At 39.2% G+C, this 72,089-nt stretch overlaps 1 protein-coding gene across 3 annotated transcripts; it reads right to left on the reverse strand.

The window, feature by feature from the left end:
- Positions 1–5,361: 5,361 nt before the first annotated feature.
- Positions 5,362–59,364, reverse strand: NLRP3 (NLR family pyrin domain containing 3). Of its 3 annotated transcripts, none has more exons than XM_042981084.1 (11): positions 58,870–59,364; positions 57,071–57,132; positions 56,364–56,692; positions 51,344–51,442; positions 48,861–50,622; positions 46,064–46,234; positions 43,944–44,114; positions 38,574–38,744; positions 10,310–10,480; positions 9,427–9,597; positions 5,362–5,955 (listed from the first exon to the last, which is right to left on the reverse strand). In XM_042981084.1, exons 3-11 carry the CDS (start codon positions 56,644–56,646, stop codon positions 5,856–5,858), a joined length of 3,099 nt encoding a protein of 1,032 aa, XP_042837018.1. In that variant the 5' UTR covers positions 56,647–56,692; positions 57,071–57,132; positions 58,870–59,364; the 3' UTR covers positions 5,362–5,855. The 3 variants fall into 3 exon arrangements, with proteins under 3 accessions (XP_042837018.1, XP_042837023.1, XP_042837029.1); XM_042981089.1 differs by lacking the exon at positions 58,870–59,364 and adding an exon at positions 57,299–57,314; XM_042981095.1 differs by lacking the exons at positions 38,574–38,744; positions 58,870–59,364 and having other exon boundaries at positions 57,071–57,290.
- Between the last annotated feature and the right edge of the window lie 12,725 nt (positions 59,365–72,089).

Below are 72,089 nucleotides of genomic sequence, written 5' to 3' on the forward strand. Positions count from 1 at the left end.
CTTGAGAAACTTAACAGAACACCATGGGGGAAGGGAAGGGGGAAAAAAGTTACAGGGAGGGAGTGAGGCAAACCCTAAGAGACTCTTAAATACAGAGAACAAACTGAGGGTTGATGGGGAGTGGGGGAAGAAGGGAAAATGAGTGATGGGCATTGAGGAAGGCACCTGTTGGGATGAGCACTTGATGTTGTACATAAGCTATGAACCACAGGAATCTATCCCAAAAATCAGAGGCACACTTTACACACTTTATGTTAGCTAATTTGATACTAAATTACATTAAATAATAATAATAAAATAAATAAATAATGCCAAAGAAGTTAAGAACACTTTCGTCTTATTTTGAAACAGTAAATGTCACTATGAAATACTGACTTGTTTATTAATAATAATAAACCCAGTAGTAGTCTAGGACCTAGAGTCCCAATTGTAACCACTATGCTAAGAAGCCAAGAATTTGTAAAAGAAGCCAAGAATTTTACTGTAAAAGAAGCCAAGAATTATGAATCTTAGATTGATTCCCATTAAACCTTGGAGCATGACAGAGAATTCACAACCACTCCCAGTAGCAAAAACTATGTAATGAACAAACTAAGGAGAAAAATAAGTTGTAAAAGAATGAGAAAGATTCAGAACTGTTATTAGAAGGGGTTACCTTATATAGAAAATAAGCAGATCCACTAGGTGGAGCCACTAGGCAAAGTACTGAAACATTAAGACCTCTTAATCCAATTGTTTGGCACTAGATAAACAGTAAATATTTAAACCATACCTTGCTTAAATAGCAGTTTATTTATATTTATAAATAGCTATACATATAATTTTCACATTCCAGCAATGACATTACCAAATCAACCTTCTTAGCTGAAGCCAGGAATAGAGGTATGGTATATGGAAAGATCTATGAAAGACCTACTTCTCTGATGGTTTGGATCCCTGTGAATTGCACAGACCAACAACATTTTTGTGAATGTTTTATCCACAGAAACACGACAGCTTGGAAGCTTAAGGCGACAGATACAGAATGAAATGAGGGAACGCTGTCATGTAAGATCCTACAGGCAGGAAAAGGGCCAACAAAGCTATGTATCTGGAAATATACATTAACCTTCAAGAAAAGGAAAGAATAATCCCAAAGCTGGTTCAGAGTTGGACAAGGCTGCCATGGCCATCAGGCCCAGAAGTGCCCAGGGGTAGGATTGTGTCTTCCTCAGTTCCAGGGGCCAGACAAGGAGGGCAGAGCATAACCACAGAGGATTATTCTCAAGCCTTGAAATCTAATGAAATGTGTCCTGTCAGGTCACATACTTGCTTGGGACCAATGACTCCTATTTCCCTCCTGATTCTTCTCCCTTGGAATGGGGACATCTATCCTACATCTTCCCCACCACTGTATTTGGGAAGCACATGGTATGATGTCTGATTTTACACATTCAAGGCTGGAAAGGATGTATCTTCCCTCAAATCTCACCCAAATCTGATTTAGATGATATTTACCTGAAATTAGATGCTGGAATGAGTTAGGACTCTAGGGAACATTGAGAGACAGTGAATATATTTTACACGTGAAAAGAACATGAATTTGGGGAGAGGGTAGATTTATGAGTTGAATTGTGTTTCCCAGAATTCATATATTGAAACTCTAATGCCTCGCACCTCAGAATATGACCTTATTCGAAAAAGCATAATTGCAGTTGTAATTAAATAAGATGAGGACATACATAGGGTGGACCTCCTTCATTTCCACAAGCATTTCTTCAAAGTCTGGTCACTGGGAAGGGTCCACTGAATGCCAGTGATAGCCTCAATTCTGAGAGTGAATGGTGCTATTTTAACCTGACTATACATTTTGCTGTTATAGGCTATATTCATTTACTAGAGCTGCCACAGACTGTGTGGTTTAAATGATACAAATGTATCACCTCACAGTTGCGGAGGTTAGAAATATGCCAGCAGAGGTGGTTCCTTCAAAGGGCAATGAGGAAAAATCCATTCCATGCCTGTCTCCTAGCTTCTGGTTGTCTCCTGGAAATCCTTGGCATCACACAGCTTGTAGATCTCTGCCTTCACATGGTGTTTTCCCCATATGCATATCTGTGTCCAAATTCCACTCCTTTATATCAGGTCACATTAGTTATAAATTAGGACTCATCCTTCTCCACTATATTTCTACCTTTACTAATTACATCTGCAATTGCCCTATTTCCAAATAAGGTACACTCTGAGGTACTGGGGGTTAGGATTTTAACATGTGAATTGGAATGGCCTGGGTGGGGTGAGGCAACACAGTAGGACCCATAACAAAAGGAAAGCGAATGCCAGGGAAGCCTAATAAATTGGCCCCTACAACTAAATCCAGGGACTCAAACCCACCAAGGTCTTCAGAAGGGCTTGTAGAATGTTATCTCAGAAAGGAAGTAGGGGTCTTCATCATGGCCTCCACCCAGATGATCAAAGTCAGCTCCACAGGTCATTAGCTTTGTTGTCCTGGCAGATTGAGCCTGGGGCACGTCTGCAAGTGCCCTATGCACTGTCACAGAAGCTGCCAGGATGAAAGGCAGAGAGATAAGCAGTCCACTGATGGGATATGCTGTCTGTCACATTGTATCCATGTGCAGCTGGTGAGCACAATGATGGCTGGAGTAAAACGCGGACCCCAGCCCGGCACAGGAGGGCTTAAGATAGGGCTAAAATTCTAACTTTGCAACAATACTCAAAAATTTTACTTTTTAAAATAATTTAACTTACCAACCTTTGTCATTTTAAGTCTATTTCAAGAAACATATTAAGCTTATATCTTACATATTTTGCTCTATTTTCTTCTAACTGGTTTATACACTTATTTTTCTCCCCAAAGGAAACAATATGCTTTTATTATAATTTCATTCTGTTAGTTTGTTGATCTGTGTCTATATGCTTGCGTGTCATGCAATGCAATTTGTTGTTTTTTTATCCAAATTTATTTATTTACATATATATAATATATAGTGTATAATGTGATGTTTTGAAATGAGTATACATTGTGAAATAATTACCACAATCAAGCTACTTAACATGTCCATCATTTCACATAGTCACCCTTTTACATTTTTGTGTATGTTCATGTGTGATGAGAACACTTAAGATCCACCTTCTTAGCAAATTTCAAGAATACAATATGGTATTGTTAACTATAGTCACATTACTGTACATTTAGCTCTACTTTTAAAATGTATCTTTACAGGAAACCATTAAAATCCTAGAGGAGAAAACCGGCAACAACCTCTTTGAGGCCGCAGCAACTTCTTACTTGACATGTCTCTGCAGGAAAAGGAAATAAAAGCAAAATGAATCATTGAGACCTCATCAAGATTAAAAAAAAAAAAATCTGCACAGTGAAGGAAACAACCAACAAAACTAAAGTCAGCCTACAGAATGGGAGGAGATATTTGCAAATAACATCAGATAAAGGGTTAGTACCCAAAATCTATTAAAAAACGTACTAAACTCAACACCCCCCCCAAAAAAAAAAAAAACAGAACCTAAAACTAAAACTAAAACAAATAATCTAGTTAAGAAATGAGCACCAAGACATGAATAGACATTTTTCCAATGAAGACATCCAGATGGCTAACAGACACGTGAAGAGACACTCAACATCACTCATCATCAGGGAAATGCAAATCTAAACCACAGTGAAGGGAAGACTGGGTTATTCAGTCAGCTGAGTGATTTCAGGTCAGGTCATGATCCCAGGGTCATGGGGTGAAGACCCACATTGAGCTCCATGGTCAGCGTGGAGCCTATTTGAGATTCTCTCTCTCTCCCTCTGCCTCTCCTCCCCCACTCACTGCCTTAAAAATAATAACAATAAATAATAATAATAATAATAATAATAATGATAGAACTCTCCTTTTTTAATAGAACTTCCTCATTTGGAGTTGATCTGGTGTTTCCTGATAATTATATTCTGGGTATGCATTCTCAGCCAGAATTACACACAAGTGACAATATTTCCTTCTCAAGTTATCTCACCCAAAAGCAGACATCCATTTGCACCCATCGATCTTTTTTTTAGGTGGTCAGAGTACTATCTAGTTCCTGTTCTTTATAAAGTTACTATTCTTCTTTCGCAATTGATTAGCCAACTGAGGAGAGATAACTCTCAGACTACAGAAATATCCTGCTCTGATTTAAACTTCTCTTTAGATTTTAGTATGCATTGCTGCTTCATACCTGATCCAATCTTTACTATGATGGTTGAGAATGATTTTTTTTTTTTTCAAATCGCAAGCTGTTGATGTTTATAGATTGATCTTCTATCCAGCAACTTTACTTATTTTTTAGTTCTGCTGGTGTGGAAAGCCTCATGGATATTTCCAAATTAATAGTCCTATTGTGGAATGTGTATTAATTCAGATCTTCCTCTGGGTCATTGAGGGGTAAATTCCTAACTCAGTTTTAAGTTCCTCGTGCCCATTTTTTTTCCTCTTTCAAGCTTAACTGTGCTTTAATTACATTTTACCCTGTGTGTCAAGACGTCTCTAGCAGGGAGACAGTCTGTAATAGTTCACTTCACCCAGATGCAAAAAACAAAAATCTAGACCAAAGTTACTAAAAAGGGCTGGTCCTAGGCAAAAAAAAAAAAAAGAAAAGAAAAAAGAAAAAAGAAAAGAAAAAAAAGTTTCTAACAGAATATAAATCATATACTTCTTTCTTTATTGAGACAGTCTTACCAAGAAAAAAAAGTCACCTTATCTAAAAAGCATACTTAGGAATGGGATTGATTTACATTCTTGCGTAAGCTCCTTATATCAACAGTCCATAGGCCATAGTTTGAGTAGCAAAGTCTGGATAGTTCATTTGACAGATGAAGCAATGTTTCCATCCTGAACAATTCCGTGTGGTTCAAGAGTTACCCCATGTGTAGAGAAGCAATTAGTCAATATTTATTAATGATTTAATGCTATGCAAAGAGTGACAGATGAACTGCTCCTGAAATAAATCCAAGATAAGCTCTTATAATTGAAGGCAAAATGTATTTTCTACACAATACTTCTATTTAGGAGTACAGGCCCCATCTACTCTAATACTGTCCTGTATATGATTTTCAACTTCCTGTCCTACCAGAGCTGAAATTTCAACCATCAGAATGAGAGCAAGGTGATTTTTTTCCCCCATGCATTACAACTGAACCATTTGGTAAAGAGATTTTTTAAATCCATAAAGCAATTTAACTTATCTTTAAAGTAGAGAGATTTCTAGGTACCTTTAATTAAGGAAAAGAGAGCGTTTAAATCAATAAATACAAAAGGTTTTATATTTTTTGAAATTTCACCAGGTAAAATAAACATGAATTATTTTATTAGAAAATATGCCTGTTACAAAAATTTTAAATAAATAAGTTGCTGCCACAAAATTGCAACATAATACATAGTTTACTTTTTCTGTTACCCTCAGTAAAGGGAAATAATGTAAGAGTGATGATATGGGTAAAAGTAAACAGAGCAAAGAGGAGTGAAAAAAGATATGAGGGAAAGGAGATTTAGAGAGAGTAAAAAGAGAAAAAGTGCTTTCTTAAATGAGTTAGTCATATGAGGTCACCAAGAGGAACATCTTCTTCAACTGAGTTTCTACAATAAGAACCACATCATTTGGATGATTTCATTGTCTTGGTGTCTTCAAGCCAGGGGTACAGGAGATGCTCATATTCTCGACACAAAGGCACCATCAGCAAGGTTTCGCTGTCCCACACTGGACCAGAAGAATCGTGGAGTGATGGTCTTAACCCTGGATGGAGGAGTGCTCCCTCCCACTTGTCTACACCGGGACAGCAAGGAGCCAAAACGCTGGCATCTGGCGGCCAGCTTCAACTGCTACCAAGAAGGCTCAAAGACAATGGTCAACTCAGGCTTTTCTTCTTGAAGTATTTCTAATGCACATTTTGTATCATAATTGAAATACATTCCACACAACCTGTAAAAAGCAAAAAAGAGCCTTGGGTTCTACTCTTCAAAGAACACTCTCAGAGTTGTTTTGTTTTGTTTTTGTTTGTTTGTTTGTTTGTTTGTTTTTGCCTAATAAATCTCATCTCCTTACTCCCCTTATCCTAACGCACTTCTAAGGTCTCTGATGCTACACCTCATGCCAAATGTTGTTTCTGTTATATTTTTAACCTTCAAGTTTGGAAATGTTTCAACATATGTAAATTTAGAGAAAATAGTATAAGGGATCCCCATATGCTTATTACCCAGATTTGATAATTAATAACTCATGGCCAATCTTGTTTTATCTATTGCCCCCCTACTCCTCACATCAATGGATATTACAAACACAGCATTTCATACATCTATAAATATTTAACTATGTGACACTAAATGAAGCCTTTTTAAAACACAACCACAATGCCATTTTCACACTGTAAAAAGTTAACAATTGGGTGTCTCAGTGGGTTAAGCACCCAACTCTTGATTTTGGCTCAGGTCAGGATCTCACAGTTCATGAGTTTGAGCCCCGTGTCAGGCTCTGTGTTGACAGTGTGGAGCCTGCTTGGGATTCTCTCCCTCTCTCTGCCCCTCCCCTGCTCAAGCTCTCTCTTTCTCTCTCAAAATAAATAAACTTAAAAAAAATTTTTTTTACATTAACAATAATTTCTTATTATCAACATATGTCCAATCAGTGTTTAAATTTCCTCAACTGACTGATACACTTTTATATTATGTTTATTGAATCAGGAGCCATATGAAGCTCACACATTGCAGCCTCTAAAGTGTTCTTTGATACATTCTTCCCCCTTTTTATTTTTGTAAGTTTCCCTTGCAACTTAGCTAAGAAATCATACCATTTGTCCTGCATCATTTCTAACAACCTTGATTTGGTTGTGTTATGAACTGAATGTTTGTATTCTCCAAAATTCATACACGGAAGCCCTAATTCTCAATGTGATGGTATTTGGAAATAGGGCCATTGGGATATAATTAGGGTTAGATGAGGTCATGGGGGTGGACCCTCATGATGGTATCACTGCCTTTATGATAAGAGATGCCCACACTCTGTTTCCCTGTTCCTGTCTTGCTCTCTTTCTGCCATATAGGGACACAGGAAGAAGGCAGCCCTCTGTAAGCCTGGAAGAAAGCTCTCACTAGAAGTGGAATTACTTGGCACTGTGATCTTAGATTTTCTGTATTCTAAAACTGTGAGAAATAAATGCCTGTTTGTTTAAGGCAGCCTGAGCTAATGAGATAGGTTGATTGGATCCATGGGCTTTTCAGCCTATTTGAAGCTTGTCCCTTACCTCCAGAGTGTCCTTCTGGGGTGGGTCAGGACTCAACATACAGTAATGTCCCTGGCTTCATCCTGACATATCCTACACTTTGTCCCTCTATTTATCTTAGCTCTGAGAATGTTGGCTTTCCTGCAGTAAACATGCTCCACTGTGTCTGCATAAGGATGCAATGCTGATCCAAACTTCTGTTTATTCAAACTTACATTCCAGTTGGTTCTTAGCCTTGAGGTCATGAACAAGAACAGAAGTCCTTGTTATAATATAATTTATATTACTTGGTAAGATATAGATAATAAATGAAAAAGAAAATGATATAGCATGTAAGTATTCTGCTGAAATGATATAGCGTGTATGTATGCTGCTGATTAATACTACAGAGGAAAATAAGAAAAAAAGGCAAAAACAAGAAGGATATGCTGATCTGTTCTTTTCATTAGGATGGTCAGAGACAGACACGTAGAAGACCTTTAGGCAGAGAATTTAAGGATACATGGAAACAAGACATGTGGATATCAAATGGGAGAGAGTTCTAGGCAGAAGAAACAGCACATGAAAAGGTGACAGTATTTTTGCAAAACTGCAAAGATATCAGTGGAGCACAAAGAACAAGTATTAGGAGAAGATGAATTTGCAGAAGCAACAGGAGCCAGATCACATGAGGCCTTACACAATACTATGAGTTTGTGGATCTTGAAATGTGATAGGAAGTCACTAGAGCATGTTGGTAGGAATGATATGATCACTGATTCATTTTTTTAATGTTTGTTTGTTTAGAGACAGAGAAAGAGAGCAAGCAAGCAGGGGAGGTGCAGAGAGAGGGAGGGGGAGAGAATCCCAAGCAGGTTCCACACTTTCAGCACAGAGCCTGAGGTGGGGCTTGATCCCACAAACCATGAGATCATGACCTGGGCCAAAATCAAGAGTCAGATGCTTAACTGACTGAGCCACCCAGGTGCCCCTGACTCATGTTTTAGTTGCACCCTCCATCTGCCATGGTAAGAATACTACATGCAGAGGAGCCTGGCAGAATGCCACCAGAACAATCCAGATAAGAGGAGACAATGGCTTGAACCAGGGTACAAGTCATGAAGTTGGCAAGAAGAGATCAACAAGCAGGTATGTTATGAAAGAAGAGCTATTAGGACATGCCAACACGTTGGACATGTGCATAAGAAAAAGGTGTCAAAGGTGACACAGGATTTCTTTTTTGGCCTGAGCAATTCACAATGAGTAAGCATTGGTGGAGATGGGGAAGAAGCAGGTGTTAGATGGGGTGGGGGGTATAATGCAGGTTTGAATTTGGACATGTAAAGTTTAGGTTTATTAGACAAATGGAAAGTCAGACTAGCATTTGGACACGGAATTCATACAGGTATAAATTGGGTGACACAGGACATATATGATAAAGCCAGAAGACTAGATGATGCAAACACAAGATAGAGTTTAGAGAAGAAAAATTAGCTCAATGATTGCATCCTGGGGATGCAGCATGTGCAGGTCAGGTTGATAAAGAGAATCCACAAAGGAGACTGAGCAGAAACAGCTCATGAAGTAGAAGAAAGTCCAGGGTGTTGCCTCTAAAGCAAAGTGAGGGAAATGTCTTCAGTGGAGACTGTGATTGTCCTGACTGACCAAGGTAGGAGACTCACTAGGGAGTTCTTACTCAAGAGGTAATGAGTGATATTACTAATAAGGAAACCCAACACAATGCAGATGAACTGATGTCTGTGGCATTTCTAATCTTGCTGATTCTGAAACTCTCTTTCCATTTGGAAGTCCTCAGAAACAAGACCTACAACACCCCACTGTGCAAAGACCTTGGCAATTACAGTGAACCATGGACTCCTCCAGTTCTGCAAAGTCCAGTCCCTTGCATAGCCATGTAATTCTATTTGGCAACTTTCATTGGGGCTTGGGTTTCTTTCAGGAAAATGAATGGAAACTCTTTTCACACTGAACTGAAACTTGATTTTCAAAGTTAATGTCTGCATAAAGTCTGGATGAAGTTAAATATGTGGTTCATGACTCACATGACTTATAAAAAAAAAAAAAAAAAACACCTCAGTCTGAGTACAAATGAAGCCCTCCCAGGTTTTGATAACTGGTCAACCTGTCCTTTGTACTCTGAACCTCACCACGTGAATTCTGAAGAGCACACTTACTTCAGGCGTTTCAGGAGGCAGCCCTGCTGCCTCAGCACCTCACAGAGTAGCATGACCCCCAGATCACCAAGGTCATTGTTGCCTAGGCTCAGGTCCCGCAGGCTCTGGTTGGAGGTCAGAAGTGTGGAAAGGTCCCAGCAACAGTGTGAGGTGAGACTACAGTTGTCCAATCTGCAAGAAACAGGGTGATTTAAAGAAAATGTCCCCTTAGCCATCCCAGCAAGTGCCCCAGATCTCAGCCTGAAATGTTTCAAATGCACAAAAAACACAGGATTAACAAACTTAGAATAATCCTCTGTGCCTGTGGTTATTCTTCTTTCCTTTTCAGATGATAGTATTTTTTTTCCAGTCTACTGGATTGTGCAGATCAAATTAGGAATAGTAGTTTGTGAATTGATTTTTCCCCAATTCTATGCCTCTTCCTAAATTTCCCTAAAACACAAGTGTCATATCTTTCTATTCTTTTGTGGTGAAATCCACAAATCCAAATCCAGTATTTACCTTTACAGCACTGAGAAGTAGAATTCTTCCCAGGTGCATGATCCTGTAACAAGCCAAACCTTAGGAGAACATCATTACTTCTCAGGTACAAATCATTCTATCATTACCCCCACACACACATACACACCTTAGCCACCATGCATCCACATCATTGTAATAAGCTAAGGGACTGGGGCACCTGGGTGGCTCAGTTGTTTAAGCCGCTCTTTGTTTCAGCTCAGGTCATGATCTCACAGTGTGTGAGTTCAAGTCCCACGTGGGGAGTTCAAGCTGCACTGGCAGTGCAAAGCCTGCTTGTGATCCTTTCTCTCCCTCTCTTTCTGCTTTTCTCTCACTCAAAAATAAATAAGCAAAAATTAAAAAAAAAAGCTAAGGGACTTACTCCAATATCTGAAGCTTGCAGCTGGGGTGCAAGAGGCCCTCACAGAGTAGCTTCACCCCCGTGTCTCCAAGAGCATTGCCCCTTAGGTAAAGGTGTGTGAGTTTCTGGTTAGTGCTGAGCACTGAAGACAGAGCTGGACAGCAACCTGATGTAAGTCCAGAATTCATCAACCTGGAGAAGGAACAAGGAAAAGAGTCATCAGTGTTCAGACTTCCTTGAACATTGCACAGCTCTCTCACCAGAGGAATCTCTTCTTATCTAAAAAGCTACATCCTTCAACTTCAAGATGAGGAGCCAGCATCTTGGATACAATCTGAGGAGCACATGACTCCTTGTCTCTGGCCACATAAAAGAGACAAATAATAGTCTCAGCAGATGCTTGGCTGGGATCAGTAGAAGAGACAGAGCAAAAGCAAAGTAATCCAGATTCCTTCCACATCCTTCTTCCTTCTTATGCATATTCCCTCTGCCATGCATGCTCCCTACCACCACATCTTCAAGAAGTGCATCCCAGGTTGTATGTCACTGATAATTCCTACCACATTGCACAGACTTGCTTTATTTGACTCTCACATTAACTGAGCAAGTTAGCAGTGCCGCAATAACTATTATGTATCTGTTACAGATCAGAAATCTTAGGTTTATCAAAGCATATGTTTCTCTTAAGGTCAAAGAGCAAGCGTTCAGTGGATGGGAGACCTGGACTTAAGCCTTCTAGTGCCATCTCACCTCTGTTGCCTCTTCTATCCATATTCTTCTTGCTTCTGCCTTGGAAGGAGTCTCTCAGAGAATAAAGCTCTAAATTTGCATTACACTTTGTGGGATTAAGATTTTTGGTGTACTACACTTGGGTCAAGTTGAACATATTCTATCACCAACAGAAGCATGAGGGCTTTGAAGTAGAGAGCTACATCACTCCAGCATAGAAGCTCAGAGGGTGGTATACAGTATACAGAAAGCCACATATGCTAGGGCCTCAACAAAACCTTGACTTAAGAACATCTCATGCAATCATATTCTCTCCTTCCACAATCCTTAACAATGACATGCCTTTAAGCTCCAAGATGTCTTAGAATCAGGAAAAATAGAAACATATACAAGTAGCATGAGCAGGTGATCAAAAGAAAACAGAAGTACTTGTTTTCCCAGTCAAGGAAGAATCATAATTTAAAAAATAGAATAAGCAAGACAAAGAAGGGAATGAAGCCCAAAATGGAGGAGTAAAAACAAAACAAAACAAAACAAACAAACAAACAAACAAAAGGCAAGTTCTGAGGGGCTTCTAGTGAGTTAAGAATGGCCAGTTAAGAATAATTTTATCAGATGGACTCTATTTAACATGTACAAGGGATTTGCAGGATTATTGGCTGTTCTGAACTGAATGTTTGTGTCCTCTCAGAATCATATGTTGAAATCTTAATCCTCAATGTGATAGTATTAGAAAGTATGGCCTTTAAGGGGTAAATAGGTCTTGAGGGTATAGTCTTCATGATGGGATTAGCACCTTTGTAAAACAGACCCCAGAGAGTTCCCATGCCTCTACTGCCATGTGAGGACACACCAGGAAGGTGGCTGTCTGAAAACCAGGAAGATAGCTCTTACCAGAAATCAGATGATCTACAAGCACCTTGATCTTGGGCTTCCAGCATCCAGAACTTTGAACATAAATGTTTGTTGTTTGAGTCACCCAGAAAATGGTATTTTTGTTACAGTAGCCTGAACAGACTAAGACACTGGAAAAGATGAACAACATTCCAGAAGACTGAAGATAGTCATCCAAAAAGAAAGGAAAGACCATTTGAAAGTTACAAAATGGCAAGCTTTGCCATCTTCCCCAGAAAAGGATTAGAAAAGATTATGAAACAGATGTTTGACGAGCAGTGCACCATGAAGTGACAACAGTTACAAGCACAGGATGATTTTGTTGAGAATGAGTCACATATGAATTGTCAAAACATTGATAATATTGATAACATTGAGACTGAGTGATGGGTACGTGGAGTGCATAATAAAATGTTTAGTCAATTGAACACCCAATTCTACCAACCAATCCACTTGATTCAACAGATGTAACCAACATTGTACATCTTGGTATCAAGCAATCCATTCAACTAAGTTCTACATTCACTGAGCACAGATATTTTGCCATGTACTATATTGTTAAATTATTGGGTTTTTTTTTAATTTTTTTAAAAACATTTATTTATTTTTCACAGAAAGAGGGAGAGACAAAGTGTAAGTGGGAGAAGTGCAGAGATGGAGACACAGAATCCAAAGTAAGCTCCAGGCTCTGAGCTGTCAGCACAGAGCCTGATTCAGGGCTCAAACCCACAAACTATGAGATCATGACCTGAGCCGAAGTCTGACACTCAACCAACTGAGCCACCCAGGTGTTCCTGTCTTTTTTTTTTTTAATTTACTAATGATATGCCTTAGGTTATAAATATGTGTTCCAAAAAATATTGAAGTAAATTTAACATTTATTGAGGGTTTACTATATGTTTTGCCAAGACAATGACTTTAAATAGGATTATCACATTGAATTACTACAAAACCAAGATGCAGGTATTGTTTTTATCCTTATTTTTAAATGGAAAAGCTGAGTAACAGGGAAATTACTTGAAGCATAAGAAGAAGCTTCTTAGATGGACTGTGAGGGTGGGAGGGTATTTTGCATACAGGCAAAAGGAAGGCAGTAAGCAAGAGGAGGAAGGGTGAAAGAGGCCAGGTTCCTAAAACTAAAAACGAATTCAATATGACTCAAAAGGGAGTGAAGGGTGTGTTAGGTGAAAGGGCAGAAACAGTGATCTAGAGCTGGTCACAGATAGTTTCATGTACCATGCAAAGAAACACAAACTTTGGAGGTTTTTGTTTTTGTTTTTGTTTTAAATAAATGACTCAATATTATCAAATCCGTATTTCAGAAAACTCCTCCGGTGTTTGTAAAAAGAAAAAAGAAGGTAGAAGGAACTGAAAGTAAAGAAAATCGAGGATTTTCCTGTGTTTATTGGCTGATCAGCCTCTGGAAAGTGCCACTGTTCAACAAGGCAGTAAAGAAAGGACAGGCAGGCAACAAAGGGATGAGGGTGGGGAGTAAGTTATAAAAATTAAAGAATTTTGCAAATATTTACCTTGGTGCAAAATGCAACAAGAGATAAAGTTCTAAAGTTCAAGATATTTGGCTATGCCTAACAAAATATAAAATGCCTACAAGTGTTCCCTCATTAATTACACTTATAGGTATCCATCGCAAAAGAAATATCTACACATACATGAAGTTATATAAACAAGTATTTTTTTCTGGGTGGCTAAGGCAGTGAAGCGTCCGACTTTGGCTCAGGTCATGTCTCACAGTTTGTGTGTTTGTGTGTTTGGGCCCCGTGGGGGCCTCTATGCTGACAGCTCAGAGCTTGGAGCCTGCTTAAGATTATGTGTCTCCCTCTCTCTCTGCCCCTCCCCTGCTCATGCTCTGTCTCTCTCTCTCTCTCAAAAATAAATTGAAAACATATTTTTAAAAATTTTAAAAAACAAATATGTTTTTCATAGTTACTTGTAATAGTAAAAAGGGACAAATTCATCCAAAGGTTCACGATTCAATAAGAACTTAAATAAATCACTATAATGAATATTATGTAATATTATGCCCAAATTTATAGATCTGTATATACCAGCATGGCAATAAATCCCTGATAAATTTAAGAAGAAATAATAAGAAAGCATTCATATTATGATTCTGGTTTTGACAGATAGTATTATGGGTTGAATTATGTTCCCCAAAACCTCATATGCTGGAGTCTGAACCCCCAGTACCTCAGAATGTGACCTTATTTTAAAGTAAGGTCATTGAAGATGCAATTGGTTAAGAAGAAGTCAAGAAAGTGAGCCCTATTTCAACCTGACTGGTACCTTCTATATCTATAACAGGGAAATTTGGATACAAAGACACACACCAACACAGAGACAATACCATGTAGAGATGAAAGCTAAGAGGTGATGCATTTGTAAGCCCAGGATGTGGAACATTGCCAGCAAATCAGCAGAAACTGAAAGAGATGTATGAAACTGATTCTTCATCACAGCCCTAGGAGGAACAAACTCTGCCAACATTGGGATCTTGGACTAGTAGCCTACACTGTTGGAAGACAATAGATTGTGGTTGGATCATTCACACCAACTACAGCAGAATACACATTCTTTTCACATGTACACAGAGCATTTTCTAAAATAGATCATATGTTAGGCCACAAAACAAGTCTTAACAAATTCAAAAAGACTGAAATAATGCCAAGTATCTTTTCTGACCACAATGGTATGAAAGTACAAATCAATAACAGGAGAACAACTGAAAATCCAAGAATACATGGAAATCAAATAACACTCTCCTGAACAGCCAACAGGTTTAAAAAATTTGCTGGAGAAATTAAAAAAAAACAAAAAAGAAAGAAAAACAAAAATGGAAACACAACATACCAAAACTTATAAAATATGGCAAAATCTGTTCTATTTCAAAAGTTTTTAGCTATAAATGAATATATCAAGAAAATTGAGTGATCCTAAAAAAATCTAACTTCACATATCAAGGAACTAGAATAAGAACAAACTGAACCCAAAGTTACAAAGAGGTGGGGCACCTGGGTGGCTCAGTTGGTTAGGCGACAGACTTCGGCTCAGGTCATGATCTCACAGTTTGTGAGTTCAAGCCCCGTGTTGGGCTCTGTGCTGACAGCTCAGAGTCTGGAGCCTGCTTCAGATTCTGTGTGTCTTCCCTTCTCTCTACCCCTCCTCTGCTCATGCTCTGTGTCTCAATAATAAATAAATGTTAAAAAAAAATTAAAAAAAATTAAACTACAAAGTTACCAAGAGGTATAAAATAAAAAGATTAGAGAGAAATAAAAAAAAATAGAAAACAGGAAAACAATAAAAAAAGATGAACAAAACAAGAGTTGGTCCTTTGAAAAGATAAACAAAATTGATAAACCTTTAGTTAGACAAACCAAGAAAAAATGAGAGAACCCAAATCAACAGCATTATAATTGAAAGAAGAGACATTACAACTGACACCACAGAAATATAAAGGAGCATTAGAGGCTACTATAAAAAACTACACCCAATAAACTGGACAACTTAGAAGAAATGGAAAAATTCTTGAAACATCCAACTTACCAAAACTGAACCAAGAAGAAATAGAAAATCTGAACAGATCAGCTACTACTAAGGAGATTGAAATAGTAATCAAAAAACTCCCAACAAAAAAAGGCTTAGGACCAGATAGCAGCATTGATGAATTTTATCATCATTTAAAGAATTAGCAGCAATCCTTCTCAAACTTTCCCAATCAGAGAAACTCATTTTTGACGCTAGTATTACCCTGATACCAAACTACATAGGATACTACAAGAAAACCACAAGCCAATATTCTTCATGAATTTAGATGCAAAAATTCTCAACAAAATAAGAGTAAACTGAATTCAGCAGCACATTTAAAGGATTATTCACCATGTCAAGTGGAATTTATCCCTGGGATGACAGGATGGTTTCACATATGTAAATCAATAAATGTGATAAATTAGAGCAATAAAATGAGAGACAATTTGATTTTCTCAATAGAAGAAAAAACATTTAACAAAATTCAACATCCATTCAAGATTAAAAAAACTTTTGCCAAATTAGGCATATAAGAAATATATCACAACATAATAAAGGCTATATATAACAAGCCCATAGCTAACAATATAGTCAATGGTGAAAAATTGAAACCCTTTCCACTGTGATCAGGGACAAGAAAAGAGTGCCCACTCTTTGCATTCTTATTCAACCTAATACTCAAAATCCTAGTCAGAACAAGCAGGCAACAAAAATAAATAGAAGGCATCAGAATTAGAAAGGAAAAGGTAGATTTTACTCTAGTTACATATGATGTGATTTTATATATATATATAAAACAAAAGATTCAACCAAAAAAAAAAATTAGACCTAATCAAAGTTGCAGGGTAGAAAATTTACATACAGAAAAAATAACCCAGAGGCCCGGGAAGATGGTGATGTAGGAGGATGCTGGGCTCACCACGTCCTGCTGATCACTGAGATTCCACCCACATCTGCCGTATTTACCCAGAAAATCACCAGAAGACTAGCAGAACAGACTCTCTGGAGCCAAGCTTAGATGGGAGGCCCATGGAAGAGGGGCTCCTCCAGAAGCAGACCACCAAAGGCAAAGCGAGCTGAGGCTGCCCCTCCCACCACTGTGCCCCTTGCAGATCCACCCCAGCTAATACGCCAGATCCCAGCTAAGCAGCACCACAAGACTGGCAGTGTGCAAGTAGCCCAGACAGAGGCCACACCACCCCACAGTGAGTCCTTCCCCTGGGAGAGTGGAAGATAAGGTACACACCAGTCTGACGGTGACCCTAGCGGTGAGCTGGGGGCAGACATCAGGTCTGACTATGGCCCCACCCACCAACCAACACAAGTTACTCCAGACAGCATGGGGGAAGAGCCCTGCAGTTCCTGCCACTCCAGGGACTATCCAAAAAGACAAAATGGAAGACTACTCCTCAAAAGAAATTCCAGGAACTAGCGACAGCTAACGAACTGATCAAAAACGATTTAAGCAATATAACAGAAAATGAGTTTAAAATAATAGTCATAAAATTAATCGCTGGGCTTGAAAAAAGTATAGAGAACAGCAGAGAATCTATTACTACAGAGATCAAGAGACTAAGAAACAGTCAGGAAGAGCTAAAAAATGCTATAAATGAGCTGCAAAATAAAACGGAGGTGACCACAGCTCGGATTGAAGAGGCAGAGGAGAGAATAGGTGAATTAGAAGATAAAACTATGGAAAAAGAAGAAGCTGAGAAAAAAGAGATAAAAAAATCCAGGAGTATGAGGGGAAAATTAGAGAACTAAGTAACATAATTAAACGAAATAATATATGCATAATTGAGATTCCAGCGGAGGAAAAGAGAGGGAAAGGTGTTGATGGTGTACTTGAAGAAATCATAGCTGAGAACTTCCCTGATCTGGGGAAGGAAAAAGGCATTGAAATCCAAGAGGCACAGAAAACTCCCTTCAGACGTAACTTGAACTGAGCTTCTGCATGACATATGATAGTGAAACTGGCAAAATACAAGCATAAAGAGAGAATTCTGAAAGCAGCTAGGGATAAACATGCTCTAACATATAAAGGGAGACTGATAACACTCGTGACGGATCTGTCTACTGAAATGTGGCAGGCCAGAAAAGAATGGCAGGAAATCTTCAATGTGATGAACAGAAAAAAATATGCAGCCAAGAATCCTTTATCCAGCAAGTCTGTCATTCAGAATAGAAGGACAGATAAAGGTCTTCCCAAACAAACAAAAACTGAAGGAATTCATCACCACTAAACCAGCCTTACAAGAGATCCTAAGGGGGATCCTGTGAGACAAAGTACCAGAGACATCACTGCAAGCATGAAACCTGCAGACATCACAATGACTCTAAACCCATATCTTTCAATAATAACACTGAATGTAAATGGACTAAATGCGCCGACCAAAAGACATAGGGTATCAGAATGGATAAAAAAACAAGACCCATCTATTTGCTGTTCTACAAGACACTCATTTTAGACCTGAGGACACCTTCAGATTCAAAGTGTGGGGATGGAGAACTATCTATCATGCTACTAAAAGTCAAAAGAAAGCTGGAGTGGCCATACTTATATCAGACAAACTAGACTTTAAATTAAAGGCTGTAACAAGAGATGAAGAAGGGCATTATAGAATAATTACAGGGTCTATCCATCAGGAAGAGCGAACAACTATAAATGTCTATGCACCGAATACAGGAGCCCCCAAATATATAAAACAATTGCTCATAAACATAAGCAACCTTATTGATAAGAATGTGGTCATTGCAGGCGATTTTGCTACTCCAATTACAACATTGAATAGACCATCTAGACAGAGGATCAATTAAGAAACAAGGGCCCTGAATGATACATTGGATCAGAAGGACATGTTAGATATATTTAGAGCTCTGCATCCCAAAGCAACAGAATATACTTTCTTCTCCCGTGCACATGGAACATTCTCCAGGATAGATCACATACTGGGTCACAAAACAGCCCTTCATAAGCATACAAGAATTGAGATCATACCATGCATACTTTCAGACCACAATGCTATGAAGCTTGAAATCAACCACAGGAAAAAGTCTGGAAAACCTCCAAAAGCATGGAGGTTAAAGAACACCCTACAAAAGAATGAGTGGGTCAACCAGGCAATTAGACAAGAAATTAAAAAATGTACGCAAACAAACGAAAATGAAAATACAACAATCCAAATACTTTGGGATGCAGTGAAGGCAGTCCTGAGAGGAAACTACATTGCAATCCAAGCCTATCTCCAGAAACAAGAAAAATCCCAAATACAAAATCTAACAGCATACCTACAGGAAATAGAAACAGAACAACAAAGACACCCCAAACCCAGCAGAAGAAGAGAAATAATAAAGATTAGACCAGAAACAATGTAGAATTTAAAAAAAAAAACTGTAGAGCAGATCAATGAAACCAAGAGTTGGTTTTTTGAAAAAATAAACAAATTTGATAAACTTCTAGCCAGACTTCTCAGAAAGAAAAGGGAGATGACCCAAATAGATAAAATCATGAATGAAAATGGAATTATTACAACCAATCCCTCAGAAATACAAGCAATTATCAGGGAATACTATGAAAAGTTATATACCAACAAACTGGACAACCTGTAAGAAATGGACAAATTCCTAAACACCCACACACTTCCAAAACTCAAACAGGAAGAAATAGAAACTTGAACAGACCCATAACCAGCAAAGAAATGGAATCAGTTATGAAAAATGTCCCAACAAATAAGAGTCTGGGACCAGATGGCTTCCCAGGGGAATTATACCAGACATTTATAGCAGAGATAATACCTATCCTTCTCAAGCTATTCCAAAAAAATAGAAAGGGAAGGAAACCTTCCAGACTCATTCTATGAAGCCAGCATTACTTTGATTCCTAAACCAGACAGACACCCAGTAACAAAAGAGAACTACAGGCCAATATCCCTGATGAATATGAATGCAAAAATTCTCAATAAGATACTAGCAAATCGAATTCACAGCATATAAAAGGAATTATTCACCATGATCAAGTGGGATTCATTCCTGGGATGCAGGGCTGCCTTAACATTTGCAAATCAATCATTGTGATACATCACATTAATAACAGAAAAGATAAGAACCATATGATCCTGTCAATCAATGCAGAAAAAGCATTTGACAAAATTCAGCATCCTTTCTTAATAAAAACTCTCGAGAAAGTTGGGATAAAAGGAAAATACTTAAACATCATAAAAGCCATTTATGAAAATCCCACAGCTAATATGATCCTCCATGGGGAATAACTGAGAGGTTTCCCCCTGAGATCAGGAACATGACAGAGGTGTTTACTCTCACAGCTGTTGTTTAGCATAGTGTTGGAAGTTCTAGCATAAGTAGTCAGACAACAGAATTAAATCAAAGGCATCAAAATCAACAAAGATGAAGTCAAGCTTTCACTTTTTAGAGATGACATGATAGTATACATGGAAAACCTGATAGACTCCACGAAAAGTCTGCTAGAACTGATACATGAATTCAGCAAAGTCGCAGGATACAAAATCAATGTACAGAAATCAGTTGCATTCTTATACACTAATAATGAAGCAAGAGAAAGACAAATAAAGAAACTGATCCCATTCACAATTGCACCAAGAAACATAAAATACCTAGGAATAAATCTAACCAAAGATGTAAAAGATCTGTATGCTGAAAACTATAGGAAGCGTAGGAAGGAAATTGAAGAAGACACAAAGAAATGGAAAAACATTCCCTGTTCATGGATTGGAAGAATAAATATTGTCAAGATGTCAATACTACCCAAAGCTATCTACACATTCAATGCAATCGCAATCAAAATTGCACCAGCATTCTTCTCGAAACTAGAACAAGCAATCCTAAAATTCATATGGAACCACAAAAGGCCCCGAATAGCCAAAGTAATTTTGAAGAAGAAGACCAAAGCAGGAGGCATCACAATCCCAGACTTTAGCCTCTACTACAAAGCTGTCATCATCAAGACAGCATGGTATTGGCACAAAAACAGACACATAGACCAATGGAATAGAATAGAAACCCCAGAACTAGACCCACACAAGTATGGCCAACTAATCTTTGACAAAGCAGGAAAGAATATCCAATGGAAAAAAGACAGTCTCTTTAACAAATGGTGCTGTGAGAACTAGACGGCAACATGCAGAAGGATGAAACTAGACCACTTTCTTACACCATTCACAAAAACAAACTCAAAATGGATGAAGGACCTGAATGTGAGACAGGAAACCATCAAAACCCTAGAGGAGAAAGCAGGAAAAAACCTCTCTGACCTCAGCCGCAGCAATTTCTTACTTGACACATCTCCAAAGGCAAGGGAATTAAAAGCAAAAATGAACTATTGGGACCTCATCAAGATAAAACCTTCTGCACTGCAAAGGAAACAACCAACAAACTAAAATGTGGAATGGGAAAAGATTTTTGCAAATGACATATCAGACAAAGTGCTAGAATCCAAAATCTATAAAGAGCTCACCAAACTCCACACCCGAAAAGCAAATAATCCAGTGAAGAAATGGGCAGAAGACATGAATAGGCATTTCTCTAAAGAAGACATCCGGATGGCCAACAGGCACATGAAAAGATGCTCAACGTCACTCCTCATCACAGTAATACAAATCAAAAGCACACTCAGATATCACCTCACACAAGTCAGAGTGGCTAAAATGAACAAAACAGGAGACTATAGATGCTGGCGAGGATGTGGAAAAAGGGGAACCCTCTTGCACTGTTGGTGGGAATGCAAACTGGTGCAGCCAGTCTGGAAATCAGTGTTGCATTTCCTCAAAAAAATAAAAATAGATCTACCCTATGACCCAGCAGTAGCACTGATAGGAATTTACCCAAGCGATACAGAAGTACTGATGCATAGGGGCACTTGTACCCCAATGTTTATAACAGCACTCTCAACAATAGCTAAATTATGGAAAAAGCCTAAATGTCCATCAACTGACGAATGGATAAAGAAATTGTGATTTATATACACAATGGAATACTACATGGCAATGAGAAAGAATGAAGTATGGCCTTTTGTAGCAACATGGGTGGAACTGGAGAGTGTTATGCTAAGTGATATGAGTCATACAGAGAAGGACAGATTCCATGTTTTCACTCCTATGTGGATCCTGAGAAATTTAACAGAAGACCATGGGGGAGGGGAAGGAAAAAAATGGTTAGAGAGGAAGGGAGCCAAAACATAAGAGACTCTTAAAAACTGAGAACTGAAGGTTTATGGGGAGAGGGAGGGAGGGGTGGGTGGGTGATGGGTATTGAGGAGGGCACCTTTTGGGATGAGCATTGGGTGTTGTTTGGAAACCAATTTGACAGTAAATTTCATAATTAAAAAAAAGAAACTAAAAACAAAACAAAACAAAAGCCAAACAACAATAAAACAATAGAACAGATCAATGAAACCAGGAGCTGTTTCTCTGAAAACATTATTAAAACTGATAAAGCTATAGCCATACCTACCTAAAAAAAGAAAAAAAATAGAGAAAATACCCCTATAAATAAAATCACAAATGCAAGAGGAGAAATAGCAACACCACTGGAATAGAAACAATCATAAGAGAATATTATGAAAAACTATATGCCAACAAATTGGACAACCTGGAAGAATGTTTAAATTCCTACAAAAATATAAATTACCAAAGTTGAAACAAGAAGAAATAGAAAACTTGAACAGACCCATAACCAGCAAAGAAAATCTATCAGTTGCCAAAAATCCCCCAACAAACGAAAGTCCTGAGTCAAGTGGCATCACAGAGGAATTCTACCAAACACTTAAAGACTTGATACCTATTCTTGACAAACTATTCCAAAAAATAGAAAAGGAAGACGAAACTCATTCTATAAGGCCAGCATTACTCTGATACCAACATCAGACAAAGGCTCACTAAAAAAGGCAATTATAGGTCAATATCCTTGATGAACATGGATGCAAAACTTCTCAATCAAATACTAGCAAACAGTATATAACAGTATATTTAAAAAATCATTTCAGGGAGTAGTTAAGTAGGGGGACTGTGATTCTCTTCCCTCAAACACAGCTATATTGAGGTCTGATTACTTAGAACACCCAGGAAATCAATCTGCAAAGGGGCAGAAGGATCTCTACAGTTGGTGGGAGACAGCATGGCAGGTGCAAGGATGTGATTTAGGGGAGAGAAAAATGGCAGTGCCACAGAGAGGATGGAAACTTCCATGGAGAGATGAAAGAAGAAAAAGAGAAAGGGGTGGAGAAAGTGCAGTATCGAGTTAGCACAAGAGGAAAACTTCTCTGGACCACAGACTGGGGATCAAAAAGTATTGAGTTCTCCAGTTCTTTTTTGAAAATAGCATTTGGAGCTCAAATCCTGAGGTTTTGGAAGTCCATGACTTTTTCTGGAATGGAGCTGAGGCTCGTGCTCCTGGGGTGGAAGAAGCTGGCCCCAGAGTGCATAGTGTGGTGTAGAGAACTCTGGGATGAACTGGGTGAGAAAAGTCCTCTTCCTTGACTACTTTTGGAAAAGAGTTTATTGCCTCCACAAGGACAAAAGACCCTTCAGATTCCAGCCAAAGGCCTTTCATCAGCAGGATGGAGAGGCTCTACTCTCCAACCTGGAGAGGACTGGAGTGGATCCATGCTGTGTCAGGTCCTTTAAGACTTTAGGTTTTGAATCCCAGCTGCATACCCAAGAATAAAAGCAAGAGAGCTTTGGCACAGGGCAAGCTGACTTCCCTTGCTCTTCTAGGATGGCTGTCTGGACAGTGGGGGTTGAGATCCCCACTCCAAGGTCAAGAGATTGGGGTGGTGCCACTTTCCCCCCAACACCAAAATAGTGGGGCTTCAGAGAGCAACACATGGACCGCCAATGGAAGCAGGACCTGCTTACACCAACCCTGCCCCTCTGTGCCTGGAAACTGCTTATTTACTGGGCAGGACTGATTCTGAGCCAACATGGCCAGCATCTCCTCCAGACCAGCACAGCTGGCCACTATCCCCCACCCCCCAGGAACCAACAGACAACTCTTTGTTCTTTTTTCCTCCCTGTTCTCTTTTTCTTTTAGAATCAGGCTCATAGTTCCCTTTTTTCCCCATTTCCTTTTTTTTTTCTTTTTCTTTGATCAGGCTTTTTTATTCTTTTCTTTTTTATTCTGTTTTCTTTTCTTCTGCTTTTTTTTATTTTTTTTTCATTTCTCTTCCTTTGAAATCAGTCTTTTGGTTATTTGATTCTCTGTTGGGTTTCTTTTGTTTCTTTTCCTTTTCTCTATTTTTGGAATAAACCTTTCCCCCTTGCTTTTTACTCCCAGGGTTATTTTAACAAACAAATCAAAGCACACTTAGGTAAAGGACTTAACACTTCACCACTGCAAGCAAGGAAGAGATCTTCAGAGGACCTGCCAGTGGGATAGACCAGCCAAAACACAATAGCAGAGTGCACACAGCATACACCAGCAACAATTCCTGGAGTTCCAAGCCCTGGACAGTGTATAACCCATTTTTATATAGTAGTAATCTCAGGAGCAGGACACATAACATGCTTTTAAAACATGCAAAAAACAGAAATTTAGCCAAAATGACAAGACAGAGGAATTCTTCCCAAAGAAAGGTCAAGAAGAAATCACATCCAGCTTGTATCTTGCTCAAAACAGATATAAACAATATAGATGAACAAGATTTAGAACAACAGTCATAAGGGGAGCCTGGGTGGCTCCGTTGATTAGGTGTCTGACTTCAGCTCAGGTCATGATCTCACAGTTCATGAGTTCAAGCCCGCATCAAGCTCTGTGCTGACAGCTCAGAGCCTGGAACCTGCTTCAGATTCTGTTTCTCCCTCTTTCTCTGCCTTTCCCCTGCTCACACTCTGTCTCTTTCACTCTCTTTCAAAAATAAATAAAAATTTAAAAAAAAAAGAACAACAGTCATAAGATTCATACCTGGGCATAGAAGACACCAGAGAAATCCTTGATACAGAAATCGAAGGTCTAAGAATTAGTCAGGATGAATTTAAAAATGCTACAGCTGAGATGCAAAATAAACTAGATACAGTGACAGTGGGGATTAAAGAAGCAGAGGAGACAATAAGTGAAATAGAAGTTAAAATTAGGAAAAAATAATGAAGCTGGAAAAAAGAGGGAAAAGAAATTATTAGATCATGAGGGGAAAATTAGAGAACTAAGTGATTCTATGAAATGAAACAATACCTGTATCATAGGAGTCCCAGAAGAAGAATGAGAAAAGGGGTCAGAAGGTTTATTTGAACAAATAATAGCTGAGAACTTCCCTAATCTGGGGAAGGGAACAGGCATCCAAGTCCAAGAGGCACAGAGAACTTCCTTCAAAACCAACAAAAACAGGCCAACACCATGACATATCATAGTGAAACTTGCAAAATATAAGGATAAAGAGAGAATTCTGAAAGCAGGTAAGGATAATAAGTCCATAACCTACAAGGACAGACACATAAAGTTCGTAGCAGACCTGTCCACTGAAATTTGGCAGGCCAAAGGGGAGTGGCAGGAAATATTCAATGTGCTGACTGGAAATTATGCTGCCAAGAATACTTTATCCAGTAAAGCTGTCATTCAGAATATAAGGATAGATAGCAACTTTCTGAGACAAAAACTAAAGGAGCTCCTGACAACTAAACCAGCCCTGCAGGAAATCCTAAGGGGGACTCTGAGAGAGGAAAAGAAAAAAACCAAAGCAGCAAATACTTCAAAGGACCAGAGACCATCACCAGAAACACCACAACTACAGATAATGCAATGGCACTAAATTCATATCTTTCAGTAATCACTCTGAATGTAAATATACTAAATTCTCCAATCAAAAGATATAGGTTATCAGAATGGGTTAAAAAAATATCCATCTTATGCTGCCCACAAGAGACTCATTTTAGACCTATAGTCACCTGCAGATTCAAAGTGAGGGAATGGAGAACCATCTAGCATGCTAATGGAGGTCAAAAGAAAGGGAGAGCAGCTACATTAATATCAGCCAAGCTACATTTTAAAAGAAAGACTGTAATGAGAGATGAAGAAGGACATTATATCATAATTAAGGGGTCTATCCATTAAGAAGAATAACATTTGTCAATATTTATGCCCCCAATGTGAAAGACAAATATATAAATCAATTAATCGCATACATAATAATACCCCAGTTACAACAATGGACAGATTATCTAAGCAGAAAATCAACAAGAAAATAATGACTTTGAATGGCACACTGGACTGGATGGACTTCACAGATATATTCAGAAAATTTCATCCTAAGCAGCAGAATACACATTCTTTTCGAGTAAACATGGAACATTCTCCAGAATGCATCATACACTGGGTCACAAATCAGCCCTCAACAGGTACAAAAAGATTGAGATCATAGCATGCATATTTTCAGATCACAATGCTATGAAACTTGAAATCAACCCACAAGAAAAAGTGTTGGAAATACCTCAAATACATGGAGGAGGTTAAAGAACATCCTTAAAGAATGAATGGGTTAACCAGGAAATTAAAGAAGAAATTTAAAAAATACATGGAAGCAAGTGAAAATGAAACACAGTCCAAACACTTTGGGATGCAGCAAAGGCAAGTCCTAAGAGGAAAATACATTGCAATCTAGATACATCTCAAGAAACAAGAAAGCTCCCAAATACACAACCTAAACTTACACCTAAAGTAGCTAGAAAAGGAGCAATAAAGCCCAAAGCCAGCAGAAGAAGGGAAATAATAAAGATCAGAACAGAAATAAACAATATAGAGAAACAAACACACAAACAACAACAAAAAAAAAAAACACAGTAGACTAGATCAATGGAACTAAAACTTGTTTTTTGTATTTGAAAGAATAAACAAAACTGATAACCCCCTAGCCAGACTTCTCAAAAAGAAAGAGTGGACCCAAATAGATAAAATCACGAATGAAAGAAGAGAGATTATGGGGCGCCTAGGTAGCTCAGTCAGTGAAGCATCCAACTTCAGCTCAAGTCATGATCTCAGAGTTCGTGGGTTCGAGCCCCATGTCAGGCTCTGTGCTGAAAGCTGGGAGTCTGGAGCCTGCTTCATATTCTGTGTCTCCCTCTCTCTCTGCCCTTCCCTCACTCATGCTTTGTATCTCTCAAAGATAAAGAAACATTTAAAAAAAAAAAAAGAAAGAAAGAGAAGGGATCACAACCAACATCACAGAAAGACAATTATAAGAGAATACTATAAAAAATTATATGTCAAAAAACTGGACAATTGGGAAGAAATGTACAAGTTCCTAGACATTCACACACTACAAAACTCAATCAGGAAACAGAAAATTTGAACAGACCCATAACCAGCAAAGAAATTGAATTAGGTATCAAAAATCTCCCAGTAAATAAAAATCCTGGGCCACATGGTTTCCCAGGGGAATTTTACCAGACATTTAGAGTTATTACCTATTCCTCTCAAGATGTTCCAAAAAATAGAAATGGAAGAAAAGCTTTCAAACCCATTCTATTAAGCCAGAATTACCCTTATTCCAAAACCAAAGACCCTATTAAAAAGGAAAATTAAGGCCAATATCCCTGATGGACATGAATGCCAAAATTCTGAACAAGATAATAGCAAATCAAACTCAAGAGTACATTAAAAGAATTATTCATCATGATCAGACAGGATTTATTCCTGGGCAGCAGTGATGGTTTAATATGCACAAATCAATCAATGTGATATACCAAATAAATAAAAGAAAGGCTAAGAACCATATGATCTTTTCAATATATGCAGAAAAAGCATTTAACAAAATGTAACATCCATTCATAATAAAATTACTTAACAAAATAGGTTTGGAAGGAACATACTGCAACATAGTAAAGGCTATATATGAAAAACCCACAGCTAATATCATTCTCTATGGGGACACAGTGAGAACTTTTCCTCTACAGATGTGACAAAACAAGGATATCCACTCTCACCACTGTCATTTAACGTAGTACTGGAAATCCAGTACTATGCCAATTGTCTCAGCAATCAGACAACACAAAGAAATAAAAGGTATCCAAACCAGCAAGAAAGAAGTAAAACTGTCACTATTTGCAGATAACATGATATTCTATAAGAAACCTGAAAGACTCCACCAAAAAGTTGCTATAACTGATATATAAATTCAAAAAAGTCACATGATACAAGAAAAACGCACAGAATTTTTTTGAATTTCTATACTCCAATAATGAATCAGCAGAAAAAGAAATTAAGCAATCGGCCCACTTACAATAGCACAAAAATAAATAAATAAATAAATAAATAAATAAATAAATAAATAAAACAATAAGATACCTAGGAATAAACCTAATCAAAGAGGTGAAAGACCTGTATTCTGAAAGTTATAAAACACTGATGAAATAAATTGAAGAGGATGAAAGAAATGGAAAGACATTCCATGCTCATGGATTGGAAGAGCAAATATAATTAAAATGTCTGTGCTACCCAAAGCAATTGACACATTTAACACAATCCCTATCAAAATACCACCAGATTTTTTCACAGAGCCAAAACAATCCTGAAGTTTGTATGGAACCACACACACACACACACACAAATGCCAAAGCAAACTTGAAAAGAAAAGGAAAGCTATAGGCATCACAATACCAGATTTCAAGTTACATTACAAAGTTGTAGTGATCAAAACCATATGGTACTAGCACAAAAAAGATAGATACATAAATCAATAGAACAGAATGGAAAACCTAGAAATGAGCCCACCACTATATGGTCAATTAATCTTTAAGAAAGCAGGAAAGAATATCCAAAGGGAAAAAGTCTCTTCAACAAACAGTGTTGGGAAAACTGGACAATAACATGCAAAAGAACACTGGTCCACTTCTTACTCTACACACAAAAACAAATTCAAAATGGATTAAAGACCTAAATATGAGACCTGAAATCATACAAATCCTAGAGAAGAGCATAGACAGTAAATTCTTTGACATTGGCTGTAGCAACTTCTTTCTAGTTATGTCTTCTGAGTCAAGGTAAACAAAAGCAAAAATAAGCTATTGGGATTTCATCAAAATAAAAAGCTTTTGTACAGCAAAGGAAACAACCAACAAAATTAAAAGGCAACCTATGGAATAGGAGAAGATGTTTGTAAATGACATATGTGTTAAAGGATGAGTATCCAAAATACATTTAAAAACTTATAAAACTCAACACCCAATAAACAAAGAATCCAGTTAAGAAAAAGGCAGAAGACATGAATAGACATTTTACAAATAAGGCATATAGAAGGCTAACAGGCATGTGAAAAGATGGTCAACATCTATCATCATCAGGGCAATATAAAACCACGATGAGATACCACCTCACACCTGTCAGAATGGCTAAAAATAATAATTCAGGGAACAAGGGGTGTTAGCGAAGATGCAGAGAAAGGGGAACACTCCTGCATTGCTGGTGGGAATGCAAACTGTGAAGCCACTCTGAAAAACAGTATGGAGTTTTCTCAAAAAGTTAAAAATAGAACCACCCTATGATCCAGAAATTGCACTACTAGGTATTTTCCCATGAAATACAATATTGCTAATTCAAAGGCATACATGCATCCCAATGTTTATGGCAGCATTATCTACAATAACCAAATGATGGAAACAGTCTCTAAGTGTCTATTAACTGATGAATGGGTAAAGAAGTGATATATATAATGAAATACCATTCACCTGTCAAAAAGAATGAAATCTTGCCATTTGCAATGACCTGGATGGAGCTAAAGAGTATTATACTAAGTGAAATAAGTCAGTTAGAGAAAGACAAATACCACATGATTTCACTCATATGTGGAATTTAAGAACAAAACTAATAAGCAAAGGAAGAGAGAGAGAGAGAAAGAGAGAGAGAGAGTTAAACAAACCAAGAAGCTGACTCCTAACTATAGAGAATAAACTGATGGATACCAGAGGGGAGGTGGGTAGGGGGATGGGCTAAATATGTGATGGGTATTATGGAGTACATTTGTTGTGATGAGCACCGGGTGTTGTACGTAAGTGCCAAATCACTATATTGTACACCTGACACTAATATTATAGTGTATGTTAACTAACTGGAATTGAAATAAAACCTTTATTTATTTATTTATTTATTTATTTAGAGGGAGGGACAGAGACAGAAGGAGATAGAGGAATCCCAAATAGGCTCCACACTGTCAGCACAGAGCCCAACACAAGGCTTGAACTCGCAAACTGTGAGATCATGACCTGAGCTGAAATCAAGAGTCCGACACTTAACTGACAGAACCACCCAGGCACCCCTAAATAAAATCGTTTTAAAAAGGTGATGGAGTAGGACGATCCTGAATTCATCTTGCCCCACAGACACAGCAACAGCTTCATCTATCACCCAAAACTCTGAAAACTGGCAGAAAAGACATTCCACAGAGAGGAGGCCACATGGAAATGGATAGCAGACATGGAGGCCTAGTTAAGAAGGAAATTCCTGGAAAATCTAACTACAAATGAGAGGGATACTACAAACATGGGAAAGGAAGAGAAGCAGACTTCACACCAGTCACCCCAAGCATGGAAGACCCACACTGGGAAAACAAGTCACCACAAACTCTGGCTTTGAAAGTCAGCATGACTTAACTCTGGGTATATTAAAAATCAGTTGACCAGAGGGCAAGGGTAAATTTAATCCATACCTTAGAATAGACAGAATAATAGGGGTGCTTGGCTGGCTCAGTTGAAAGAATGTGTGACTGTTGATCTCAGGTTTGTTAGTTCAAGCCCCACATTGGGTGTAGAGATTACTAAAAAAAAATAAACTTAAATTAAAAAAAAATAGCCAGCATAATAAATAATTTTGCCCAAGCACAAAAGCAGCAGTTGAAAAGTGTCTTGGGAATACGTGACAGAAATTTATTTACTAATCTCAAAACATGTGTTGGAGGTGCAGGGGTCTTCAGAAGATTTCTCTGAGAACAAAAGTGCTAGTAGGCACCATTTCTCTTTTTTTTCCCAAGCCTAGATAGCTGGAAACGTGCAAGAGTCAGCATTAACATTATGGTGGATAGTATCCACCTATCTTGGTAATACTTCATGCCCTGCTGTGTTCTTCTGCAGACTCACCACATCCAAATCACCCACCTCAGTAAGTGTCCATCCAAAGTGGCTCCTGCCCCACCACAAACAGCAAGCAGCCCCAGCAAGTAGTCCCACTACTCCAAGGTGACTCCTGCCCTGGGAAGATAGGGAAATAACCCACACACACCAGCATGACCACAGTTTTAGCAACTAAACCTTTTAGCTGACTACACAGGAAGAATGCCCTGCCACTTCATAAACGTACATTTGTCGCAGAGAGGCTAAGTACAAACAGCTAATCTGACTGCAGACCTCACCTACCTATGAGACTATGGCAGCCTCAGAAGGCCCTTCAACAGAGCAAGAACCAAACTCTGCTCACTTCACCCACAGCAGCCATAAGGTGGTGTGTGCAGCCCACGTAGGAGAACATCCCTGGAATGCCTGGTTCTGTTGACCAGGAACATTGCATCATAGGGAACCACAGGATCTCTTCTACACGAGGTCACTGCTTTCAAGACCAGGAGATATAGCCGACCTCCTTAATACATAGAAACAAACACAAAGAGTCAGACAAAATGAGGAGGAAGAGGAATATGTTCCAAATGAAAGAACAAGACAAAGTTACAGCAAAAGAGCTAAGTAAAACATAGATAAGCAATATGCCTGATAAAGAATTCAAAGTAATGGTCATAAAGATACTTACTGGACTTAAAAGTGGATGAACCTCAACAGAAAGATAGAAAATATAAAAAAGAACCAGCCAGGATAAAGAATCCAATACAATCCAATACAAATACAATAGATCCAATCCACTAAAAGATACACTAGAGGGAATCAACAGCAGATTTAAGGATATAGGGGAATGGATCAACCATCTAAAAGATAACGTAACAGAAAGCAAGCAAGCTGAACAGCAAGAAGAAAAAAGAATAAAATATTACAATAGGTTAAGAAAACTCAGTGACATTGTCAAGCATAACATTCACATCCTAGGGATCCCAGAAGGAGAAGAGACAGAACATATTTGAAGAAATAATAGTTGAAAAATTCCCTAATCTGGGGAAGGAAATAGATCCAGGTCCAGGAAGCCCAGAGAGTTCCTAACAAGATAAACCTAAAGAGGTTCACACAAGGACACATAATAATTTAAATGACAACAAAGTAATGATCAAAAGAATTCTAAAAATTTTCAGCAAAAGTATTGCAGGCCAGAAGGGACTGGTATGACATATTCAAAATGCTGGAAAGAAAAACTCTGCAACCAAGAATATTCTATCCAGCAAGATCATCATTCAGAATAGAGAGATACAATATTTCCCATATGAACAAAAGTTAAAGGAGTTCATCACTACTATACCAGCTTTACAAGAAATGTTAAAGGGGATGTCTTCAGTGGAAAGAAAACACATAATTAGCAGTAAGAACATTATAAAAGGAAAAAAATTCACCGGTGAAAGCAAACATTCAGTAATGGTAGTAGATTAATCATTTACAAAGCCAGTATGAAGGTTAAAACACAAAAGTAGTAAAATCAATTATATCTACAAACCTCAGTCAAGAGATACACAAAATTTAAAATAAGATATAAAATATGGCATCATGTACATACAACATGGGAGGGGAGTAAAAATGTAGTGCTTTTAGAATGTGTTCAAGCAACCATCAACTTAACATAGACTGTTATATTCATAAGATGCTATATATGAACCTCATGGTAACCACAAATCAAAAACCAAAATAAATACACACAGACACATACACAAAAAGAAAAGAATCAAAGCACAACACTAAAGAATGCCATCAAACCACAAAGGAAGAGAGCAAGAGGACAAGAAAGGAACTACAAAAACTACCAGAATACAATTAACAAAATGGAAATAAATAATGCTTATCAATAATTACTTTAAATATAAATAGGCTATGTATTCCAATCAAACATATAGGCTGACTGAATGGATAAAAAAAAATAGACCCATCTATATGCTGCCTGAAACAACTCACTTCTGACCTAAAGACACACACAGACTGAAAGTGAAAAGATGAACATATACCATGCAAGTAGAAAAAGAAGAAAAAAAAAAAAAAACAGGGCTGCAATACTTATATCTGAAAAAACAAACTTGAAAACAAAGACTGTAACAAGAGACAAAGAAAGGCACTATGTAATGATAAAGGGAACAATTGAAAAGGAGGATATAACAATTATAAATATCTATGCACCGAACATAGGAACACCTAAAACATAAAGCAGTTATTAACAGACACAGAGGGAGAACATGACAGTAATACAATAATAAGGGATTTTAACACCCCAATTACATCAGTGGATAGATCATCCAGACAGAAAATCAAAAAGAAAATAGTGGCTTTGAACAACACATTGGCCAGATGACCTAACAGATATACATAGAACATTCCAATGAGAAATAGGAAAATACACATTCTTTTCAAGTGCATATAAAACGTTCTCCAGGAAAGATCACATGTTAGGCCACAAGACAATTGTCAGTAACTTTAAGAAGTTTAAAGTGATATCAAGCATCTTTTCTGACCTCAACAATATAAAATTAGAAATCAATTACAAGAAAAAATCTGGAAAGATGACCAATACATGGAGGTTAAACAACATGCTACTAAACGATGAATGGCTCAAGCAAGAAATCAAGGAGGAAGTTTAAAAAAAAAAATGGAGACATATGGAAATGAAAATACAACAATCCAAAATTTTCAGGATGCAGCAAAAGCTTTTCTAAGAGAAAACTTAGTAGCAATAGAGGTCTACCTCAAGAAACAAGGAAAATTTCAAATAAACAACCTAACCTAACACGGGAAAGAGAAAAATAAAAAAGATGAACTAACAAAACCAAAAGCTAGTAGAAATAAGGAAATAATAAAGATTAGAGCATAGATGAATGAAATAGAGATTAAAGAAACAATGAAAAAGATCAATGAAATCAAGAGCTGGTTCTTTGAATTTACAAACAAAATTGATAAACCTTTAGCCAGACTCATCAAGAAAGAAAGAGGACTCAGAAAAGTAAAATAAGAAATGAATGAGGATAAATAACAACCAACCTCACAGAAGTACAAATGAGTATAAAAGAATATTATTTAAATGTATATGCCAACAAACTGGACATCTTAGGAAAAAAAATAGATAAATTATTAGAAACATAATTTTCCAAAACTGGATCAGGAAAAGATAGAAAATTTGAAGAGACCAATTAAAGAAATTGTATTGATAATCAAAAAACTACAGACAAACAAAATTCCAGGACCAGATGGCTTCACATAAATTCCACCAAACATTTAAAGAAAAGTAATACCTATCCCTCTCAACTATTCCCAATAGAAGAGGAAGGAAAATTCCCAAATTTATTCCATGAAGCCAGCATTACACTGATACCAAAACCAGTCAAAGACACAACAAAAAGAAAACTACAAGACAATATCCCTGATGAACACAGATGAAAAAATTCTCAACAAAATATTCAACAATACTTAAAAAGTCATTCATCATGATCAAGGAGGATTTATTCCAGGGATGCAAGAGTAGCTCAATATTTGTAAACCAATGTGTAAATCACACAAACCAATTTGTAAATCAATGACCAATTGATTGGTTTGTAAATCACAAACCAATTTGTAAATCAATGTGATACATCACTTTAACAAGAGAAAGGATAAAAACCATATGACCATCTCAATACATGCAGAAAAATTATTTGACAAAATACAGCATCCATTCATGATAAAAACTCTTAACAAAGTGGCTTTAGAGGGAACATACCTCAACATAATAAAGGCCATTTGTGAACAAGCCACAACTAACATTATATTCAATGGTTAAAAACTGAGAACTTTTCCTCTAAGATCAGGAACATGACAGGATGTCAACTGTCACCACTTTTATTCAACATAGTACTGGAAGTCCTAGCTGCAGCAATCAGATGACAACAACAACAAAAGGAACCCAGAGTAGTAAGGAAGAAGGAAACTCACTATTTGCCAATCACATGGTACTATATATAGAAAACCCTAAAGAATCCACCACAAAAACTATTAGAACTGATAAATGAATTCAGTAAAGTTTCAGGATACAAAATTAATATACAGAAATCTGTTGCATTTCTACATACTAATAATGAAGTAGAAGAAAAAAAACTAAGAAAACTATCCCATTTACAAATACCATATATTTCATTTATATGTGGAATCTAAAAAACAAAACAAATGAACAAGCCAACAACAACAACAACAGCAACAACAACAACAAAACAGAATCAAAAATACAAAAGAACAAAGTGGTGGTTCCCAGAGGGTAGGGGAGTGAGTGAAATAGGTAAAGGGGATTAAGAGGTACAAACTTCCAGTTATAAAATAAATTAGTTATGAAGATGAAAAGTACAGTATACGGAATATAGTCGATCAGATTGTAATAACGTTGTATGGTGACAGAGGGTAACTACACTTATCTTGGTGAGCATAGCATAATGTATAGAATTGCCAAATCTGTTTGTTGCACACCTAAAATTAATATAACATTGTATGTTTACTTCAATTAAAAAGCAAAAACAGTGGTTGCTAGGGATGAGCAAAAAGGAAGGATGAATAGGGCAAACACAGAGGATATGGGGGCAGTGAAACCACTTTCTGTGATACTATAGTAGTAGACACATGTCATTATACACTTGTCCAAACTCATATAATGTACATAACTAGGAGTGAATTCTGATGTAAACTGTGGACTTTGGGTGATTATGATGTGTCAGCCATTAGTTATAACAAATGTATCACTCTAATTATGTTGATAATGGGGGACACTATGTATGGTGGGGACAGAAGGTATGTGGGAAGTCTCAGTACCTTCCTTCAAACCCTGCTGTGAATCTAAAAGTGCTCTAAGATATAAAAATCTATTTTTAAAGGCTAATAAGCAATAAAGCAATATATAAGTTTAAGACCTGTTTTTCTGATCCATCTCTATACATGTTGTTTTTGAAACTAAGGGGCATATGAAAGTTCCCAGTGAGTGTAAAAACATCAGTAAAAAAACGAAAAAGAAAACCAGTGGTGAAATCCCCAGACCACAGGAAGCAAAGTCAATGCAGGACCCAAAGAAGAGGAAGCTATAAAATTAGCAGGAAAGACTGAGTAGCACCCCAAAAACAAGAGATAAGAGTTTCAGGAAGAAGATGAGTGGAATTAAAGGCAACAGATGTTAACTAAAATAAAAACTGGGAAAGATGTACAAGTTACAGCCAGGACCGCAGAGGGCCACCAGAGAGTCTATGCTCTGGGCCTCTTCCCTTCTGTTCTTTTCCTGGAGTATTTCTTCTCCCCTGGCTTCTGCATGGCTCACACTTTCACTTCATGTAGTACCTGATCCAATGGCACCTGATCTGAAGGTGGGCAAGAAAGTAGCCCTCATCGTGATTGCAGTTTTTATTATACTATTTACGTGTGTTGTATATTGTCTGACTGTCTAGAGTCTAGTGTCTGTAGCCCCCATAAGAATGTCTGTAAAAACAGACTCTTGATCTCTTACTCACTGCCACTGTCAGCACCTACAAGTGACCAGAAACAAAGTAGCCAAAAGATATCTGTTGAACAAACCAAGAGCAGCAGAAGCCAAATTGCTGAGGTAGACTAATAAGGAGAGGATATGGAGGCATTCAATAAAGGCCTCTTCAAGGAAAGAGATACGGTGATATGTGAGATTGGGCTGATGTGACAGGTAGGAGACATCAGAGTGTTATGAACATATAGAGGTTTTAATTATGGATTAATGGATTATTCCTCAGTAAAGAACCTTCTTGCTCTATTTTGCCTTGGTGCTGATCTGATTGGTATTTACATCAGTAATGTGAATGAAGACATTTACAATTCGCTTGTTGTAGGTAGAGGTAACATGGACAGAATCACAATTCAAAGATGCCTAAACAATCAGTCAAAACAAAGACAAGATGGAATTTAGCAGAGGTAAATGTGAGGTCCACACAGGTCAGAGAGAGCAGGATGTAGAAGCCCTCTAGAAAGTGCAGCAGCAACACATCATGAGACAGTGTTTACTGGAGTTAAGGGAGCAGACAGTGGGTTCCACAGCCATCCAGCTGGGTGTCCCAAGGCAAAGGTCCTAAGCGCTCTTAGTCTCACTTTCTCCTATTTAAATTGGAGACACTGATACCTACCTACTTGGCATAATTTTTATGAGGCCGCTGAGATAACCTATGTTAAGATCATGGAAGAGCAATGATACATGTTTAAGTACGTGATTATCAGTAAATATTTTTTGTGCCATTATAAGAAATATGTTTGGTCTTTGTCCCCATTTCCTGGCACAGAGCTTCTAAAACTCTTGAAATATCCTAAATGTGTTTTTTTTAATCCCCCTAAGTGGAAATTAAAGAATTTCCTATCTGTCTATTTTGCTATTCAAAGAAACCCCTTTTTAAAAATTTTTATTTGTTGTTTTGAGAGAGAGAGAGAGAGCAGGGACTGGGGAGGGGCAGACAGAGAGGGAGAGAGAGAATCCCAAGAAGGCTTCCCACTGTCAGTGCAAAACCCAACACAGGGCTTGAACTCACAAACTGTGAGATCATGACCTAGCCAAAATCAAGAGTTGGAGGCTTAAGTGACTGAGCCACCCAGGCAACCCTCAGAGAAGCCCTTTTTGATCACATCTGAGTTTATACTAATGAGACGACTAAAGGGAGGCCATAGGTGGCCTTAGGATGGGGTGGGTCACCAGAATGACAAAGTGATTAGAGAATTGGAACTTTCAGCCCTACCCACCAACCTCAAGGAAGGAGAAAGGAGGAAGGCTGGAGATTAAACTCTATAAAATGTCTTGGAAAATAAGATTTAGAGCCTTCTGGGCTGGTGAATGCATCCATGTACCAGGAGGGTAGACTGTCCCAACCACATGGGGACAGAAGTTCCTGTGTTCCAGACCCTTCTGGACCTCACCATATGTGACTCTTCGTCTGGCTGTTTATTTGTATTTTTCATAATATCTTTCATCATTAATGTAAATGTAAGTTTTGTTTCTCTGGCTTCTGTGAACTATTCTAGAAAATTTTCAAACCTGAGGAGGGGATCATGGAAACCACCAATTCATAGCTGAGTCAGAAGGAAGTGCAAGTAACCTGTGCCCACTACTTGCAATCGGTATCTAGCATTGCCAGTGTGTGGAACATGTATGACTGAGCCCTGAAGGGGTGGGGGTCTGCACTAACTCTGAGTATATAGTGTCAAAATGGAATTGACTTATAAGACACCCAGTTGGTGTCTGCAGATATTTGGTTACCAGAATTTCACATTATTATTTACACATGTGAACTTGTGATCTGATATGACTGCCAAAAACAAGGAAATAACAAGTTCCCCCTGAGACAGTACAGTACCCTGCCATGGGAGGTGAAAATTCCACCATACATCATTAAGAGTATCAGGTTCGGATCTGGGCAATGTACTTCAAATAGAAACAATAACAGAACAGCTCTTACCTAGGACAGCATGACTACATAGGTAAAGATGTGAAGCCACATCCTACCTGAGCATTTAGAGTCATCCAGGCAAGAGATGAGAAGACCTAGAGTGTGAGTATTGTCTCTGGGGAATTGAGATCCGCATCTCTCAGCAGAACCCAGTGGAGTTGCGGGGGGAGGTGGTGCAGAACAGGGAACAATGCACAGAAACCAAAGAAGGTGCTGCATAGAAATAAGAACTCTCTGCTCTGCAGTGGCCACATTGTGCAGCAATGACTGGTGTGCTTGGAAGTGTTCACACACAAAACCGGTGACTATCCATGTGAATGTCTTAGAAAAAAGTGTTTCACTCGGTGGAGAATTGGGCTGCACAATCCCTAAGGTTTCTTTCAACTCTAAGAATTTCCAATTCTGTAGTCATAAATACCTTACTAGCAGAAGGTAGTATCTAGTCTGTCTCCTCCATTCTCTACCCTCAACTCCATCGTATAGTCTTTTATACCGCAACCCCCATCCACATTTTACAAACATACATCCATGGAGAGAACATGCTTTTCTGCTGAGATACCCATGAAGACTTACCCCAGTTTCTGCAGCTTACATTGTGGATGCTTGGCTTTTTCACATAGAATTCCAACTCCTGAGTCTCCCAGCGCATTTTCCCCCAAGTAGAGTCTGGTCAGGGACTGGCTGGTGCTCAAGACGGATGCCAGGTCCTCACAACATGCTGATGTGAGACAGCAACTGACCAACCTTCCATAAAGATGGCAGAATGTCATAAACCTTCTCTTACCTCTGTGAGCAAGGATGCACTTGATCTGATGCTACCTCTACTCCCATCCATACATGGGAAAAGTGGGCCTAAACTCTATGCTAACTTTTTATTTCATTTTATTTGGTGTAATAGAAAGTACCATCCAAGCCCATGCCAACTCCACATCTTTTCAGCTCCCTATACTTACTTTTATTGTGTTAAAATATACATGCGACATAAAATTTACTCTCTTTAAGTGCACAATTCAGTAGCATTTAAGTACATGCACATTGTTGTGTGACCATGACCACCATCCATCTCCAGAAGTTTTTCATCTTTCCAAACTGAAACTTGGTATCCACTAAACACAAATTCCCTGTTCCTCCCTCCCCCAGCCCCTGGGACCCACTATTTGTATTCCTGCCTCTATGAATCTGACTATTTTAGGTACTTCCTATAAGCCAGATCATATATATTTGCACTTTTTAATCGGGATCATTTTAATGAGTATAATATCCTCAAGATTCATTTAAATTCCTTTTAAGGCTGTATGCATGCATATACCACATTCCTCCACCCCAAATGCCACCCCAACCCCACCCTATACCACATTTTTTAATCCATTCATCCATGGGTATTGAGATGTTTCCACCTTCCAGCTATTGTGAATAATGCTGCTATAGACACATGTGTACTGATACATGTTTGGGTGCCTGATTTCAGCTCTTTCCTATATATAGCCAGAAGTGAAAATGCTGGATCATATAGTGATTCTATGTCCAATTTTTTGAGGAACTGACGTACTGTTTTCCAAACCAGCTGTACCAGTTTACATTCCCATCAGCAATGTGTGACGGTTCCTAATTCCCCATATCCTCACCAACACCTGTTTTTCGTTTTGTTTTATTTTTTTAATTGTATTTTAGAGAGAGAGAGAGAAAGCAGGAGTGGAGACGAAAAGAGAGGGAGAGAGAGAGAGAATCTTAAGCAGGTTCCATACTCAGCGTGGAACCGACCCAGGGCTCCATCCCATGGCCCTGGAATCCTGAATGGAGCTGAAATCAAGAGGTGGACATTCAATGGACTGAGCCACCCAGGCTCATGCTCGTTACTTTTTTTTTTTTTTGCCATTAAAATGGGTATAACTTGGCCTTACCATTTTGAAGTGTTTTCTCTTCTTCAAAATTCAAGTCTCCCAGAATCATTTAGTGAGAGCTGCATAAAATATCAAGTGTCTGCCACTCTTGTGTTAGCACCTCTTTTCCTATTTAGTGTGGAGACTAAGGGCTTGTCATAAAGTCCCAAAACCCTTCTGGAACAATGCATTATGGGGGTTTTATTTTCTCAGCTAGACTATAAATACCTTAAAGGCAAGCATGATATATTTGATTATTTAACTTCCTTTCTAAGGTTTGGTATGTGGCTCTTCCCACAGGAAACACTAACTGACTGAATTATTGATAAACACTGGGAAATCTTCTGAGCAGTGAAGGTCATTCTCATGCTAAAATCTCCCATCTCTGGGTTGCAGAGTTCTAAATTCTGCATCCCAAAGCAGGAGAATATACTTTCTTCTCAAGTGCACATGGAACCTTCTCCAAGATAGATCACATACTGGGTCACATTTTATACATAAGTATAAAAGAATTGAGACCATACCATGCATACTTTCAGACCACAATGCTATGAAGCTTGAAATCAACCACAGGAAAAAGTCTCAAAAACCTCCAAAGGCATGGAGGTTGAAGAACACCCTACTAAAGAATGAGTGGGTCAACCAGGCAATTAGAGAAGAAATTTAAAAATACATGGAAACAAATGAAAATAAAAATACAACAATCCAAATGCTTTGGAATGCAGCGAAGGCAGTCCTGAGAGGAAAATACATTGCAATCCAGGCCTATCTCAAGAAACAAGAAAAATCCCAAATACAAAATCTAACAGCACACCTAAAGGAAATAGAAGCAGAACAGCAAAGACACCCCAAATCCAGCAGAAGAAGAGAAATAATAAATATCAGAACAGAAATAAACAATATAGAATCTTAAAAAACTATTGAGCAGATCAATGAAAGCAAGAGTTGTTTTTTTGAAAAAATAAACAAAATTGATAAATCTCTAGCCAGGCTTCTCAGAAAGAAAAGGGATATGACCCAAATAGATAAAATCATGAATGAAAAGGAAATTATTACACCCAATCCCTCAGAAATACAAGCAATTATCAGGGAATACTATGAAAAGTTATATGCTAACAAACTGGACAACCTGGAGGAAATGAACAAATTCCTAAGCACACACACATTTCCAAAACTCAAACAGGAAGAAATAGAAACTTGAACAGACACATAACCAGCGAAGAAATGGAATCAGTTATCAAAAATGTCCCAACAAATAAGAGTCCAGGACCAGATGGCTTCCCAGGGGAATTCTACCACACATTTAAAGCAGAGATAATACCTATCCTTCTCAAGCTATTCCAAAAAATAGAAAGGGAAGGAAAACTTCCAGACTCATTCTATGAAGCCAGCATTACTTTGATTCCTAAACCAGATAGAGACCCAGAAAAAAAAAGACAACTACAGCCCAATATCCCTGGTGAATATGGATGCAAAAATTCTCCATAAGATACTAGCAAATCGAATTCAACAGCATATAAAAAGAATTATACACCATGATCAAATGAGATTCATTCCTGGGATGCAGGGCTAGTTCAACATTTGCAAATCAATCAATGTGATACATCACATTAATAAAAGAAAAGATAAGAACCATATGATCCTGTCAATCGATGCAGAAAAAGCTTTTGACAAAATTCAGCATCTTTCTTAATCAAAACCCTTGAGATAGTCGGGATAGAAGGAACGTACTTAAACATCATAAAAGTCATTTATGAAAAGCCCACAGCTAATATCATCCTCCATGGGGAAAAACTGAGAGCTTTCTCCCTGAGATCAGGAACACGACAGGGATGCCCACTCTCACTGCTGTTGTTTAACATAGTGTTGGAAGTTCTAGCATCAGCAATCAGACAACAAAAGGAAATCAAAGGCATCCACATTGGCAAAGATGAAGTCAAGCTTTCACTTTTTGCAGATGACATGATAGTATACATGGAAAACCCGATAGACTCCACCAAAAATCTGCTAGAACTGATACATGAATTTAGCAAAGTCGCAGGATACAAAATCAATGTACAGAAATCAGTTGCATTCTTATACACTAATAATGAAGCAACAGAAAGACAAATAAAGAAACTGATCCCATTCACAATTGCACCAAGAAGCATAAAATACCTAGGAATAAACCTAACCAAAGATGTAAAAGATCTGTATGCTGAAAACTATAGAAAACTTAGGAAGGAAATTGAAGAAGATACAAAGAAAAGGAAAAACATCCCGTGCTCATGGATTGGAAGAATAAATAATGTCAAAATGTCAATACTACCCAAAGCTATTTACACATTTAATGCAATCCCAATCAAAATTGCACCAGCATTTTTCTCGAAGCTAGAACAAGGAATCCTACAATTTGCATGGAACCACAAAAGGCCCTGAATAGCCACAGTAATTTTGAAGAAGAAGACCAAAGCAGAAGGCATCACAATCCCAGACTTTAGCCTCTACTACAAAGCTGTAATCATCAAGACAGCATGGTATTGGCACAAAAACAGACACATAGACCAATGGAATAGAATAGAGACCCCAGAATTGGACCCACACAAGTATGGTCAACTAATCTTTGACAAAGCAGGAAAGAATATCCAACAGAAAAAAACAGTCTCTTTAACAAATGGTGCTGGGAGAAGTGGACAGCAACATGCAGAAGGATGAAACTAGACCACTTTCTTACACCATACACAAAAATAAACTCAAAATGGATGAAGGACCTGAATGTGAGACAGGAAACCATCAAAACCTTAGAGGAGAAAGCAGGAAAAAAACCTCTCTGACCTCAGCTGCAGCAATTCTTACTTGACACACCCCCAAAGGCAAGGGAATTAAAAGCAAAAATGAACTATTGGGACCTCATGAAGGTAAAAACCTTCTGCACTGCAAAGGAAAAAATCAACAAAACTAAAAGGCAACCAATGGAATGGGAAAAGATATTTGCAAATGACATATTGGACAAAGGGCTAGCATCCAAAATCTATAAAGAGCTCACCGAACTCCACACCCAAAAAACAAATAATCCAATGAAGAAATGGGCAGAAGACATGAATAGACACTTCTCTGAAGAAGACATCCAGATGGCCAACAGGCACATGAAAAGATGCTCAATGTCACTCCTCATCAGGGAAATACAAATCAAAACCACACTCAGATATCACCTGACGCTAGTCAAAGTGGCTAAAATAAACAAAACAGGAGACTATAGATGCTGGCGAGGATGTGGAGAAACGGGAACCTTCTTGCACTGTTGGTGGGAATGCAAACTGGTGCAGTTGCTCTGGAAAACAGTGTGGAGGTTCCTCAAAAAATTAAAAATAGACCTACCCTATGACCCAGCAGTAGCACTGCTAGGAATTCACCCAAGGGATACAGGAGTGCTGATGCCTAGGGGGACTTGTACCCCAATGTTTATAGCAGCACTCTCAACAATAGCCAAATTATGGAAAGAGCCTAAATGTCCATCAACTGATGAATGGATAAAGAAATTGTGGTTTATATACACAATGGAATACTATGTGGCAATGAGAAATAATGAAATATGGCCTTTTGTAACGACGTGGATGGAACTGGAGAGTGTTATGCTAAGTGAAATAAGTCATACAGAGAAAGATAGATACCAAATGTTTTCACTCTTATGTGGATCCTGAGAAACTTAACAGATGACCATGGGGGAGGCAAAGGAAAAAAAAAAAGAGGTTAGAGAGGGAGGGAGCCAAACCATAAGAGACTTTTAAAATCTGAGAACAAACTGAGGGATTGATGGGGGTGGGAGGGAGGGGAGGGTGGGTGATGGATATTGAGTAGGGCACCTGTTGGGATGAGCACTGGGTGTTGTATGGAAACCAATTTGACAATAAATTTCATATTTAAAAAAATAATAAAATAAAATAAAATAAAATAAACTAAAATAAAATAAATAAAATAAAATAAAATAAAATAAAATAAAATAAAATAAAATAAAATCGCCCATCTTGGCTCATTGAAGCCACAGCTCCTGCTTTCCTCACGAAGGAAAATATCTCAGACTCACCAGAGCTTCTTCAGATTGCAGAATACATGCCTCAGTCCCACACAAAGAAGTCTGATTCCAAAATCTCCCAAGCTGTTGTGGCTCAGATCCAATTCTACCAGCTTCTGATTGCTGCTTAGGACCGAGGAGATGTTGAAGCAGCACTGATAGGAAAGGCAACACCGCCCCAACCTTCATGCCAAGTACAGAAGCAGAAAGCATCAGAACACAGGCTGCTTATCTCGTCACTGCCTTCCAGTCTAAGCTTGTTTTCAGCACCAAACAGGGGCACTTGTGGTCTCATGTCACAAAGGGAAAATCTTAACCAAACTTATGTAAAGTGTCATCCTATCAGAACTCCTGCACACAGCCTGAGACTTACTGTGAAAATCCCTCACGTGGGCACTACTCTAGGGCTTTACCCATCTACTTCTATTTGCTAATCTTGTCCCCATTGTTCTGTTTGATGATTAAATCCCAGCCTTCCACCTACACTGAAATAGCAGGAAGCTCTAATTCTTGACTTGTTTTACAACCACACACACACACACACACACACACACCGCTATCACCATCACCACCGACAACAACTATGTGTCCCTGTCAGAGGAGCAAGAATAACATTCTCCTTTCCAGGACAGTAGTTCATCATCCTAGAACCTGCTAATCTTCCTTTCTGCCCCCATTTCCACACCAACTAGAAGTAAATGTATGACTAAATCACTGTGGTAAAATAAATCATTATCACCCATGTCTCCTGGTTTGTGTCTCACTCTCTGGAATCACACAGGGACACCCACCAGGGAGGTGGGGAGAATGGCGTGGGATAGACATAGAGAGACAGGTAAAGATCCAAAAACAGACCTTGAAGGCAAGAAGGGGATTTGTAATTTATCAAAATAGCAGAGAGAAGCAAAAGAATGGCATGATCAAAGTAGAATTTTCTAAATAACCCTCTGACTTCTATATAGAGACTAGAATTGTAGGTGGTGAAAGTGAATGTGGGGAGACCAGTCAATATTCATTAAGTATGTATTTTTGAGCACTAATGTTTGCTGAGACACTTATCCTGACATTTCAGGGACAATGGAAAGATAAACATGAATCCTGACCCATGAAGCTGATGGTCTTGGAGGCCATTACAAAATCCAGGCAAGTAATCATGGTTGCTGGACCTGGGCTAGTGGTTTGTATAGGAGGTAAAATTGATAAGTTTGGTGTTGGGGTGGGTATGGTGATCAAGAGAGGGATTTATGAAAACACCCTGGAGTGGTAGACTCTAACGCTGGCTGTGTAGCCCATCCAAAATGCAGATGTGTTATGGAAGAGAGTTTGGGTGATGGCTCAGACACCTGTGTGCTCCTCTTGAGGCATGTAAGTCTGACTCACAGTTTGGGCTCAGAGCAACCACTCTTTATTAAGAAAGCTAAAGGAGAGTCCCTGTGACATTTCAATGTATACAAAATGTTTTGATGGGGTCCAGCCTAGGTAGCCGTTATACATGATGAAATTCTCTGATTCTCATCTAAGAGGATGGCCGGTGAGAAAATGGAAGACCTTGAAGGTCAGGCACTTTTTGCCACATCACCAACAAATGACTTAATTTCATTTCTCCTTCATTCTTCCCCATTTGAAACTTCCTGAACAACTGGCCTCCAATTCATTCTGCCTTCCCACCTCTTATAGGCTGAATTGTGTCCACCATTCCTTCCAAAAATTATACGTTGAAGTCTTAATCCTAGGATTTCAGAATTGTGACTCTATTTGGTGATCAGGCTTTAAAGAGTTAAAAGTGGTCATTAAATTGACCCCCATCCAATGCAACTGGTGTCTTTGAGGATATCAGACATGAATACAGGGACCGTGTGAAGACACAGGGAGAAGACCACCATCTGTAAGCCAATGAGGGAAGCCTCAGAAGAAACCAGCCCTGCTGACATCTTCATCTTGGACTTCTGGTACTGTGAAAAAATGAATTTCTGTTGTTTAAGCCTCTGGGTTTGTGTTACTTTGTTATAGCAGCCCTAGAAAACTAATAAACCACTTATCTGGACCCTGAGGTCTTCCTCCAGTTCTCCCTAAATCTCATTCACACACACACACACACACACACACACACACACACACATGCAGGTTCTTACCACAATCTCTGAACATTACAGCCAGGACGCTGGAGCATCTCACATAACACCATCATCCCTGGGTCCCCCAGAGCATTGTCACTGAGGTTCAGTTCCGTGAGGTTCCAGCTAGTGCTTAGGACTGAGAAGAGACCCTGCCAAAGGCTAACAGTGAGATGGCAGTTCACCAACCTAGAAATTGTAAGGAAGGAAGAAAGAGAGAAAGGAAAATCAGGAGTGGCTTGGCACCAGACCAAGACTTCCCAAGCATTATAAAATGACTTACAGAGGTTGCCTGGATGGCTCAGTCAGTTAAGCATCTGACTCTTGATTTCAGCTAAAGTTATGATCTCACAGTTCATGGGATTGAGCCCTGAATATAGCTCTGTGCTGACAGTGTGGAGCCTACTTGGGATTCTCTTTCCCTCCTTCTGTCTCTGCCCCTCCCCTGCTCTCTCTCTCTCAAAATAAATAAATAAACTTAGAGAAAAAAAAAAGAAATGACTCACAGAAACAAAGATTGCATACTGAGGAATAACAAAGGCTAGGGGGCCCTGGTACGACTGTCCTACACACCTTATTATGGAAATGGCTTGAGCCTGTGACTGGCTGCCTTTGTGCACCCCCTATCCCCTCTGTCAGATGTCCTTCTCCTCCCCTCTTATTGGTCAGCTGTCCTGCCCAAGGCCATGGACACTCTGGAAGTGATTCAGAGCCTAGTTCTGACACTGGTTACATAACAGCATCTGTGATGCTCTCAAAAACCCCTAGGCCAGGCCTCTCCATAGGAATAAGTCAGAATCTCTGAGATGGGACCAAGCATATCAATGTTTTTAAGACTTCCAGTGCTTCCAATGTGTAGCTCATGTTGAAATGCAGATTCTGACTTTGTGGGTCTAGGACTGGGCCTGCAATTCTGCACTTCTAACAAGCATGAGGTGGATGCCCATGCTGCTGGCTTCAGAAGGTTCCAGAACTCACAAAGCAAGCTCCTACCTTCTGAAGAACATAACTGTCATCTAGCAAGATGGGTGTCAGGCTTTTTATCAGGACTTTTAGTCTAAGTCTCTGCAAGCCTTCTCCATGGCTGTGTAAGCATGGTCAGATCTCTTCTCAGACTGGTTTTTAGGGCCCTAATGAGCAGGTATGCCTCCTTTCCTCACTTCCTGTCTCTTTCTCCCTCCCTCCCACCCCCCTGCAGCTATTCTGAACTATTTCCCACCATAGAGACATATCCTGCTTCCCCAACTCCTGCCTTATGAACCCACTATCCCCTCTGTTTGAGCTGCCTTTGCCCATGCTTGGCTCCTCATGATCCATCCTTCAGAGTCCAGCTGCTCAAGGGCTCCCCACGGTGGGCTTCTGGTGCATCCTGCAGGTGTTCTTGCCATAGCTGATTCCTCCCTATAGTCCATTCTTGTGTCCCAACTGTCCCCACAACCAAACCTTACATCACTGTGAGCAGGGCCTGGGTCTCAGTGACACTGAAGCCCCAGTGGGTGGTCCTTGATGACCAAATGATAAATAAATATCATCCTGGAAGTGCTGCCAAGAGGGACAGAGGGAGATGAAAATTCATTGCTCCTAGTAGAAGGGCCAGCCCCCTATCTCTTTAATTTTGTCTCATGTCGAGTGTTTTTTTTTTGGGGGGGGGATTGGTTTTTTTGTTTGTTTTTGTTTTGTTTTGTTTTGTTTTTGCAGGTTAAACTCAAGCACATGCAGAGCATCTACCTTCCCACCGTAGCTGTGGCGCTGTCCAAGCAGGGATTTCAGAGGTCAGGGAACTGAACTGCTTTGCTGTACAGACACAGAAACTGGCTTCCAATCCCCTACAAAGTCGGTGAACAGACCTTGAAGAGGGTGCTCTTGAAGAGGAAGACCTTGGTGACTTCCTTGTTATAAACACAGTGTGAAAGCTTAAAAATACCTTCTCCTTTCCAGCCCTATTTCCTTCAGTTTCTCTCATTATATTTGTTCCAATGAAGTCATGTCAGTCCCCCATAGTCTCCTACATACACTGCTCCTCAGACCATATTTATACTTTGTTACACAGACACCACTGCCAAAATCCCTTTACCTTCTCCTACACTCACTCACATCCTACAGATCATTCATGGCAAGCTCCAACCTCACTCCTCTGAGAAACTTCTCCCTCCAGCACCGAAGGCCCTCTATCCTCTCTGTTCCTGGGACAGTCACTGTGATTGTTTTGCTGCTTGGGAATTGACTGGATACTATGCACTAGAGCCCCAAGTAGATTACAAGCAATTTGAGTTCACAACACTTGCATTCAACTCTCTTCCCCACGTAATACCTTGCACTGAGTTCACATCCACCAAACGTTTATTTTGTTGTTGGTGGTGGTGGTGTTGGCTTTTTTCTCATCCGTTTGTCCACTTACCTTTCTTCTACTAGTCAATCTCTGCCGCTGAAGGAGTCTGGTAGAAATGGGTCGTGGTGGCATTATTATGTAGCTGTTGCAACCACATTTTTTAAATGCTTATTTACTTATTTTGAGAGAGCACGCACACTAGCAGGGGAGGGTCAGAGAGAGAGGAAGAGACAGAATCCCAACCAGGATCCATGCTGTCAGTGCAGAGCCCGATGTGGGGCTCGATCTCATGAACTATGTCATCATGACCCGAGCTAAAATCAAGAGGCTGATGCTTAACTGACTGACCCACCCAGGTGCCTCTGTTGCAACCACATTTTAAAGACAATTGAGAAGTGGGAAGAGAGAAAGTGCCCAGAGAAAGGTGACTAGAAAGTGAAGGCAACACTACCATTCTACCACCTGCCTGAAGCCAAATTGTCTTACCGGTGAGTATAGGCAGCATGATGATCTAGGAGGACACAGTGGTCCACCTCACAGTGTTGCACTTCCTCCTCCTCTTCCTCCTCCTCTTCCTTTGGAGAGTTATGAAGCAACCTCAGGGAAAGTGATTCCACACCTTGACAGTTCTCAATACAAAAAGAAGAAACTACATGGTCCATTCTGGTAGAGAGATTGATGTCAATTTGGGGGAAATGGCCCATGGCCTTTTGCACAAAGTCCTCCTCTTGCATCTCATATAGACAGTAGAACAACTCCAACTGGCTGGGCTGGATCTGCAGATTCTTGGCCTTGGCTTTCTTTTCAATCCATTTTAGCAGCTCCAGCCTGATTTGCTGAGAGATCTTGCAACTCAGTTTTTTCTCCAAGTAGGAGGTTCTCTCCTGGTTTACAAGGCCAAAGAGGAAACGGACAACGAAAATCAGATACCCCTTTTCAAACTTGCCATAGTTTTCCAGAAGGACTGTCACATCTCGGTTGGGAAGCTTGGAACCACTCAACAGCAAGCTCCCTGTGTCTCCCTGTCCCTCCTCTTCCAGCAAGTAGTACATGGCAGCAAAGAATTCCTGGAAGGTCATGTGGATGAAGCTGTAGAATTTCTCGCAGTCCACTTCCTTCTGGAATAGGTTGATCCTCAAGAAAGCAGATACATCTGCCTTCTGAAGGCCATGATTCCTAAGGTCGCACTCCTCAAACAGGATTTTCTGGTTCCAGATTCCATCTGCGGCCAAGGAACAGAGACCCCGGAGGTTAGTAGAGACATCGTGGTTCTGGTTCCCTCTGCGGGATTGCAACAAAGTGGAGAGGAAGAAGATGTACACTGCAGTGGTGGTCTTGGATGTCTGGGCAAGACTCTTGCCACTGTCCATCTGCTGCTTCAACCCAGTGCACACAATCCAGCAGACCAAGGGGATAAAGCACATGGTGAAGAGGATCTCATTCTCCTGAATCAGCCTGAAGGCCTCCCTGGCTTGCTGCTCATCTGAGAAATACTTGAAAAAGTATTCCTTTCTTTTGGCCTCTGAGAAACCCAGGATCTCCACATGACGGGGCCGGTCCAGCAAATGCTGTAGTTTCTCCAGAGCCACAGGTCTCGTGGTGATAAGTAAAGAGGCCTCGGGAAGCAGCCTCTTTCTGATGAGGCTGCTCAGGAGAATGTCTCCCCTCTCTACCTTCTGCCAGTTTGTACAGAGCGCCTCTGTGTGCTCATCAAAGGCACCCTGAAGTTCATCGAAGCCATCCATGAGGAAGAGAATCCGAGAAGGCTTGCTCACAATCTTGCATATGGGTGGGTTTGGATCTGGGCAGCAGCTGACAATCAGGTCTCCCAGGCTCCTCCGTGTCCCGAGACTCACTTCCCGACAGTGGATATAAAACAAATAGTCAAACCTATCCTGGTAAATTTTCTCTGATGCCCAGTCCAACATGATCTTCCTTGCCAGTATTGTTTTCCCAATGCCTGCTGCTCCCTGGAATACCACCGTGTGAACAGGCTCAGAGTGTTGGTCGTCAGGCTCAAACAGTAATTCCACATTCAGGGAGCTCACAGGGCTGTCCAGCATCTTGGCTGAAGTCCTGCCAATGGCCAGGAGCTCATGTTCCCTCTCTTGCTGGTTCTTGTGTTCCTTGACAAGACGCAGCCTGGTATAGCGTTTGTTGAGGTTCACGCTCTCACCCAGACGAGCATTCCTATCTTTGATACACTGGAATCTGCTCCTCACATGTTTTTTGTACTTCTTACAGTAATCTGAGGCAAAACAGAAAGGTAGACTTTGGGAGAAGCCCAAGCACACGAGAGCTCTCAACAAGGGTCTCTGGTCCATAGGGAGTGATGACCAGAGCTAAGAAATGGAAAGTGCAGGTTCTCTTCACTGCACAGGTACAGACGGTCCCAGAAAATCTAGGATGTCAAAATCTTCCTATACACAGCTGAGCAGAAGAACAACAAGGTGCCACAGGCACTGTCACCTACTAGAAAATCCTTTTCTACAATGTTTATTTATTTATTTTTGAGAGAGAGAAAGAGAGAGAGTGCAGGGAAGGGGCAGAGAGAGAGAGAGAGAGGGAGAGAGAGAGAGACTCCCAAGCAGGCTCTTCACAGTCAGCTCAGAGCCTGCTGCAGGGCTGGAACTTATAAACCATGAGATCATGACCTAACCCAAAATCAACTTTACCAACTGAGCCACCCAGGTGCCCCCAGAAAGTCATTTATTTTTCTTCTATCTTATTCCTTTAGGCTGGCATCCCATACTTTTTAAAACCTGAAACACTCAATCGCCTCCCCTTAGTGACTTCCCTTGGGACTGCAAGGAGCCATGTGAACACTGATCTGTTTCTTCAGCTCTAGTGGATTTCCTGAAATGGGCCTCTGTATCCCCAAGGAGCAGGAACATATAGGATGAACAAGCTTCCCAGCCTCCAAAGCAGGATTTCCAAACCCAATGGGAAGCACTATTCCCATTGCTTACCCTTCTTTTTTTTACAAATAGAGATTCTGGATAGGTACCCGAATAAACCCATCCACTCTTCTTCAAGGCTTTCTTCCCGGTATACCACATGTGCATTATCTGAAAACAAAAGGAAAAAGAAATACAAATTTAAAAGCCAGGACTCCTGACTAAGGTGACATAATTCAGACCCAGTACCCAACAGCTGGCACAGCTCAAAGTCCCCTGTTCCAGATCTCTCCCAAACAAAAACAGAGCTCAGAGCTGCAAATGACAGGTGTGCAGCTGGACATCCACTTCGTGGCATTCATGCACTTTTAAATGTCTAAATATCCCCAAGATGGCTATGGACCAGCAGGATTATCCTTCCCTGCCCCCAAATGTCTGAAATTAGTCATACCCACATTCTTAGTCCCCCAAAGTAAGAATTACCAATCTAGTTTGTCTAACTCAGTGGTTCACTATCCCAGCTGACTTGAGATTCACTTAGGAAGCTTTAAAAATATTGACTCTGAGGTGCACCTGGTAGCCTAAGTTCGTTGAGTGTCAGACTCTTCATTTTGGCTCAGGTAATGATCTCATGGTTTAGAAGTTCCAGTCCCATGTCAGGTTCTGTGCTGACTCCTGGAAGCTGCTTAGGATTCTCTCTCTCCTGCTCTCTCTTCCCTGCCCCTGATTGCTCCCTCTCTCTATCTCAAAATAAATAAAAACATATTTTAAAATACTGATTCTTGGACTCCACCCGCAGTGATTATTTTTCAATTTATCTGAGGTAGGGTCCAGCACCATTGTGTATAATAATAGATAAATAAATATAAAATAAAAGTTATATATAATGTATATATATACATATATATATATATACATATATATTTCTTTTTTTAAATATAATTTATTGTCAGTGGGGCGCCTGGGTGGCTCAGTCGGTTAAACTTCCAACTTCGGCTCAGGTCATGATCTCACAATTCATGGGTTCAAGCTCTGTGCTTGACAGCTCCGAGCCTGAAGCCTGCTTCAAATTCTGTGACTCCTTCTCTCTCTGTCCCTCCCCTGCTCATGTGCTCTCTCGCTCTCTCTCAAAACTAAATAAACAGATTATATATATATATTGTCAAGTTAGCTAACATTCATTGTATATAGTGTGCTCCTGGTTTGGGGGTTAGATTCCCATGATTCATCACTTACACACAACACCCAGTGCTGATCCCAACAAATGCCCTCCTCAGTGTCCATCACCCATTTTCCCCTCTCCCCCATCCACCCCCATCAACTCTCAGTTTGTTCTCTGTATTTAAGAGTCTTTTATGTGTTTTCCCCCTCTCTGTTTGAAACTAATTTTTCCCTTTCCCTTCCCCCATGGTCTTGTGTTAAGTTTTTCAAGATCCACATATGAGTGAAAACATATGTTATCTGTTTTTCTCTGACTTATTTCACTCAAGATAATACCCTCCAGTTCCATCCATGTTGTCATAAATGGCAGGATTTCATTCTTTCTCATTGTCAAGTAGTATTCCATTGTATATATAAACCACATCTTCTTTATCCATTCATCAGTTGATGGACATTTGGGCTTTTCCCATAATTTGGCTATTGTTGAAAGTGCTTCTATAAACATTGGGGTACATGCACCACTTTGAATCATCACTCCTGTATCCTTTGGATAAATTCCTAGTAGTGCTATTGCTAGGTTATAGGGTAGTTCTAGTTTTTTTTGAGGAACCTCCACACTGTTTTCCAGATCAGCTGCACCAGTTTGCATTTCCCCACCAACAGTGAAAGAAGGTCCCCATTTCTCCACATCCTCACCAGCATCTGTTGTTTTCTAAGTTGTTAATTTTAGCCACTGTGACAAGTGTGGGGTGATATCTCAGTGTGATTTTGATTTGTATTTCCCTGATGATGAGTGATGAGCATATTTTCATGTGTTTGTTTGCCATCTGAATGTCTTCTTTGGAAAAGTGTCTACTCAAGTCTTATGCCCATTTCTTCACTGGATTATTTGTTTTTTGGGTGTTGAGTTTGGTAAGTTCTTTATATAGTTTGGATAAAAACCCTTTATCTGATATGTTATTTGCAAATATCTTCTCCTATTCTGTCAATTGCCTTTTAGTTTTCTTGATTGTTTCCTTTGCAGTGCAGAAGCTTTTTATCTTGATGAAGTCCCAATAGCTCATTTTTGCTTTTAATTCCCTTGCTTTTGGAGATGTGTTGAGCAAAAATTGCTGTGGCTGAGGTCAAAGAGGTTGTTGCCTGATTTCTCCTCTAGGGTTTTGATGCTTTCCTGTCTCACACTTAGGTCTTTCATTTATTTTGAGTTTATTTTTGTGAATGGTGTAAGAAAATGGTCCAGTTTCATTCTTCTGTTTGTAGCACCAATATATTTCGAAAGCTCCAACATGCATCTACAGTTGAGAATCATAGATCTAAACAGTCACTAAATTACACATCCCAAATAAGCATTTCACCAGAGAAATTAAAGTACAATAGAACAAGTGCTAAGCAACCAGGGGAAATATTTGAGAAATAATTTTAGATGAGCAGGAACCCAAGAGCAACATAAAAGATTCCTGGTAAGGGGGCATCTGGGTGGCTCAGCTGGTTTACTGTCCAACTTCAGCTCAGGTCATAATCTCATGGTTCATGAATTCAAGCCTCACGTTGGGCTCTGTGCTGACAGCTCAGAGCCTATAGCCTGCTTCCGATTCTGTGTCTCCCTGTCTCTCTGCCCCTCCCATGCTGCACTCTGTCTCTCTCTCTCTCAAAAATAAATAACCATTAAAAAAATTTTTTTAAAGATTCCAGGTAGGTGTCTACTTATTCTGAATGCAAATGCTATTGATAACTCGGTCACAAAACAAAATCTAAACATTAACTCAAACCAAAACCATGACTTAATTCTTAATCTAAAACCTAACCCTACAATCTTCTCCCCCTCAACAAAAACAAAAACAAAAACAGACTTCTAACCCTAGTTATAATTCTTCCATCTCAGAGCCCAGTTACAGAAGCCAAGATAGCATAGTAGTTAAGAGCCAGGATCCAGCCCAAGGCACACCTGGCACTGAATCCAGGTCTTGGATCTGACTGAAACAGAGTCTCAGGCAACCAGAATCTCTTTCAGACTCACTTCAAGTTGTTGGCCAATCTCCAGAATGATCTTCTATTTGCAAAACTGAAACTCTATAACCATTAAACAATTCCCCATTCCCCACTGCCTGCAGCTCCTAGCAACCACTTTCTGTCTCTATAAATTTAACCACTGTAGTAGCTCTTATAAATGGAATCATACTGTGTTTGTCTTTTTGTGTCTGGAGTGTCTTATTTAGTAATGAAACTGAAAGTTCATTTGAAAGTGCCAGCCTCATGGCGCCTGGCTGGCTCAGTTGGTAGAGCATGCAACTCTTGATCTAGGGGTTGTGAGTTCAAGACCTATGTTGGGTGTAGAGCCTACAAATAAAATTTTTAAAAAATGCCAGCCTCATGGAGTTCTTACAAGGAATTACCAAAATCCATAAAAACTGCTTAAGCGAACCACTTCTGCCACTATGATTATTACACCTTAATTTGGTTAATTAGTATATAAGTAAGGACACAATTTTAATTATATTATTATATGCATTTTTTATAACATCCTGCTGCTGTGCATCCCCACCTCATGCCCCCATTATCATGTTTCTCTCCCTCATTATGTCCATATCACTGACCCATTTGCCATACTTCTCCTGATCTGCTGATTCATTTTTATTCCTCCTTTCTATTAGCTCAACATCATCATCCTGTGATCTTCTAGGTTCCTTTGAGCCCTTTCTTGTACCCTTCCCTTGTTCAAAACATCAAGCCAGAAAGAAAAACTCTACCCCCAACATGTCCACAGTTCCTAGGGGGTAAATGGGCCATGAGTTTGATTTTTAAAGGAGCTAGAAGGAAACCAAACTGCTTTCCTCCAATGTCTCATGGCAGTATCATGAGAGGAAGAAAGAGGATAAAGCCAAGATGATAAATGGAATTATTAAAAAACAAAGGTTAACTTTATTGCATCAAAAGATATCATCAACAGAGTGAAAAGGCAATCCATGGAATGGAAGAAAATATTTGCAAATCATATATTTGATAAATAGTTAATATCCAGGACATAAAAAGAGTCCTCACAAGTCAACAACAGCAACAACAAATACCCCAATTAAAATATGGGAAAAGGGAGTTGAATAGACATTTCTCCAAAGATAAACAAATGGCTAAAAACCACATGAAAAGTCATTCAGTATCAGTAGCCAATCAGGAAATGCAACTCAAAACTGCAATAAGATATCATCTCACAGCCATTAGAATAGCTACTATCAAAACAAAAATAAAATAAGTTTTGGGGATGAGGAAAAATTGGAACCCTTGTACACTGTTGATGTGAGTGCAAAATGGTGCAGCCACTGTGGAAAACATTATGGGAGTTCCTCAAAGAATTGGACCTAGAATTACCATATCATCCAATAATTCCACTTCTGAACATACACCCAAAGGAACTGAAAGCAGGGTCTCAAAGAAACTTGTACCCACATGTTCCTACCAGCGTTAGTCACAAGAATCAAAAGCTAGAAGCAATCTGGATGTCCACTGATGGATGAATAGGTGAACAAAATGTGGTATACATATACCAGGGGATATTATTACCTTAAAAAGGTATATACCTTAAAAAGGAATGAAATCATGTCATGTGTGACAACATGGATGACGCTCAAGGACTTTATCTTAAATAAAATAAGCCACATACAAACACTTTATGATTCAATTTATAAGAGGTACCAAGAGTAGTCAGATTCATAGAGACAGAAAGTGGTGGCTCAAGAGGCTGAGGGGAAGGGAATGGAGAATTGTTATTTAATGGGTACAGAGTTTTGTAAGATGAAAAAAAGTTCTGGAGATTGATTGCACAACATGACTCTGCTTAACACTACTGAACCATATGTTTAGAAATGGTAAGAGGGTAAATTTTATGTTATGTGTATTTTATCACAATTTTTAAAAATGTTGTCTTCCTTCCACTCACCCCACTGTGGCTCATCCCTCTTAGCTTTTTCATAAAGGTCTCTCCTGTTGATTGCAGCAAAAATCCACACTGCCATGGCCCATGCCTTCTCCTCACCATTGAAGTCAATCATCAAAGTAGCTAGATCCATGTGGTCTGCCTTCTCTGTCTGACTCCGAGGGAGTGGGCTGAACCCCTTTTGAGAAGGGTAGTCTTCTAAGTGCATCTTGAATTTCTTAAAGTCTGTGTCCCCCAAATCCTCCAGGTAACGGGCCAACTTGCAGCGGACACTTGCCATGTTCATCCGTGGCTCTGGTCAGGGTCTTTGGGCATAGGTCCACACTGGGAAGCTGGAACAGTAGAAACAGACAGGTAAGGGGAGTCATTTTTAAATTCTGCCCTCTTTAGAGAGAATTAAACTATGAAAAATCCAGAATACAAAACAAAAACTATAACCCAACTGTGAGTTGCCATCTTTAATTTTAAGAAGTGAACCAGGGGCACCTGGGTGGCTCAGTCAGTTAAGTGCCCAACTTTGGATTTCAGCTCAGGTCATGATCTAGGGGTCATGGGACTGAGCCCCACATCAGGTTCCATGCTGAGCCTGGAGCCTGCTTGGGTTTCTCTCTCTCCCTGTCTCTGCCCCTCCCCTGCTCATTCGCATTCTCTTTCTCTCTCAAAATAAATAAATAAACATCAAAAAGAAAAAAAGTGAACCAAATACCTACCAGAATGTTCTCCTGTTAGCTTGACTCAGGAGTGTGTCCTGAGCCATGGAAGAAAGGTGTCCCTGTGGACAGAAACAGTAATTAAACCCACAAATGCAACTGCATTAACAGCCTTATATATGCCCAAACCAACTGCTCTGTGATGTCACTTCCAAATGTCACCAAGAGAATTTTGTTCTCACCAATTACTGGGCTATGGCCTACAATAAACTCTTCATTACTCCTCACCTTCACTTTCCTCATGTATAAAATGACAGAGTGGAAAATATGGCTCTTAAGTTCCTTCTAATTGAAAGGCTCTGGTTCCCCGTTTTTGCTTTGACCCAGGAAATGAGTAACTATGATGGTAACAGAGCAGCACATGGCTGGACAGAGAAAGAACACAGAAACAGGCAGAGAAGGGGATGGTCTTCTAGTGCACGTCTATTGATCCACTGATTTATAGAAACAAATGAAATGAAACTTAGGTACTGCGGGGGTGGGGTGGGTGGAATAAACACATAACATCTCTTTAAGGTCTCCTTGCAAAATTCACAATTATAATTGTTAGAACTGACATTTATTGAGAGTCTCTTGTGGGCTAAGGCCCTGCACTAATCCTTTTTCTTATCTAACTCTCACAAAGCTGTATGACATGAGTATATTTTTAAGCCCGTTTTGTGGAAGAGGAACTTAGTCTTTTTTTTTTTTTTTTTTTTTTTTTTAGGAACTCAGTCTTAGAAACTAGGGGGTTTGTCCAAGGTTTCACAGAAAGAAAAAAAAATTGGTTCAAAGCCAGGATTTAGATCAGGGTCACTGATTTCTCACATCCCTAACACTGCACTGTTCACAGAGTGGAAAGGTGTGTAACTATCTCTTCCATCACTTAACTAAGTTTGTCAGTCAGATCCAAAACAAAAAAGATCAAAGACTGTAAAATAGATGGTTAAAAAGCAAAAAACATTTTCCCAGCATTTGCCACACACAGCCGTGTATTACAGAGCTCACTGAGCTCAGTTTCCCTACGTAAATTTAGGGTTCCACAAAGAGCAGAGGTCAGCTGCTACAACTTTTTCTCTTCCACCTTTCCCAGACTTTGGATAGATGAACGTGCTCATTGTGTTTGGGATTGGTCCCTTCACAATGAATTTGGAAAAGCACAGCATCAACCGAAAGGCATAAATGATGCTGATGGGAGGGAGAGAGCCTGTGGAGCTATGGAACACTTTAAATTAGAATTTAGAATGACCACAGATTAGTGTGCAAGACACAGAGACATGCTCACCTCTCTCTGTATCTCACTCCTGGCTCCATGCACCTGCCAAGTCTATTCCTTATGCATTTGAGGGGTGGTGGGCCGCCTCCAGATGGATCCATCCCTGGTCCCCCTCCACCAATATTCTCATCCACACCCAGAATGTCTGTACCTGTCCTCGGTGCCTCCCTTTCCCTAACCCTAGTGCACTCTATCCCAACCTTTATCTCCTGTGTCCCTGCTGTCTAGGATGTTCATTTCCTCATACACATCCTCTCCATCCAACCTCTGGAGGACTGCTCGGCAAATCCCCCAGAGTCGTGGGTCTAAGCTGTGTCTGCTGTCCTGGCCCTCACCCTTGCCCCTAGGCACACACTTGCACAAACACATAAAGCCCAATAATGAGAAACATCAGAGTACATTCCAAATCCTCGTTGAAGGACAAACTTTCAAGCTGGCCTAATAATCCCTAGTGCATTAACCAAGAAAAATCTGGCCCTCGACATCCCCTCCCCATTTCTCCCCAGTCCCTTGCATCCACACAGTGTCACAGAGCTGGACTCACCCAGATGCAGGCCTCAGAAACAGCCCAAGAGGAAACTTGATGAATTTATAGTGGCCACAGCCCAGCATGGGCAGGAAGGATGTGGCCTAGCACGGAGTGAACAAGCTTGCATCACAGACAAAGTTAGAGACTAATGTTTACTCATATTGCTGGATTTTCCAAACCAAACGAGTGTTCTTATCTCTGGTTGCTGCCAGAGATGTCTGCACTCTTCTGAGTGTCCCACTGGGGAGGGAAGTTGGGGGAAACTAAGCTGGTGCTCAGTGGATGTTCCCTCTGGCTCTCACAGCTGCTGTTTGAGTGTTGTGATGACAAATAGGAGGGTAGAATGGAGGATCCACCGGAGCTGGCAAGTGGAGAATCAGGAGCAGGACTGGCCCATCACACTATAGATCCTTGCTCTCTCAAGCCACTACATGGAGGCAGTCGGCAGGCAGAGTAGGGTCTGCTCATCACCAGCTGGTCTGTTTTAACCACTTTCTTGAGGTGAGAATACATCTGTGAAGGGGCGCCTGGGTGGCTCAGTCGGTTGAGTGTCCGACTTCAGCTCAGTTCATGATCTCATGGTTCTGAGTTCGAGCCTTGCATTGGGCTCTCTGCTGTCAGAACAGAGCCCACTTCAGATCCTCTGTCCTTCTTTCTCTGCCCCTCTTCCACTCATTCTCTCTCTCCCTCAAAATAAACATTAAAAAAAGGACTAAAACCAATGTTGCCCTGTATATTAACTAACTAGAATTTGAATAAAAATTTAAAAAGAAAAAAAAAACACACCTGTGAAACTATCATTGCCATCAAATCCACCTGTTTATCACCCCCCAAACTTCCCTCCCACTCCTTTATTATTGTTCTTGTTGCTGCTGCTGTTGTTATTTTATTGTTAATATTTTGTGTCTATAGGAAGAAGACTTCATACAAAATCTACCCTTTAAATAAATATTTAAATGAATAAATAATAATTGGTAAATAAATATTTAATAAATATTTAATAAACACAACACAGAATGATTAACTGTAGGCACTGTGCTGTACAGCAGATCTCCAGGACTTAGTCATCCTGCATAACAGAAATTTTACACCCTTGACTAATACCTCTCCACTTTCCCTCTCCCCAGCCCCTGGCAACTACCATTCCACTCTCTGTTTCTATGATTTTGACTATTCTAGATTCCACATATGAGTGATGTCATACAGTATTTGTCTTTCTCTGTCTGACTTATGTCACCTTGCATAATGTCTTTGAGGTCCATCCATGTTATGAATGGCAGGATTTCCATTATTTTTTTAATGTTTATTTATTTTGAGAGAGGAAGAGAAAGAGAGAATCCCAAGCAGTTTCCACAATGTCAGCACAGAGCCTGACGCAGGGCTCAATCTCACAAGCCGTGAGATCATGACCTGAGCCGAAATCAAGAGTCAGATGTTTAACTGACTGAGCCACCCAGGTGCCCCCAGTATTTCCTATTTTCTTGTGGCTGAATAATATCCATCATGTGATATAGATAGATAGATAGATGATAGATAGATAGATAGATGATAGATACATAGACAGGTAACAGATAATAAAAGATAATAGATGATAGATAATAGATGATGATAGATAATAGATGATGATAGCTAGATAATACATAATAAATGATGATAGCTAGATGATAGATAATAGATAACAGATGATGATGGATAGATGATAGATGATAGATTGATAGATAGATAGAGTATATCTTTTTTCTCATTATTTATTTATTTATTTATTTATTTATTTATTTTAATATGAAATTTATTATCAAATTGGTTTCCATACAACACCCAATGCCCATCCCAACAGGTGTCCTCCTCAATACCCCTCACCCACCTAGATAGAGTATATCTTTATCCATTCTTCCATTTATGGTCACTTAGGGTGTTTCCATATCTCAACTATCATGGGTGATGCTGCCATGGGCAGTGTGATCTCTTCGAGATCCTGGTCTCAATTCCTCTGGATAGGCACTCTACTCCCTGACTCACTTAGGCACTTGTTCTCCTAACACTTATGGAGCACCTGGTGCATACCAGGCAATAACACAAAGTTGAAAAACACCTTGCCTTACCCAAGAGGACCTTGGAGGATAAACACCCAGACCACCTTCTCCAGTACTTGCAGTGGCTGCAGAACCAGTGACAATGACATGGGTCTAACAGAGCGTAAAGAATAAGAGGTGCTCAGCACCCCAGGCAAGTTCAGGGACCCTGGTGGAAGAAGGACAAGAGTCCAAATCCAGAGGAGAGCCACTGGCCAATGACTTTGTCTCTCTGTGCCTCAGTTTCTTCACCTGTAAAATGAGGGAAACAATGGCACCGATTGTAGAGGGTTTTTGTAAGGATTGTAAGGATTGAACAAATGAATAAATGTGAGGCCTCTTGAACAGAACGTGATTTGGAGAAGCTGGTGTCAGTGGTTAACACCTGTTACTACCATTGTTATAATTGTGTGCAGAATGCTCTGAGACAGGAAAGAGTAGTACCTATTACTATATCCTGCAAGGGAAGAATGGTAGACCTGAGCCTCAAGCTCTGCCTGTCATTAGGAGCATCAAGGGCTTCAGACACTCAGGCTACACAGATCAATCATGCTCAAACAGATAAGGCTGAACCAGGTACATGAGTGTGTGTGTGTGTGTGTGTGTGTGTGTGCGCGCGCGCGTGTGTGTGTGTATGAATGAGCTTTTCCTTTTTTTTAATTTTTTTTAACATTTATTTATTTTTTGAGAGACAGCATGAGTGGGGGAGGAGCAGAGAGACAGAAGGAGACACAGAATCTGAAGCAGGCTGCAGGCTTTGAGCTGTCAGCACAGAGCCCAATGTGGGGCTTGAACTCATGAACTACGAGATCATGTCCTGAGTCTTAGATGCTTAACCGACTGAGCCACCCAGGTGCCCCTCCTTTTTCCTTTAATTCTTTCTGTACTATTTGAATTATATTTTGTTGCCATAAACATTACTCATGAGTAAGAAATAAATAAGCTAAATACTACTTCATAATACATCTAAAAGAAGCCTTCACATTTATTATTTTAATGTTTATTTACTTATTTATTTTGAGAGAGAGAGAGAGAGAAAAAGCGTCAGCAGGGGAGAGGGGCAGAGGGAGAGAGAGCATCCCAAGCATGCTTTGTGCCCAGTGCAGGGGTTTGACCCAAGGCTCAATGTGGGATTGGATTATGGGCTCAATCCCACAACCATGAAATCACAACCTGAGTCAATATCAAGAGTCAGATGCTTAACGGACTGAGCCACCCAGAAGCCCCAGGAAACCTTCACATTTAAATGATTATCAGAACCTGCCTGTGAAAGAGGCAGACAAGTTAAATATAGTTTTACAGATAAAGGAATAGTAACAGGGTGGATTTAGGCATTTTTAAAGATACAGCCAAGGTGGGATTGACATTGAACTTGAGATTTCTGACTTCTAGGACAAGAACATTTTTTTTGTTTTGAATCACTGGATTCTACTCCTGAAATCATCATTGCACTATATGCTAACTAACTTGTATGTAAATTTAAAAATAAATTAATTAAATAAGTAAATAAATAAAATTTAAAAATAACGCAGAAAGAAAAAAAAACATTTTTCATTTTAGGGTGATGAAAACAGCTAATTGTGAATATTTCTCTCCTTGAATAATTATGTGCTTTTCATGCTTTCCTATCAGTGTTTTATGTATCTGTATATGTATATATGTAGGTATATATATATAGATAGATAGATATAGATATAGATATAGATATATACATAAAGATATAGATATATAAAGATTTTTTCTGACATAACAAATGGTTAGGCTATATTGAATTGTAGTTTATTCTTTAGATCTGTTGACTGAGGATTTTTTCCTTTGTTTTATTCACATAAATTGAGTGAGTGAATCAGGTTAATTTACATACAGTAAAAACGCATGCTTTCTTCTTGTAAAAGGCTGTGAGGGCTGACAGGCATGTGTGGTCCCATCACCACCACCATAGCGGTCACTGAGAACACTTCCAACATCTGCCATCCTTCTTGTGCCACTTCTTAATCAACTGTGTCCCCACCCACAGACGCTGGCATCCCCTGGCCTGCTTTCTATAGCTAAAGCTGAGCCTTTTCAACAGCGTCACATAAACAGAACCCCAGGGCACACAGCCTTCTGTATCCAGGTCCTTCCACGCACTGGAACACATGTGAGATTCGCTTCTGTTGCTGTGTCCTCTTTCCCTTTTACTGATGGGATGTATTCCATGCTGTGCACAAACCACCCTGTGTTTGTTCTTTTCCCACACAAAGCACATGTGGGTCGTTTCCAGTTTGGGCAATTGTTAATAAAACCACTAAAACATTCACATACAGGTTTTTGTGTATGTTTTCATTTCTTTTGAGTATCTAGGAGTGGAATGGCTGGATTGTGTGACAAGACTGTGTCCAACCTCATGAGAAACTTCAAAACTGTCTTCCAAAGAGGTTATGCCACTAGCAATGCATGAGGGTTCCAGTTCCTTTGCCTCCCTCCCAGCACTTGCCAGAATCAGTTGCATTTTACTTCTTTAAGCCATTGTAACAGGTGTGTAATGCACTAAGGAAATTAACAAAGAGGTATTTTGAAAATCCATGCTGTTGAACCACTTACAATGATTTAAGGACATTAGTCACCAAGAGGCTCAAGAAGAACAGATATGATTTCCAGACTTCACCACTCTGACTCTCAGTTCACGCTGTACCTCTGAGCTGGCCCACGCTCTTTGCTGTGAGGCTCAAAAACACAACACCTGAAAGAGAAATGCAAAGTACATTGTTCAACTATCATTCCAGAATTTTGGAAAGATACTTTAATCATAAATTAAAACTAGACAAGAAAAATATCACTGTGCTCTGAGCATTATTCTGCATTCTGAAAAAAATTCTCATCCCCAGTTTCACTTCTACATGGATGATGAGAGAGCACTTTGCTTTCCTGGAAGAGATATTGTCTTAGTCTGCAGCGACTGTGCTACTTTTCATTTGTCAGCTCTCCACTGATCATTCTAGTGGCCACTAGCCACCTGTGTCTACTGAAATTCAAAAGGTTTCCCCACTTTCCTGAGCATGTTTTTTTTAAGTTTTATTTACAGTTAGTTAATGTACTGTGTTCTATTACTTTCAGGTGTACAATACAGTGATTCAACACCTACATACAACATCCGGTGCTCATCACAAGTGCACTCCTTAACCCATCACCTAGTTACCCCATCCCCCACCCACCTCCCCTCTGGTGACCATCAGTGTGTTCTCTACAGTTAAGAGTCTGTTTCTTGGTCTCTCTCTCTCTCATTTTTTTTTTCCTTTGCTAGTTTGTTTTATTCTTAGATTCCACAAAGGAGTGAAATCATATGGTATTTTTCTCTAACTTATTTCACTGAGCATAATACTCTACCTCCATCCACGTCTTTGCAAATTGCAAGATTTTATTCTTTTTTATGACTGAATGATATTCCATTGTATATACATACCACCTTTTTTATCCATTCATCAGTTGATAAATATTTGGGCTGTTTCCATAATTTGGCTATTGTTGATAGCATTACTATAAATATCGGAATGCCCCTTCAAATCAGCATTTTTGTATCCTTTGGGTAAATACCTAGTAGTGCTATTGCTAGGTCATAGGGTAGTTTTATTTTTAACTTTTTGAGGAACCTCCATACTGTTTCCCAGAGTGGCTGCAACAGTTTGCATTCCCATCAACAGTGCAACAGGTTCCCCTTTCTCCACACCCTCGCCAACACCTATTGTCTCCTCTGTTGTTAATTTTTGCCATTCTGACAGGTGTCAGGTGGCATCTCATTGTAGTTTTGACTTGTATTTCCCTAATGATGAGTGATGTTGAGCACTTTTCTTTTCTTTTCTTTTCTTTTCTTTTCTTTTCTTCTTTTTTTATTCTCAAGTTAGCTAACGTACAGCGTAGCCTTGGCTTCAGTAGTAGATTCCAGTGAATCATGACTTCCATATAACACCCAGTGCTCATCCCAACATGTGCCCTTCTTCCTGCCATTGCCCATTTAGCCTATCCCCCCACTCACCTCCCTTCCAGCAACCATCAGTTTCTTTTTTGTATTTAAGAGTCTTTTATAGTTAGCCGTTAGCCTCTCTGCTTTTATCTTATTTTCCCCTCCCTTCCCCTATATTCATCTGTAGAGTTTCTCAGATTGCTCATATGAGTGCAATCACATATCTGTCTTTCTCTGACTGATTTTGCTTAGCATAATACCCTCGGGTTCCATCCACATTGTCGCAAATGGCAAGGTTTCATTCTTTTTCATCCCTGAGTAGTAGTCATATATATATATATATATATATATATATATATACACACACACACACACACACACACACACACCATCTTCTTTATCCATTCATCAGTTGATGGTCATTTGGGCTCTTTCCACAATTTGGCTATTGTTGATAGAGTTGCTATTAACACTGTGTAATAGCCACTTCAAATCAGCATTTTTGTATCTTTTGGATAAATGCCTAATAGTGCAATTGCTGGATCACAGGATAGTTTGATTTTTAATTTTTTGAGAAACCTCCATACTATTTTCCAGATTGACTGCACCAGTTTGCATTCCCACCAGCAGTGCAAGAGGGTTCCCCTTTCTCTGCATCCTCACCAACATCTGTTGTTTCCTTAGTTGGTAACATTCTGACAGGTGTGAGGTGGTATCTCATTGTGGTGTTGATTTGCATGTCCCTGATGAGTGATGTTTAGCATCTTTTCATGTGTCTGTTCACCATCTGGATGTCTTCTTTGCAAAAGTGTCTATTCAAGTCTTTTGCACATTTCTTCACTGGATTATTTGTTTTTTGGGGTGTTGAGTTTGATAAGTTCTTTATAGATTTTGGATACTAACCCTTTATCTGATATGTCATTTGCAAGTATCTTTTCCCATTCCGTCAGTTGCCTTTTAGTTTTGTTGATGTATCCTTCTCCATGCAGAAGCTTTTGATCTTGATGAGGTCCCAATAGTTCATGTTTGCTTTTATTTCCCCTACCTCTGAAGATATGTCAAGTAAGAATTTGCTGTGACCAAGGTCAGAGAGGTTGCTGCCTATTTTCTCCTGTAGGGTTTTGATGGTTTCCTGTCTCACATTTAGGTCTTTAATCCATTTTGAATTTATTTTTGTGTATGCTGTAGGAAAGTGATCCCCTTTCTTTCTTTTGCATATTGCTGTCCAGTTTTCCCAACAACACTTGTTGGTAAGACTTTTTCCCATTGGATATTCTTTCCTGTTTTGTCAAAGATTAATTGATCATCTCATTATGGGCTTCTTTCTGGATTTCTATTCTGTTCCATTGATCTATTTGTCTGTTTTTGTGTCAGTATCGTACTATCTTGATCATACTGAAGATTTATAGCTTGAAGTCTGGAATTTTGATGCCTCCAGCTTTGCTTTTCTTTTTCAAGATTTCTTTGACTATTCAGGGTCTTTTGTGGTTCCTACAAGGTTTAGAATTGTTTGTTTTAGCTCTGTGAAAAGTGCTGTTGGTATTTTGATAGGGATTGCATTGTGTAGATTGCTTTGGGTAGTACAGGCATTTTAACAATGTTTTTTTTTCTTCTAAACCACGAGCATGGAATGTCTTTCCATTCCTTTGTGTCGTCTTTAATTTCTTTCATCAGTGTTTTGCAGTTTTCAGGGTTTTGTTTATTACTAAATATCTTATTATTTTGAGTGTGATTTTGTAAATGAGATTGATTTCATAATTTCCCTTTCTGCTGGTTCACTATTGGTGTATAGAAATGCACCAGGTTTCTGTGCATTGATTTTGTATCCTGCAACTTTACTGAATTCAGGTATTAATTCTAGCAGTTGGGGTGTAGTCTCTTGGATTTTCTACAGAGAGTACTATGGCATCTGCAAATAATGGAACTTTAACTTCTTCATTGCCGATTTGGATGCCTTTCATTTGTTGTTGTGTCTGATTGATGAGGCTAGGACTTCCAATACTCTGGTAAATGACAATGGAGAGAGTGGACATCCCTGTCTTGTTCTTGAACTTATGGGGAAAGCTCTCAGTTTTTCCCTATTAAGAATGATATTAGCAGTGGGTCTTTCATACATGGCTTTTATATATTGAGATATGTTCCTACTAACCCTACTTTGTTGAGGATTTTTATCATGAATGGATGTTGTATTTCATCAAATGCTTTTTCTGCATCTATTGAAAGAATCATATGGAATATATCTTTTCCTTTATTAATATGGTGTTTCAAGTTGATTGATTTGAAAATACTGAACCAGCCCTATAGACAGAGAATAAATCTAACTTTATCATGGTTAATGATTCTTCTAATATACTATTGGATTAGATTTGCAAGTGTTTTGTTGAGAAATACCATGTCCATCAAGGATATTGGCCAATAATTGTCTTTTTTAGTGGAATTTTTGTCTGGGTTTGGTATCAAGGTAATGCTGGCATAATAGAATGAATTTGGAAGTTCTCCTTCCATTTCTATTTTTTGGAAAAGTTTGAGAATTGGTATTAACTCTTCTTTAAATGTTTGGTAGCGTACCCTGTGAAGCCATGTGGTTCTGGACTTTTCTTTCTTGGGAGTGTTTTTGTTTTTATTTATTTATTTATGAATTTATTGTCAAATTGGTTTCCATACAACACCCAGTGCTCATCCCAACAGGTGCCCTCAATACCCATCACCCACCCACCCCTTCCTCCCACCCCCCACAAACCCTCAGTTTGTTCTCCGTTTTTAGGAGTCTCTTATGTTTTGGCTCCCTGCCTCTCTAACTTTTTTTTTCCTTCCTCTCACTGATGGTCTTCTGTTAAGTTTCTCAGGATCCACATAGGAGTGAAAACATATGGAATCTGTCCTTCTCTGTATGACTTGTTTCACTTAGCATAACACTCTCCAGTTCCATCCACGTTGCTACAAAAGTCCATATTCCATTCTTTCTCATTGCCACGTAGTATTCCATTATGTATATAAACCACAATTTCTTTATCCATTCATCAGTTGATGGACATTTAGGCTCTTTTCCATAATTCAGCTATTGTTGAGAGTGCTGCTATAAACATTGGAGTACAAGTGCCCCTATGCAGTAGTACTCCTGTATCCCTTGGGTAAATTCCTAGCAGTGCTATTGCTGGGTCATAGGGTAGGTTTATTTTTAATTTTTTGAGGAACCTCCACACTGTTTTCCAGAGCAGCTGCACCAGTTTGCATTCCTACCAACAGTGCAAGAGGGTTCCCAATTCTCCACATCCTCACCAGCATCTATAGTCTCCTGTTTTGTTCATTTTAACCACTCTGACTGGCATGAGGTGGTATGTGAGTGTGGTTTTGGTTTGTAGTTCCCTGATAAGGAGCGACATTGAGCATCTTTTCATATGCCTATTGGCCATCTGGATGTCTTCTTCAGAGAAGTGTCTATTCATGTCTTCTGCCCATTTCTTCACTGGATTATTTGTTTTTCTGGTGTGGTTTGGTGAGCTCTTTATAGATTTTGGATACCAGCCCTTTGTCCCATATGTCATTTGCGAATATCTTTTCCCATTCCATTGGTTGCCTTTTAGTTTTGTTGATTGTTTCCTTTGCAATGCAGAAGGTTTTTATCTTCATGAGGTCCCAATAGTTCATTTTTGCTTTTAATTCCCTTGCCTTTGGGGGTGTGTCAAGTAAGAAATTGCTGCGGCTGAGGTCAGAGAAGTTTTTTCATGCTTTCTCCTCTAGGGTTTTGATGGTTTCCTGTCTCACATTCAGGTCCTTCATCCATTTTGAGTTTGTTTATGTGAATGGTGTAAGAAAGTGGTCTAGTTTCATCCTTCTACATGTTGCTGTCCAGTTCTCCCAGCCCCATTTGTTAAAGAGAATGTCTTTTTTTCCATTGGATGTTCTTTCCTGCTTTGCCAAAGATTAGTTGGCCATCCTTCTGTGGGTCTAGTTCTGGGGTTTCTATTCTATTCCATTGGTCTATGTTTTTGTGCCAATACCATGCTGTCTTGATGATGACAGCTTTGTATTAGAGGCTAATTCTGGGATTGTGATGCCTCCTGCTTTGGTCTTCTTCAAAATTACTTTGGCTATTTGGGGCCTTTTGTGGTTCCATATGAATTTTAGGATTGCTTGTTCTAGTTTCGAGAAGAATGCTGGTGCAATTTTGATTGGGATTGCATTGAATGTGTAGATAGCTTTGGGTAGTATTGACATTTTGACAATATTTATTCTTCCAATGCATGAACACAGAATGTTTTTCTATTTTTTTTTATATCTTCTTCAATTTCCTTCATAAGCTTTCTATACTTTTCAGCATACAGATCTTTTACATCTTTGGTTAAGCTTATTCCTAGGTATTTTATGCTGCTTGGTGCAAATGTGAATGGGATAAGTGTCTTTATTTGTCTTTCTGTTGCTTCATTATTAGTGTATAACAATGCAACTGATTTCTGTTCATTGATTTTGTATCCTGCAACTTTGCTGAATTCATGTATCAGTTCTAGCAGACTTTTGGTGGAGTCTATCAGATTTTCCATGTATATCATGTTATCTGCAAAAAGTGAAAGCTTAACTTCATCTTTGTCAAGTTTGATGCCTTTGATTTCCTTTTGTTGTCTGATTGCTGATTCTAGAACTTCCAACACTATGTTAAACAACAGCAGTGAGAGTGGACATCCCTGTCGTGTTCCTGATCTCAGGGAGAAAGCTCTCAGTTTTTCCCCATGGAGGATGATGTTAGCTGCGGGCTTTGCATAAATGGCTTTTATGATGTTTAAGTATGTTCCTTCTATCCCGAATTTCTCGAGGGTTTTTATTAAGAAATGTTGCTGAATTTTGTCAAAGGCCTTTTCTGCATGGATTGACAGGATCATATGGTTCTCATCTTTTCTTTTATTAATGTGATGTATCACATTGATTGATTTGCAAATGTTGAACCAGCCCTGCATCCCAGGAATGAATCCCACTTGATCATGGTGAATAATTCTTTTTATATGCTGTTGAATTCGATTTGCTAGTATCTTATGGAGAATTTTTGCATCCATATTCATCAGGGATATTGGCCTGTAGTTCTCTTTTTTTAGTGGGTCTCTGTCTGGTTTAGGAATCAAAGTAATACTGGCTTCATAGAATGAGTCTGGAAGTTTTCCTTCCCTTTCCATTTTTTGGAATAGCTTGAGAAGGATAGGTATTATCTCTGCTTTAAATGTCTGGTAGAATTCCCCTGGGAAGCCTTCGGGTCTGGACTCTTATTTGTTGGCACATTTTTGACAACTGATTCAATTTCTTCGCTGGTTATGTGTCTGTTCAAGCTTTCTATTTCTTCCTGTTTGAGTTTTGGAAGTGTGTGGGTGTTTAGGAATTTGTCCATTTCTTCTAGGTTGTCCAGTTTGTTGGCATATAATTTTTCATAGTATTCCCTGATAATTGCTTGTATTTCTGAGGGATTGGTTGTAATAATTTCCTTTTCATTCATGATTTTATCTATTTCGGTCATCTCCCTTTTCTTTCTGAGAAGCCTGGCTAGAAGTTTATCAATTTTGTTTATTTATTCAAAAAAACAATTCTTGGTTTCGTTGATCTGCTCTACAGTTTTTTAAGATTCTATATTGTTTGTTTCTGGTCTGATCTTTATTATTTCTCTTCTTCTCCTGGATTTGCGGTGTCTTTGTTGTTCTGCTTCTATTTCTTTTAGGTGTGCTGTTAGATTTTGTATTTGGGATTTTTCTTCTTTCTTGAGATAGGCCTGGATTGCAATGTATTTTCCTCTCAGGACTGCCTTCGCTGCATCCCAAAGCATTTAAATTGTTGTATTTTCATTTTTATTTGTTTCTATATATTTCTTAATTTCTTCTCTAATTGCCTGGTTGATGCATTCATTCTTTAGTAGGATGTTTTTTAACCTCCATGCTTTTGGAGGTTTTCCAGACTTTTTCCTGTGGTTGATTTCAAGCTTCATCACATTGTGGTCTGAAAGTATGCATGGTATGATCTCAAATCTTGTATACTTATGAAAGGCTGTTTTGTGACCCAGTATGTGATCTATCCTGGAGAATGTTCCATGTGCACTCGAGAAGAAAATATACTCTGTTGCTTTGGAATGCAGAGTTCTAAATATATCTGTCATGTCCATCTGATCCAATGTATCTTTCAAGGTCCTTGTTTCTTTATTGATCCTGTTTCTAGATGATCTATACAATGTTGTAAGTGGAGTATTAAAGTTGCTTGCAGGGGCGCCTGGGTGGCTCAGTCGGTTAAGCATCCGACTTCAGCTCAGGTCATGATCTCACGGTCCGGGAGTTCAAGCCCCACGTCGGGCTCTGTGCTGACACCTCAGAGCCTGGAGCCTGTTTCAGATTCTGTGTCTCCCTCTCTCTCTGACCCTCCCCCGTTCATACTTTGTCTCTCTCTGTCTCAAAAATAAATAAACGTTAAAAAAAAATTAAAAATAAATAAAAAATAAATAAAAAATAAAAAGTTGCCTGCAATTACCACATTCTTATCAATAAGGTTGCTTATGTTTGTGATTTTTTGATATATTTGGGGGCTCCCGTGTTCGGCACATAGACATTTATAATTGTTCGCTCTTCCTGTTGGATAGACCCTGTAATTATTCTATAATGCCCTTCTTCATCTCTTGTTACAACCTTTAATTTAAAGTCTAGTTTGTCTGATATAAGTATGGCCACTCCAGCTTTCTTTTGACTTCCAGTAGCATGATAGATAGTTCTCCATCCCCTCACTTTGAATCTGAAGGTGCCCTCAGGTCTAAAATGAGTCTCTTGTAAACAGCAAATAGATGGGTCTTGTTTTTTTTATCCATTCTGATACCCTATGTCTTTTGGTTGGCACATTTAGTCCAGTTACATTCAGTGTTATTATTGAAAGATATGGGTTTAGAGTCATTGTGATGTCTGCAGGTTTCATGCTTGCAGTGATGTCTCTGGTACTTTGTCTCACAGGATTCCCCTTAGGATCTCTTGTAGGGATGGTTTAGTGGGATGAATTCCTTCAGTTTTTGTTTGGGAAGACCTTTATCTGTCCTTCTATTCTGAATGACAGCCTTGCTGGATAAAGGATTCTTGGCTGCATATATTTTTCTGTTCATCACATTGAACATTTCCTGCCATTCCTTTCTGACCTGCCACGTTTCAGTAGACAGATCTGTCACGAGTGTTATCAGTCTCCCTTTATATGTTAGAGCATGTTTATCCCTAGCT

This window comes from Panthera tigris, chromosome A1 (assembly GCF_018350195.1).
Source record: "Panthera tigris isolate Pti1 chromosome A1, P.tigris_Pti1_mat1.1, whole genome shotgun sequence".
Lineage (NCBI taxonomy): Eukaryota > Metazoa > Chordata > Mammalia > Carnivora > Felidae > Panthera > Panthera tigris.

Bases quoted from the DNA above. Each gene is read 5' to 3' on its own strand.
- NLRP3 (XM_042981084.1), bottom strand. From the start codon at position 56,646: ATGAACATGGCAAGTGTCCGCTGCAAGTTGGCCCGTTACCTGGAGGAT. The intron at 38,745-43,943 runs GTGAGTCTGAGA...TCTTTATGGAAG, and splicing joins TGCAATCTGAAGAAGCTCTG to GTTGGTCAGTTGCTGTCTCA. The intron at 10,481-38,573 runs GTAAGTCTTCAT...TTCCTTCTCCAG, and splicing joins TGTAAGCTGCAGAAACTGGG to GTTGATGAATTCTGGACTTA.